Source organism: Triticum aestivum, chromosome 3B, assembly GCF_018294505.1.
Source record: "Triticum aestivum cultivar Chinese Spring chromosome 3B, IWGSC CS RefSeq v2.1, whole genome shotgun sequence".
Lineage (NCBI taxonomy): Eukaryota > Viridiplantae > Streptophyta > Magnoliopsida > Poales > Poaceae > Triticum > Triticum aestivum.
In genome coordinates this window covers 782151545-782223633 of record NC_057801.1, presented here as the reverse complement: position 1 = coordinate 782223633, position 72089 = coordinate 782151545, and the positions used below count along the sequence as shown (strand labels likewise).

The window sequence follows — 72089 nt, the reverse complement described above, 5'->3', positions numbered from 1 at the left end:
TAGAAGGTGTATCCAATAGTTTCCTCTGGATATCCTATGAAGACGCACTTCTCCGATTTGAGTTTGAGCTTATCAGGATGAAATTTTTTCATATAAGCATTGCAACCCCAAACTTTAAGAAATGACAGCTTAGGTTTCTTGCCAAACCATAGTTCATATGGTGTCGTCTCAACGGATTTAGATGGTGCCCTATTTAATGTGAATGTAGCTGTCTTTAATGCATAACCCCAAAACGATAGTGGTAGATCCGTAAGAGACATCATAGATTGCACTATATCCAATAAAGTACGGTTATGACGTTCGGTTTTTTGAAAAGTTTTTTAGGTTCCCCTCTTTATTTTTTTTGTTTTAGAACTATATAAAAGCACTCGACAGAAATAAATGACTCTCTAAAACTTCCGGGTTGTATGCCTGGCAGTGCTTTCTTTAAAGCCATTAAGCTAGGCATATAGTGCTCAAGTAATGGATCCACCCGGATCCCAAGGTATATCAAAGCCAATTTTAATCAACAATGATTTGTAATTTAGTAGTGAGCACAAAGTAACATATATCATGCAACAACGAAGTCTAACTCTCTTCCTATGCATCGGCATGTCATAAAAGAACAATTCATGCACACATAGTAAAGGCCAATGCATAATATAAGCAGTTTCTTGCAATTTCATAGTATGGGAAACATAGAGAGGTGGAGAAATAGTTCCTCTCTCATAATAATTGCAAGTAGGAGCAGCAAGAACATGCATATTACATTCATCAAAATCATCATGTGCAATGGTAAAAGGTGACCCATCAATATAATCCTTAATAAGCACAAATTTCTCCGATATAGTGTGGTTGGGAGAATTCAAAAAGATAATAGGACTATCATGCGTGGGTGCAATATCAACAATTTCATGTTTAACATAAGGAACTATAGCAAGTTCATCTCCATAAGCATAATTCATATTGGCATCTTGGCCACAAGCATAGCAAGCATCATCAAAAAGGGATAATTCAAGAGAATCAACAGGATCATAACAATCATCATAGCAATCATCCTTCGGTAAGCACGAAGGGAAATTAAACAATGTATGAGTTGAAGAGTTACTCTCATTAGAAGGTGGTCACGGGTAGCTAATCCGCACTTCCACCTTTTGTTCTTCACTCTCATCATCTTTTTCATCCAATGAGCTCACAGTTTCATCAATTTCTTTTTCCATAGCTTCCTGCAAAATATTAATCTATTCTTGGACAGCGGAGACTTTCTTCATAAAAGCATTAATATAGTAATTGTATTCATAATTTTCATAGAAATATCTAAGTATAGCAAGATTTTCTGGCCTATAACCATCATCATCAAAAGCTTCATACTTTTTAAACAAAGCTTCAATATCATAGGCAGCCTTAAAAGCAACAAATTCTTCTATTTGTTCCACATCATAGTAATCATATATACCATTAGCATAGGAAGCTAAGGTTTCATTATCGTTAAATTTGCATGAAAAGGGGAGGTGTGGAGCCTCCATCCTAGAGCAACAAGTAATATCATATCTCAAGCATAGATTCCAGGCATACCAACGCAACATAATAAATTGATCCCATAATAGTTTCCCTTTTTGTGTCGAGTGATAATCCCTAAAGTATTCACGTTGATCCAACGTGTCTCCCATTATAAAGTTGAATGGGGCTTTCTCAGGATTATCAAAGTAGTACATAATATCTTTCGCATAATGAGAATCGAGGGTTTTAGGAGTTACCCCATCTTCATGAGTAGCAAGTACAGCTAATTTTTTTTGGTATTTTGCGTTTCATATCCATAACTAAAGATAGAGAACAACTTAGAACAACAAATAAAAATTACTTAGTGATAAAGCAAACAAGCACACACGAGAATATTGACCCCACGCTATGACTCCCACTACTAGGAAAAGGCATGCTAGTGGCGCACCAGTTTTGCCTACTAATGGCGCACTACTAGTGCGTCACTAGCATCACGCCATTAGAATATTTTAGTAATGGCGCACCATAGGTGCGCCATTAGTAACCCACAGGTGCGCCATTAGTATCTGGTATACTAATGGTGCACCACATGGAAGTGCGCCATTAGTAACAATTTTTTTATTATTTTTTCGTTTTTTCTTAATTTCAGGTCACTATTTCACATATGAGATATCCAACACATATATATACAACAAGCATCCATATAACAATCATATCCAACACACAAGTTTCATCATATATACATACATAGCCAACACATAGTTCCATCATTACATATTACAAAAGTTTCACAATGTTCATCCAACACCGTTATCCATCAACTCACAAAAGTTTCACATTGATACAAAATAAAAACACAAATGGAAAAGAAGCACTCCATCCATGCAAGCTTCCGTGAATTAAATCAAATCTGCAAAATGATAAACAAGAAGTTAGAAGAAGAAGAAGAAGAAGAAGAGAAGAAGAAGAAGAAGACTAGAAGAATACTAGAAGAAGAAGAAGAAGAAGAAGACTAGAAGAATACTAGAAGAGAAGAACACTAGAAGAATACTAGAAGAATACTAGAAGAAGAATAAGAAGAAGAATAAGAAGAAGACTATAAGCTTATTATGTAAACTTGATCATTTTGTGCTAACATAAGTTATTTTGGAGCTAACCTATAGGAAACTAAGCATATAAGCTCTCTAAGTTAGCATATTAGAGCCAACCTAGGTAAAATGAAGCTAACCTATGTCATTTTGGAAAAGAAGAAGAATAAGAAGAATAAGAAGAAGACTATAAGCTTATTATGTAAACTTGATCATTTTGTGCTAACATAAGTTATTTTGGAGCTAACCTATAGGAAACTAAGCATATAAGCTCTCTAAGTTAGCATATTAGAGCCAACTTAGGTAAAATGAAGCTAACCTATGTCATTTTGGAAAAGAAGAAGAATAATAAGAATAATAAGAAGACTATAAGCTTATTATGTAAACTTGATCATTTTATGCTAACATAAGTTATTTTGGAGCTAACCTATAGGAAACTAAGCATATAAGCTCTCTAAGTTAGCATATTAGAGCCAACTTAGGTAAAATGAAGCTAACCTATGTCATTTTGGAAAAGAAGAAGAATAAGAAGAATAAGAAGAAGACTATAAGCTTATTTTGTAAACTTGATCATTTTGTGCGAACATAAGTTATTTTGGAGCTAACCTATAGGAAACTAAGCATATTAGAGATACATAGGTAACTAAGTATATATATCATTTTGGAGATCTGACATACCTGACATAGTTCAGTTCTCATTGTTCTTCTCCTTCTCCTTCCTCAGCCTGATGCGCCAAGAGCGGCGAGGCGGTGGAGGCAGCGGGATGTAGTCTTCTACCACAATTGGCGTGGTCATGTCGCCCAGCTGTGGGATTGCCGGCGCCACCACCGGTGCATGGTCATTGTCGGGCACCACCACCATCGCGAGGCCACCTTTAGGCAGGAAGGGCACGACCATCGCTAGGTCATCCTCATCCACCACCATCTCTTGCCCATGGTCATCCACCACCATCTCTTGCCCATGGTCAGCCACCACCATCTCTTGCCCTTGGTCAGCCACCACCAGCGCTAGGTCATCCTCAGCCTGATGCCCATCGTCATCCTGCAGCTCCTCATCCCCACGCTGCTCCTCTTCTCCCCCACTCCAGTCTGGATACTCCTTCTTGTTGTCAGAATCGTTGCTGCCAGAATCACTGCTGCTTTCGCTAAAGCCAGAATCGTTGTTGCTTTTGCTACAGCCATAATCGCTGCTGCTTTGGCTGTAGCCAGTGTTGTTGTTGCTGCTGCTCCCATTGCCTGTCCAAATGCAACAATGACCGTTAACAATCAATGTGAGACAAAGCCAAATGTAGAGGAATAAGAAGAGGCAGAACGTACTGGCATCATCATCGTCAGCGTAGCGCATGCGACACATAGTCGAGTTGAACACCTTCACGATGAGCATGGTGGCGTCGTCGTCATACCTGAAGAGAAGGAAGTACCCCAGCCACAGGTCGTAGGCACGGTAGAACTTCTCCCACCCACGATACAAGTACATGTGGCCCTCCTTGATCACCAACTCCACATCCCACAGCCTGCGAAACCCGCTGCCGGCCTGTCGCAGCTTCACATTATTTGGCGGATCTTCACCCAGCATGTTCATAAAACTGTCAGGCATCCTCTGTAGTTTGGGACAATGAGTGATGTAGCAAACAACAGATATCATAATGAGATGGGTGAAGGGGAGATCTCTCGTTTTATATACCTGTGTCATGGATGATATTGAAGTCCCAAGTATGATACTGAAGAACTCGGAAGCATCTAACTCGTACTGCGGTGTGGCAAAGCGGCGGTGGCTGCTTCCCCCCACCTCTGATAAGCAGTAGAAGAGACCAATTAGTACCCTTACAACAGATCATAAAACACCGCGAGGACGCTAGCAGCCTAGCACTAGCAGCCGCAACTACACTACAGAACTACTAGCAGCCTAGCACTAGCAGAAGCCAACAAGCAACCGAAGTAACTAACAACAACACACGAGCAGCAGACTAGCAGTAGCACATCCAGCACAAGTAGCAGACTAGCAGTAGCACTAGTGCCCCACGAACAAGTAGCAGTAGCAACATACAGCAGCAGCCAACAGCCAAAAAATCATGGATTGCTGTTAACTAAAAATCACAGATTGCTTATAACTAAAAATCATGGGTTGCTGTTAACTAAAAATCATGGATTGCTGTTAACTAAAAAAATCATGGATTGCTGTTGACCTAAACACTAGTCAAATACAGTAGGAAATATATTGCATCCAACTATCAAAGATGCAGTGCAAGTGTGTAACTACTAACAGCTGCTGCTGTGCTCCTTGAGCTCATCCCTTATATTTTGAACAATCCTATACAGCTCTGTCTACCTGAATAGAACATGACAGCTTTGACCAAACAATCAACAAGAGGAAAACAATCAAACATCTTGATCAGCAAATGAATTAGTACTGATTTATTCACACTACTGAACTTTTGCTCTTATACTTGCTATTATAACATATAGTCTAGATAAACATGACGTAACCATACAACAAGCATTTCAAAGGGATAGCACCATCTAGAGAAGCTGGGTTGAAGAGATTCAAAGAGTACTACTCATTCCTAGCTTATAGTTTTCTTTTGTTTAATATCATCCTATAACCTTATGATACTTCAACAAGCCATCTGTGTTGTTAGTTTTGTCATGTACTTTGTGATGGCAGTACGACACTAGATTGCACGAAACAAAGAGCATGCACAGTCTCACTGAAAACATACATAGCTATTCCAGTGGAAATACTTTGTTCAATTCAACACTTCTACTAGGACTAGCCTTTTAGTGCTAGCTGAACTTTGAGTAATGGATTTCAAGTGGAGTCCACAGCAAATGCTTTTGGATTGAAGCTCTTGCCTGCCTAAAATGAAAGACCCTTGGCGTTGGGTTACTAACCACACTATCCAAGTGGTTTAGACCATTTAATTCCCTTCACTGAAGAGGGAAACACATACCTATTATGCAAATGGTTCTGTTTATGGGTGCAGTTATATTTGATCATGATTAAAATATTATTGCATCTACAGGGCATTCTCAGCATAGAACTGATGGGTTGCTGACCAAAATTAGCAATTTTTAACCTAATTTGACCTAAATTAGAGAGGGATTTGACCTAAACCTAGCAATAGAGAGAAGAAGAGGGCATGGCCGGGAGGGAGGAGAGGAGGAAGAGAGGAAAAGAGAGGCAGAGGGAGGAGGGTTACCTGACCACGATGAGGTGGTGGCCGGAGCGGAGACGACGAGCTTAGGGGAGGCGGGGATAGACGGCAGGGAGGTCGCGGGCCTCCTCTCCTGGTGGACGTGGGGCCTCCTCTCCTAGTGGACGTGGGGCGGCGCTGAGGCTCCAAGTCTCTGGCGGCTCCAAGGGTTAGGGAGGGAGGCGAGGGAGGCGGCGCTCGCGGGGGAGGTGGGGCTCGGGAGGGAGGCGACGCTCGAGGGGGAGGAAGGGGAGAGGGAGGCAGCGGGGGCACGTGGGTGGCTGCGGCGGACGGAGGGGGCGGCGGCGCTCTTGGGGGAGGAAGGGGAGAGGGAGGCGGCGGGGGCGCGTGGGCGGCAGTGTACAGTTGGGGAATCTGGCGAGGGAGGGAGGGAGGCCAAGTGCGAGGGCAATAGGTGGAGTGGGGGGAGGGTTCTAATGGCGCACCCCCTAGTGCGCCATAAGTACCACTAGCCCGACTGGTCAGGTTATATTCCACCTAACCCTATCTAAATTAGAACCCGCCCACTAGCCCAACTGGTCAACACGCAGCACACACACTAGGAGGTCCTGGGTTCGATTCCCAGGCTCCCCAATTTTTGTTTTTATGCATTTAAAATGTTGTTTGATATTTATTTGTGTTAAAATATGTTCAAACTTGTTTAAATCATAATAGTAATATTTTTTTATAAAAACAGTAATAATTTTTAAAAAATATGTTCAAATTTGTTATTTGAAAATATTTATGAATATGAAAAAATATTCATATGGGGGGAGGGTGCGGGGGGTCGTCAGCGGCGGTGGAGTGGGGGAGGGTGCGGGCCGGGGGTCGGCGGCGGCGGCCGGTGGAGCGGGGGAGGGTGCGGTGGGTCGTCGGTGACTGTGGAGTGGGGGAGGGTGCGAGCCGGGGGTCGGCGGCGGCGACCGGTGGAGCGGGGGAGGGTGCGGTGGGTCGTCGACGACGGTGGAGTGGGGTAGGGTGCGGGCCGGGGGTCGGCGGCGGCGGCCGGTGGAGCGGGGGAGGTTGCGGTGGGTCGTCGGCGACGGTGGACGGCAGGGGCAGGCGGGGTGGGCGCGTCGGGGCCGCGCTCGCCGGCTGCTGCAGGGGCCGGTGGAGTCCCGCGGGGGTCGGGGCTGCGGCGTCGGGGCAGCGCAAGACCACAACGGCGACAGCGTGCAGGCACGGCGGACGGAGGGGGCGGAGCACGGGGGCGATGGCGGGTGGTGGGGGCGACGGGGCGGTGGGGCCAGGGGCGGTGTGGCGGCGGCGGGTGGTGGGGCAAGGGGGCGGCGAGGGGAGGGGGGCGATGGGGTGAGGGGAGGTGGGGCGACTGGGCGAGGGGAGGTGGGGCAAGGGGGCGGCGAGGGGAGGGGGGGCGACGGGGCGAGGGGAGGTGGGGCTCGGCATTACTAACAATTTTTTTTATTTTTTTTCAAAACTACTAATGGCGCACGGTGGGTTTGGTGCGCCATTACTATGTCAACTAGTAATGGCGCACTGTACAACGGTGCGCCATTAGTAACAAATTTTTTTTCATTTTTTTTCAAAACTATTAATGGCGCACCAACACATGGTGCGCCATTAGTATATAGTAATGGCGCACCACATGTCTGGTGCGCCATTAGTGGCCATATCATCTATAGCCCTTTTCCTAGTAGTGTCCTCGGCAACGGCGCTAGAAAAAGGTCTTGATAACCCGCAAGTATACGGGATCACAACAGTTTTCGATAAGTAAGAGGGTTAAACCCAATGAGGAGCTAAAGGTAGAACAAATACTCTCTCAAGTCCTATCGGCCACTGATACGACTCTACGCACGCTTGACGTTCGCTTTACCTAGAACAAGTATGAAACTAGAAGTACTTTGTAGGTGTGAAAGGATAAGCTTGCAAGAAAATAAAGAGCACATAAACATAAACTAGGGGCTGATTAGAAGCAATAAAGTAAATATAGAGAGTGTGGAAAAGTGGTGGTAGGAGTTCTGAAACTGTCCCTAAGCAATTGACTATGTTACTAGACCGTTAATCACTATTGCAATTCTATTTGAGGGAGAGGCATAAGCTAACATATCATCCCTTACTTGGAATTCTATGCACTTATGATTGAAACTCTAGCAAGCATCCGCAAATACTAAAGATTCATTAAGGTAAAACCTAGCATTAAAGTATCAAGTCCCCTTTTATCCCATACGCAAACAACCTACTTACTCGGGTTTGTGTTTCCGTCACTCACGCAACCCACCATAAGCAAATCATAAACATATTGCAAACCCTATAGCGGGAATCCCTCATGCTTGCGCGACACGGAGGGCACCATAGGACAACACCAATAATAAAACATGCAGCTCAAACCAATCATAGCAATTCATCAATCACCGATAGGATAACGAAAATCTACTCAGACATCATAGGATGACAACACATCATTGGATAATAATATGAAGTATAAAGCACCATGTTCAAGTAGAGGGTACAGTGGGTTACGGGAGAGTGGACCGCTAGATATAGAAGGGGGAAGGTGATGGAGGTGTTGGTGAAGATGACGACGGTGTTGGTGAAGATCGCGATGATGATGATGGCCCCCGGCAGCGCTCCGGCGCCACCGGAAGCAAGGGGGAGAGAGGCCCCCTTCTTCTTCTTCTTCTTCCTTGACCTCCTCCCTATATGGGAGAAGGGTTTCCCCTCTGGTCCTTGGCTCCCATGGCTTGGGAGGGGCGAGAGCCCCTCCGAGATTGGATCTATCTCTCTGTTTCTGCGTTCTCTGCGTTGCCAGATTCTACCCGTTCGCCGTTTTCTTTATATCCGGAGATCCGTAACTCCGATTGGGGTGAATCTTTCGCCCAGATTTTTCTCGTAAAATTAGCTTTCTTGCGGCAAAAATAGAGCCTCAACCGCCTTATGGGTGGCCCACGAGTGCCCAGGGCGCGCCCTAGGGGGGGCGCCCCCCTGTCTCGTGGCCACCTCGGACACTGTTTCGCGTTGATTCCACCTCCCAAAAATCACAAATATTCCAAAATAATTCTCCGTCTATTTTTATCCCGTTTGGATTCCGTTTGATATTGGTTTTCTGCGAAACATGAAACATTTAACAGACAGGAACTGGCACTGGGCACTGGATCAATATGTTAGTCCCAAAAATAGTATAAAAAGTTGCTAAAAGTATATGAAAGTTGAAGAATATTGGCATGGAACAATCAAAAATTATAGATACGATGGAGACGTATCAGTAGCCCCTGCTGCTTTTGTTTGATATGCTTCAAGTTTGGAAGATTGACAAAATGTGGCCAGCTTGCTCCTTGCTCCAGGGCTTTAAGATTGGAAGATGCAAAAACCTTATCAGTAATTTATTCAGTTGTTTTACTGTTGCATAGTGGTTTATACACAAGGCAGATCATCTTTATCTCAATATTCACACAAACTCTGAACACGAATCTTATCTGTTGTTTTTTGTGGTATGTATAGTGGTTTGCTTCCTTTGTCAGATCTATTTTGTTTTCATCCTGCCTTGCATAATTATTGTTTCCCTTTTGGTTTGTCTTTTCTATTGTGTACTTGCAGTGCCTATGTCCAGTTTGTTTGTATTGCCTGCTGTATCTTGTGCTAGATCAGCTTGTTATGACCATGCACTCTCAGAGCTGTTAATGAAAAAAAAATTGGTATTGCAAGCATCGTTCTGTGCAAGAAAAGAGTCTGTGTGTTGTGATTCAGTTCCTTATCCTGCCAATCTATCATCTCGGGATACTTATTTTCTTTTGTGTTCCAGGTCCTGTTGCTATTACGCCGGCCCGCCGCCTCATGTGCTGCCTTTCTTCTTGCCAAGGTTCTACCTTTCTCCTTTGACTTTCTGTTGTTTAGCTCATTTCATATACAACATTTACTTGCTCTAACTGTGTGTTCTGTACGTTGTTTCTTGTTTTCATTATTATTTCTTTTCATGCCTGCCATCTATACCTATACTAATTCTAGACTCCCTAGAAATTACCACGTTAATTAGAATTTACGAGCCGTTAATCTGGTGGGGCCGTATTTTTACGATGTAGATCGACTCAGAGAGAAAAAACTCAATAGAAAAAAACAACGCGTATATCTCTCTCTCTTCACCTTTGTCTCTCAATCTCTCACGTCTCACCTTTTATCTGTCCAACGAGAAATAAAATCGACCCAGAGAAAAAAACTCAAGAGAGAAAAAACTCATGTATATCTCTTTCTTACCTTTATCTCTCAATCTCTCACGTCTCAGCTTGAGAAATAAATGTCACCCCCCCCTCTCTCTCCCCCGTGACCCAACTCACAATCTCTCACATATCTCTAACAAACTCTCACGTAGGAAGCGCTCACGTATCTCTCTCCCATGGGTGAACCTCTCAATCTCTTCATTTTGTATCTTCACCCCTTCACCCTAATCTCTCTCATATCAGATCATCTCTTCCTAGCGTGCAATCGTACAAGATCCATCAACATCTCTTCATGGGGCGCGATTCTTCTTCTTTTGTCCGAGATTCAAGTGGTGATGATTCGCATATCAGGCAAAGTAGTTCTATATAATAAAGTACATATTTTATGTCGGTATGGAGTTGGTGGCAGGATTTTCACAAAGGCAGCCGCTTAACATGAACACTACTAGGATGGACATTACTATAGAGCACTATTATAAATGTGGAGAAATAGATGGGAAATTTGCATGGCAATCATATATATAATCTGATGATCATATTCTTGAGTCCTTGCAATAACGAGAGATTCATTAGCTTGGTATGATGATGTACTTATGTCGATGTGTCAAACATATGGTGTTTTAAATGTCATCTAATGCAAATGCAGGCTACATGTTTAGCTTCTTCAACACCTCTCTATTGATTGCTGTTGTGGCATGCCGTTTTACTCGAACATAATGTTTAGTGTAAGATAATGTTGAGAAAATAATAAATAAGGCCAAAACATCTACTACCTTTTCAAAATGAAAGGAAGAATTATGTGTGTCTCTTCTTATAGTTTCGAAAGTAGGACTGTGCATGTTAGATCTCAGGAGGAGCGAACCAGATCGATTCAGCATGCATCTTATGTCATCATGTGTAAGGTAGTGGTGACATGATGGATATGTGTTGAATCATCTGGACCATCGATTAGTATTAGGCATTTTGTACAAATATACTACTTTGCCTGGTATGTATGTGATTCTAACTTACATGGATTCATATTGTACATTGGAGTTGCAGATTGCTAATAAGTATTTGCATATATAACATGTTTGTGCATGCCTTTTTTTGTCCTTACACTACTAGGGAAAAGCCTAGCAGCAGCGCGGGTTTTGGGCCTATTAGCAGCGCGGGGGCCGGCACTACTGATAAGGCGCTACAGCTAACTTATAGCAGTAGCGCGGGTGCCACCCGCGCTACTACTACGTCCTTTAGTAGTAGCATGGGTAAAAACCCGCGCTACTACTACCAGCGCGGGTTTTTTTTTAATTTTTTTGAAAAAATATTTCGATTTTTCCCCTATTTTTCAAATTTCTGAATTATTTTAACCTCAAATCTCTAATCACCCCTCATCGCTGCTCAATTTAATCTCTAATCATCCCTCATCATTCCAAATCATCTAACTTCCCGGACGGTCACCCATCCTCTCACTACTCCAGCCTGAGCACGCTTAACTTCCGGGTTCTATTCTCCCTCGTTTCCAAGTCTGCACTTGTTGTTTTCCTGACAATAGTAAGATGTCAATCCTATTAACCTCAGGAATTTAGCTTGAGCATGAAGTCACACATTTCACTATTTGAGTTTGAAACTATTGTTCTAAAAAACTAGTAACACTAATATTTCTTGAATAATTAGTTTGACCACAGTTTGGCCATAGTTTGACCAAATTTGACCAAAATTCAAAAAAACTAAAATAATTATTTAGTAACACTAATATTCTAGAATAATTAGTTTGACCATTGTTTGACCACACAGTTTTAAATTTTTTCGATTTTTTCCACTCTAGATCTTAAAAGCCCCGTAACTTTTTTTTTTCTGTTAGGTTTTTGAGGATTTTGAAAATGTTTAACGAGGTTCCCCCGTTAAACTTGGATGTAACTTTTCGAGTAGATGATTTTTCATATAAAAAACTTTTTCATCCGAGTTAGTATGCAAAAGTTATGTCCATTTTTACAAATTCTTGAGAGATTTTGCAAATAAAGTCGAAATTCATATTTGCAAATTCTCCCAACAACTAGACCACATATCACATGGGAAACTTATTTTCTTTTATTTTTTGACATTTTCATCATTTTCCTTTTTTTAAACTGAAAAGGCGATCCAGTGGGGGGGGTAGAGTTTGAAAATGGGACCTTTAGTAGTAGCGCGGTTTTTTACCCCCTCGCTACTACTATGGCACCACTTAGTAGTAGCGAGGGCTAAAAACCAACGCTACTACTATCAAACTTAGTAGTAGCGAGGTTTTATAAACCCGCGCTACTACTATGGCATGTCCCGGGGGGCACGGTAGAGACCGCTTAGTAGTAGCGAGGGTTAAAACCCGCGCTGCTGCTATCAACTTAGTAGTAGCGAGGTTTAAAAACATGCGCTACTGGTAAGTAGCAGTAGCGAGGGTTTTTAACCCTCGCTACTAGTAACTTTCTGTGTATAGGCTTTTCCCTAGTAGTGTTATAACAATGAGAAAATTAGCTATCAAACCATAGTATAATTCGATGATGCTCATAATATAATAAGAATATACGACAATGTCATTTTTAAATATGTATAGAAACAGACTCGTTATAATTCGATGATGCTTCCATGCAAAAAAGGAAGATGTATGTCTTATTTTTGTAGGGTAAGTGAGGAAGATATATGCTACAATAAGGCACTTGAACTTTACAACTTTTAGAAACTTATAGGTCACGAATACATGGAACAACAGGTGCATTCATAACCATGTTTTCCACCAACATATATAACACATATACCCTTAAATAACCTTCATAAATTTTCCATCACACAATGACAATATTTATGATGTTTTATATAATTAGACACATACAATATAATTATAAAATAGTCGAAGCAATGTAAGTTCGTTGGACCCTATGTCCAACCAAGGTACACATGCATGTGTAATAATAATAACATATGTCAACATATTCAATATTTTGTTTGACATATAAATCTATCACATATTTGTTATATCTAATATTATAAGCGCTAGCCCATGCAGACGCACGGGTTGACGACTAGTCCTTCTAACTTATTTTGTGCCTGGATTCTGGAAACGACCAAGGACAACAAACTCAAGCGAAAGATTTCTTCAGTCAATCCTGCCCTGTTATTCTAATGAAACATGATAAAGGTTGGTACTAATGGGAAAATCCAGCCTTTTTGTTTCATTTGTCTACTGTTCTTGCTTACTGTATAGGGTGTATCCCAGAATTTAAAAAAATATGCCTCTTGAATCAAAATGTTACAAATGGTGTAAAAAAATATACTCTTATCAAAAGTTCCCAACGGTTGAGAGGCAGCAACGTGTATGGTAGCAAGTAGATGATGCTGGTGCAGAATGGTTGCAACATTTGAGCAAGTAGCTGGTTTTGGATATTTTGCAACAGTAATTAGGAGTTGATGTCTGATGTCAGTAATTTTTTCTTAGCTACCAGTTTGAAGGATGTTATCTTGCTTTGCTGTATATCCTAGCCTTTTGTCAGTCTGATGTATATAGTTAATACTAATAATCTCAGAGGAATCTCAAGCTTCTCATTGATCTGGTCTGGACCATGGTTCATATACCTATGGTTGTACTTCGGATGATCTGGAAGAAACTTGATTAAGATTTGTGTGATCAAGTTTATGTGTTTCCTGCTATGCAGTGTCCCTGGCAAGAGGACCGAGTGTGGCCGGGTGGGCATTGGCAAGACGGGCGTTCAGGCGCAACCCCGGTGCCCACTGAGTACTGCCTCAGCTACAACCTCCCACGGTGAGCTCCATCTTCCTCCTGCTCATCTGCTTCGGCTACTGTATTGGACATGACCATGGCTATATTGATGTGGTGCTCGTCTGGTTGATGCTCTATGCCCTACTCCTGCATTGGTCCCTACTTGAGCTCTGCAGTTGTGGATGCATGCTATTCTAGGGTTTGCAGGCTATTGTACTTGTTGAGTTGCTATCACAGGAGCTCCTGTGATGATCTGGTTTACATGTGGATGCCCTGGTCGTATAGCCATGCTCCTGGATTTGCTAAATTGATAAGTAGCGTGCGTGCTAGGGCGATGATGATTAACGGCTGAAATAAGTGTGCCTTTGAGCAATCGAGGTACCTGTGGGTATCAAGTTGGATCCTCCCTCTTGTCTCTAGAATCCTTTTTGATCATGTGATACTTGTTGGTCTGCCCTTGGATGGTCATTCTTGTTGAGTGATAACCAGGGTAGTTCCACTGTATGAACAGATTGATCTGGCGATTAGAGATGACGGGGGTAGGTTATATGATCGAGGAAAGCCGAATCTGAGCCCACTTCCATCCAGAAAAACGAGACCGCTCGGAACCCTTCGCTCCTCAGCGATTTGCGATTCCTGGTCGTCCGATCGAGTTGCTTGATTGATTTCCGGCCGTCGGATCGACCCCTCGAGCGACCTCGTCCGTCGGATCGAAACCCGCACCCCCTGTAACACGCTCGAATCCCGCACGACCCCGCCTCGTCTGTCTAGCCGCAACTCGCTGATCTGTGGGGTCCCGTCTGGTGGGCCCCGATCGTCAGCGAGCGGGTGTGCGGGCACTAGTAGAAAAGGGGGCAATGGTCCAGGCCGGGTAAGCCCATTTGTCCCGGTTCAGTCCAGAACCGGGACCAATTGTGGCATTGGACCCGGTTCGTGAGCCCCGAGGGCCAGCCGGGCCACGTGGGCCATTGGTCCCGGTTCGTCTGGACCTTTTGGTCCCGGCTGGTGGGACGAACCGGGACCAATGGGCCTCGCTCCTGGCCCACCACTATTGGTCCCGGTTGGTGGCATGACCCGGGACCAAAGGCTGCCCTTTAGTCCCGGTTCATGCCACCAACTGGGACCAATGAGGTGCCTATATATACCCCCTCGCGTAAGAGCAGAGCACACTGCTCTGTTTTTTCTGGCAGCCGAGGGGGAGAGGGCTTGGTGGTGCTCTAGCTCACCTCCTATGCACACAAGGTGTTCGATGGAATGCCCGAGCCACACTACTTAAGCTTTCTCCTCTCCAAGCTCGACCTCCAAGCTCCATTTTCCTCAATATTTGTCTAGGTTTAGCGGTCTGTCACGCCCCGTCCCCGTCTTCACCGCCGTCGATCACCCGCGCCGATCTCATCGCCGGCACCACCGTGGTGAGCCTCTTGTTCTTATCTTCTTTCTGAAAGGAAAAATATTCTTACTTGTATGTTTAGATAGATACTTGTATTATTTTCTTACTTTTATTATTGCATCTTATATAGTGCGATGGTTTTGGTATCCGCCCCCGTCGGCCCTCGTCCTGTCTATGATTCGGATGTGGTATATATTATCTTTTCATAACTATTGGTTCATTTATTGTTTATGAAAATTATGCCGACCAACGTGACATAGATTTTATTTATCTAGGAGGTTGTTGAACCGGAAATTCCAACCGACCCTATTGTCGAGAGGTTAAATTTAGTTGAAGAAGAAAACAATTTCTTGAAGGAAAAAATAAGAAAAATTGAGGAGGAGAAGATGATATTGGAGTTGCATGTTGCGGATGTCGTCGATGATCACAAGATCAAGATGGATGCAATGCGCTTGAAGATTAGAAAGATTAGAAAATATGCCATTCATACCGAGGCTTGGTATCATTATGCCGTTGGATCAGTTGTTACCTTGGTTGCGATTATGATCGCATTTGTTTTCGCATTGAAATGTTTTACATAGTTTCAATGTATGGTTTAATTAATTTAGATGCTCTGCAGAGCTTTATGTTGTTCTGTAATGATTTTCGCTTGAAGATGAGAACTATGTATGTACTTTGGTTTTAATGTGATGATGAACTTCTATTAATTTGGTCACTTAATTATCTATTCATGATGTTCTGTAATGATTTTTGACACACTTAATTATATATAATGCACGCAGATGAACCGGCAATGGATGTACGGTAACAGACACACCTCCGAGTACATTAAGGGCGTGCATGATTTTCTCGAAGTGGCTGAGGCAAACAAGCAGAATGGTTTTATGTGTTGTCCATGCCCTATATGTGGGAATACGAAGTCTTACTCTGACCGGAAAATCCTTCACACCCACCTGCTTTACAAGGGTTTCATGCCACACTATAATGTTTGGACGAGGCACGGAGAAATAGGGGTTATGATGGAAGACGGCGAAGAAGAAGAGTACGATGACAACTATGTGCCCCCTGAATACGGTGATGCTACTGAACATCAAGAGGAACCAGACGATGTGCACGATGATGCTGCAACGGGCGAAGCTGCTGAAGATCAAGAGGAACCAGACGATGTGCCCGATGATGATGATCTCCGCCGGGTCATTGTCGATGCAAGGACGCAATGCGAAAGTCAAAAGGAGAAGCTGAAGTTCGATCGCATGTTAGAGGATCACAAAAAAGGGTTGTACCCCAATTGCGAAGATGGCAACACAAAGCTCGGTACCGTACTGGAATTGCTGCAGTGGAAGGCAGAGAATGCTGTGCCAGACAAAGGATTTGAGAAGCTACTGAAAATATTGAAGAAGAAGCTTCCAAAGGATAACGAATTGCCCGACAGTACATACGCAGCAAAGAAGGTCGTATGCCCTCTAGGATTGGAGGTGCAGAAGATACATGCATGCCCTAATGACTGCATCCTCTACCGCGGTGCGTACAAGGATCTGAACGCATGCCCGGTATGCGGTGCATTACGGTATAAGATCAGACGAGATGACCCTGGTGATGTTGACGGCGAGCCCCCCAGGAAGAGGGTTCCTGCGAAGGTGATGTGGTATGCTCCTATAATACCACGGTTGAAACGTCTGTTCAGAAACGGAGAGCATGCCAAGTTGATGCGATGGCACAGTGAGGACCGTAAGAAAGACGGGAAGTTGAGAGCACCCGCTGACGGGTCGCAGTGGAGAAAAATCGAGAGAAAGTACTGGGCTGAGTTTGCACGTGACCCAAGGAACGTATGGTTTGCTTTAAGCGCGGATGGCATTAATCCTTTCGGGGAGCAGAGCAGCAATCACAGCACCTGGCCCGTGACTCTATGTATGTATAACCTTCCTCCTTGGATGTGCATGAAGCGGAAGTTCATTATGATGCCAGTTCTCATCCAAGGCCCTAAGCAACCCGGCAACGACATTGATGTGTACCTAAGGCCATTAGTTGAAGAACTTTTACAGCTGTGGAATGGAAACGGTGTACGTACGTGGGATGAGCACAAACAAGAGGAATTTGACCTAAAGGCGTTGCTATTCGTGACCACCAATGATTGGCCCGCTCTCAGTAACCTTTCAGGACAGACAAACAAGGGATACCACGCATGCACGCACTGTTTACTTGACACCGAAAGTATATACCTAGGAAGCTGCAGGAAGCATGTGTACCTGGGCCATCGTCGATTTCTTCCGACCAACCATCAATGTCGAAAGAAAGGAAAGCATTTCGAAGGCGAGGCAGATCACCGGAAGAAGCCCGCCATGCGTATCGGTGATCACGTACTTGCTATGGTCAATGATTTACACGTAATCTTTGGAAAGGGTCCCGGCGGACTAGCTGTTCCGAGTGACGCTGGGGGACACGCACCCATGTGGAAGAACAAATCTATATTTTGGGACCTACCCTACTGGAAAGACCTAGAGGTCCGCTCTTCGATCGACGTGATGCACGTGACGAAGAACCTTTGCGTGAACCTGCTAGGCTTCTTGGGCGTGTATGGGAAGACAAAGGACACACCTGAGGCACGGGAGGACCTGCAACTTTTGCACGACAAAGATGGCATGCCTCCGAAGCAGTATGAAGGTCCTGCTAGCTACGCTCTTACCAAAGAAGAGAAGGAAATATTCTTTGAATGCCTGCTTAGTATGAAGGTCCCGACTAGCTTCTCGTCGAATATAAAGGGAATAATAAATATGGCTGAGAAAAAGTTTCAGAACCTAAAATCTCATGACTGCCACGTGATTATGACGCAACTGCTTCCGGTTGCATTGAGGGGGCTTCTACCGAAAAATGTCCGATTAGCCATTGTGAAGCTATGTGCATTCCTCAATGCAATCTCTCAGAAGGTGATCGATCCAGAAATCGTACCAAGGCTAAGGAGTGATGTGGCGCAATGTCTTGTCAGTTTCGAGCTGGTGTTCCCACCATCCTTCTTCAATATCATGACACACGTCCTTGTTCATCTAGTCGACGAGATTGTCATTCTGGGGCCCGTATTTCTACGCAATATGTTCCCCTTTGAGAGGTTCATGGGAGTCCTAAAGAAATATGTCCGTAACCGCGCTAGGCCAGAAGGAAGCATCTCCATGGGCCATCAAACAGAGGATGTCATCGGGTTTTGTGTTGACTTCATTCCTGGCCTTAAGAAGATAGGTCTCCCTAAATCGCGGTATGAGGGGAGACTGACTGGAAAAGGCACGCTTGGAAGGGACTCAATAATATGCAGGGACGGATATTCTTGGTCTCAAGCACACTGCACAGTTCTACAGAACTCTACCTTGGTGACCCCTTATGTCGATGAACACAAGAACAGTCTGCGCTCCAAACACCCGGAGCAGTGCGACGACTGGATTACATGTGAACACATCAGGACTTTCAGCAGTTGGTTGGAAACACGTCTCAGAGGTGACAACACTGTTTGTGATGAGCTGTACTTGTTGTCCAGGGGACCATCTTCGACTGTTACGATTTGGAAAGGATACGAGATAAATGGGAATACATTTTACACGATTGACCAAGATCAAAAGAGCACCAACCAAAACAGCGGTGTCCGCTTTGATGCAGCCACCGAGAGGGGAAAGGACACATATTATGGTTACATAGTGGACATATGGGAACTTGACTACGGACATGATTTTAAGGTCCCTTTGTTTAAGTGCAAATGGGTCAATCTGTCAGGAGGCGGGGTACAGGTAGACCCACAGTACGGAATGACAAGAGTGTATCTGAAAAATCTTGGGTACACTGACGAACCGTTCGTCCTAGCCAATGATGTGGCACAGGTTATCTATGTGAAGGACATGTCTACCAGACCGAGAAAAAGAAAAGATAAGGAAGCGAATACATCATACGATGAGCCAAAGCGCCACATAGTTCTTTCAGGAAAAAGGAACATCATGGGAGTGGAGGGCAAGACAGACATGTCTGAAGATTATGAAAAGTTTCATGAAATTCCTCCCTTCAAATTCAAGGCTGACCCAAGCATCCTGATAAACGATGAATATTATCCATGGTTACGGCGCAATAAGCAAATGACACAAGCGAAGAAAAAGTGAAGACTTTCTCCCGCAACTATTATGATGATACCACGCCAACTTTGTAACAGACGAGTATGAAACCATTGTCCGTTTTGTACATGCACATGCTATGTGGGTGAAATTATGATACCATGCCAACTTTCAACTTTTTCAGAGTTCACTTGAAATGCTTTAATGTCTTATGGTTCGGCCCTCGTAATACCATTAATCCCGGTTCGTTCCTTGTCAACTATGTTCTCACAAAGAACACTCAAGAGGGCAGCCACGTGGGCCATTGGTTTATAAGCCCCTCCCTCTCTGCCTTGTTGAGCTCCTCTCAAAGTGAAAATAGATGCCCTTATACAGGGAATTTGACCTAAATTCATACTGAATTTCTCTGAAATTCATATAAATTTATTATGAATTTAGGTTGAATTCTCTCTATAGGCGCATCTATGCTCATTTTTCAGTAAAGTTAATCACAAACTTGTGATTCACACAAATTTCAAAGAATTCAAATTTTAACTATTCAAATTTGAAAACTAATGGCACTAACAGAAAGTTTATAATTTTTCTAAAACTAATGGCACTAATAGAAAGTTTATAATTTTTCTGACCTAAAAGCAAAAAGAATTAAAAATTAAAGCAAAAAACAAAAGAAAATAAATAATGCAAAAAAAACTATTTTTATAGTAAAGTTAATCACAAACTTGTGATTCACACAAATTTCAAAGAATTCAAATTTCAACTGTTCAAATTTGAAAACTAATGGCACTAAAAGAAAGTTTATAATTTTCCTGACCTAAAAGCAAAAAGAATTAAAAAATAAAGCAAAAAACAAAAGAAAATTAATAATGCAAAAAACAAAACAAAAAAACTGGAAAAAACTAAAAAAATCTTCCACCTATTGGGCTACCACGGCCTGAATACGACTAGAAACCCAACCTGGGCCAGGATTCAGGCCCGCAGAAGGCCCAATAGGTCCACAGCAGCATAGTGTGAGATTAGGTCCGAGAGCCTGCAGTTGAGAGGAGGTCGAGAGGGTGGGCGCAACAGCGCTTATAAACCACTCTCGAGCCCTCTCAACTAGCGAGGTGGGACTAAACTTTGGCCGCGACGCGGGCATCATAGGGGCCTTTGGTCCCGGTTGGTGGCACCAACCGGGACTAAAGGGGGGCATTGGTACCGGTTCGTGGCACCAACCGGGACCAATGCCCCCCTCTTTAGTCCCGGTTGGTGCCATCAACCGGGACCAAAGGCTGCCGCTTCCCGTCCTTTGGGCTGCCGAAAACTGGCCTTTGGTCCCAGTTGGTGGCACAAACCGGGACTAAAGGGGGCATTGGTCCCGGTTGGTGCCACGAACCGGGACCAATGCTTCAACTATATAAGAAACACTTGTGAAAAATTCTCAGTTTTCATCGCCAGTTGCCCCCATCCCCCGACGACGCCGAGCTCATCGACGCCGTAAGGTGCTCCACCTTGCCATCGCCGCCGCTGCCGCCAAGGCCGTCGCCTCCCCGAGCCCGCGCCGTCCAAGTCGCCGGGCTCCCCGAGCACGCGCCGTCCTCGTCGCCGGCCTCCCCGAGCCCGCGCCGTCCAAGTCGCCGACCTCCCCGAGCCCGCGCCGTTCTCGTCGCCAGCCTCCCCGAGCCCGCGCGCGCCATCGTCGCCGGCCTCCCCGAGCCCGCCGTCCTCGTTCCCGTCGTGCCTGCCTCCCCGAGCCCACCCTCCTCGTCCCTGTCACCGCGTGCCACCCGAGACCGCCGTCCCCGTCACCGCGTGCCAACCCGAGCCCCTGCCACGTCCCTCCCCCGCACGCCGGCGCCCTCGCCGCCCCCGCCGTCACCATCGTCATCGCTAGCCGCCCCCGCTGTGAGCCGCCGCTCCGCCCCGGCTCTGTTTTTTTCATTTTTATTAGTTTAATTATTTGTTCATATATATATATAATATATATGTGTATGTATGTGGCTATGCGGCTCTGTTTTTTTCATTTTTATTAGTTTAATTTTTTTGTTCATATATATATATATATATATATATATATATATATAATGTATATGTGTATGTATGTAGATGTTCAAAATGTATAAAAAATTTGTTCAGAGCATGTTTTCATATATGTGTATTAATGTTCATATGTGTATTACTGTTTTCATATATGCAAAAGATAGATTTTTAGAAAAGTTAGGATTTTTTTTCTGTTCATAGATTTTTTTGGTGATATTAATTATTGTAGAATATACAAATGTTTGTATATTCATATGAACAATGCATTAGGCAAAACCTTTACTTTTTTCGAAATTTTCTATTTGAACATTTTTTAAAAAACAAGCAATACTAAAAGAATGAGAGGAAAGAGGAAAATAAGAAGAGGAAGAAAGGAGGAGAAGAGGAGAAATAAATAAGAAGAGGAAAAAAGAAGAAAAAGAAGAGGAGAAGAAGAAAGGAATAGAGGAGAAGAAGAGAAAATAGAATATTTTCTATTTTTTCTTGTTCTCCTCTATTCCTTTCTTCTTCTCCTCTTTTTTTCTTCTTTTTTTCTTCGATCTTCTCTTCTATTCCTTTCTTCTTCTCCTCTTTTTATTTCTTCTTTTGTCTTCTTATTTTTTATCGGGTATGTCGTTGTCCATATACCCCCTCCCGATAACTTCAACACGAGGGGGGAGGGTTGATATACCCCCTCCCCGATAACATTATTTTCCCATGTATGTATGTCGTCGTTGTCGATATAACCCCTCCCGGATAACTTCGACATGAGGGGCGGTCGATATATATACCCCCTCTCGACCGTGATAACTTATACCACGGCAGCACCCCCCTCGGCCCTCTCGCTCGACCAAAACTCTCGAGGACACCCAAACCCTAGAGAAAAAACGATGTTGGTCTCCTACCCCTCCCGCCGCGCCCCTACCCGACAAACTCTCTCGAGGCAGCGGCGAGGCCACTAATTAATATGATTCCTTACTGTGATTAGCTAGCTAATTCTACGTTTGCCACTAATATATCCATATCTGTCATGTTTGAATAATAATTGCCATGTTGTAAATATTTGTAGAAACTATGGACACCCCCCGAGACGAAGCAACAGAAGTGATGTTGGAGGAGATAATCGCAAATGGAAGTGATGCCATCTTATCGTTTCTGAACGACACCGATGGTCTGGAAGGACAGGGTGAAGAAGCAGGCAATTATGATGGCTCCTTTGACCCAATGCCGGTGCAAGAAGGAGACCATGAGGACGGCTCCGGTGACCCAATGACGGTGCAAGAAGGAGACCGTGATGACGGCTCCGGTGACCGAACCGAGTCTGGCCAGGTATATATATTAGTTAAGCCTGTGCTGACTAACTAATTGATGCATTCATTGTTTTGGTATATGTACACATATTAATTAACTCTCGTCTTTCTTCTTTTTTCTAGCCCTCCGGATCGAGCACAACTTCGGTAAGGAGACGAGGCCCGAAGAAAAAGTTGAGCTCGGATGAAAGGTTTGAGATCACAGCAATCGCGCGCGACGGCGAACCGATTGAACCCATCCGGACAAAGAACGCATTTGCTGCTCAGTGCGGGGTTCTTGTTAGGGACAAGATCCCGATCAGCATCCACCAATGGTATAAGCCTAAGGAGGAAGACCCTCAGGTGTCTTATGTCAATGATATGCAGAAAGATGATCTTTGGACTGAGCTGAAGGCAAATTTCACCCTACCGCCAGAGGAGGATCCGGAGAAGCCAGTTAAAGAGCAATTAATCAAGTCTTGTGCTCTTAAGAAGATGGCAGGCCTATTCAGGAGGTGGAGGAAAGAGCTGAAAAAGTTTGTCGACAAAGAAGAGACACCAGAATTCATCGGCAAATATGAGAAGATCAGAGATCACTGGCCCGCATTTGTGGCCCACACGACATCGGAAAAGAGTAAGAAGATGTCGGCGACAAACAAGCAAAATGCTGCGAAGAAGAAGTTTCACCATCGCACGGGGTCAGGTGGCTACCTCAAAGCCCGGCCTAAGTGGTCCAAGGCTGAGAATGATCTGCTTGATAAAGGGATCGAACCAGAGACAATGAGATGGCCAGACCGTTGCCGGACTTGGTTCTTCGGGGCTGGCGGAACCTCGGACCCTGTATTAGGGAAGTGCCGTTGGACGGACGAGCAACTAAAAACACCAGTCACAAGGCTTTGGCAGTATATCGATGCAGCGCAGCAAGGGACGTTCGTTCCAGACAGGGAGAAGGACGAGCTCACAATGGCCCTCGGGAATCCTGAGCACCCTGGACGGACACGAGGCACGCCAGGCTCCATTCCGTGGAAGGTTGGTTTTCGGACGCAGGGGGTTACAAAACCCACGAGAGGAGGAAGAAACTGGAGCAGAGCCAACTGCAGGCGCTGCACGAAAGGGTATAAGGGCTAGAGGAACGAGAAGCAGATCGCATCAAACGACCTGCCGAAGCTTCCCCCGAAGCTACCCCGCCATCTCAGCGGAGAAGCAGCGTGGCTTCCACCGAGCTGCTTCAGCCGGAGCATGTCTTGACGGCTCCTGCTAGCTACCCCGTGGATTTTATCACGGAGGCTCAAAATTGCCACCTTATGACGCAATGGCAGAACTTAAAAGTCAAGGCGGATGTCGGCCAAGTTCGACCTTCTGAACCCGGTGCAACTTTTCACTGTCGTCCGATTCCAGAAGGATATGCTAGGGTGACCTATTGCTTGACCACCCTATTGGTGAAGGGGAGACTCGGCTGGGTTCTGCTCTGAAGACTCCATGCCTATGGCGGAAGGAGTTCATCAAGCTTCCGAACTGGACGCCTCCTCCTCCTCCTCCTCCGGCGAGTCAGGGCACTCCGCCTCCTCCTCTGGCGAGTGACGATCAGGGCACTCGGCCTCGTTCTCTGGCGCATGGCGGCACTCCGCCTCCTTCTCCGCCTGCGCGGGCGCGCCCGAGCAGCCAGCAGCCTCCTCCTTCTCCGGTGCGTGGAGGCACTCCGCCTCTTCTCTGCCTGCACCGGCGCGCCCGAGGAGCCAGCAGCCTCCTCCTTCTCCGCCTCGCCAGCAAGGGCGGAAGAGACCCGCCGCCGCCCCGGCTGCTCCGGCGCGTCGTAGTCCTTCTCCTCCGCCTCGTAAGCAAGCACGAAAGAAGACAGGCGCCGCAGCTGCTCCGTCTGCTCTGGCGTCTAGCAGTACAGCCAGCAGAGGCAGGAGACAATACAGATACGATCCTTCTCTCAAGCCTCTAGAGAAGTTACCGTACAAGAGGACCAAGGAGGAAAACACGAAGATCGTGCATGCCGAAGTGGACGACTTCTTTGAAGGGTTGAAAGCAAAGAGACATCCACCTCCGGAGGAGAAGGTAGATCCGGTGAAAGCAAAGCACACTATCGATGCCCTGAGGAAACCACCAAAGTCTCTGCCGAGAACCAACTATGAGCGCATTACTGAACAGACATATCTCGAAGCGGAGCGGTCGGGAAGTACTATCAGTGATAAAAAGTTAAAAGAACGAGCAGCTGGGAAAAAAATTGCCCAGCTCGGCGAACAAGCAAAGCAATCGTGCCCCCGCTCAATGTGTCTAGCGGCGACATCGTCGCTAATGCTCCGGGGACGGTGGCCGGTTATGGCAATCTTGCAGATTACCTGCCTGACGATCAACTTCCTGATTTCTTGGAGGTGGACGAACACAGATACGAGTACGGGAAGCCTCTCGTCAAAGATGAAAAATCTCTAACAACTATGATGCGAAGATTCCATAATTGGTACATGAAAACCTGCAGAGAGTCTGGGGGACGAATGCTTTGTATCTAAATATTAAAGAGGAGCACGACCTCGTTGGAACTGATCTGTTGACTGTTCCATTTGAGGAGTTCTTCGAGTTCTTCAATCAAAAGGCCCTCGATAAACTAACGGTCTTTTGCTACTGTCTGTAAGTACTATTTCTGTCATTAAGTCTCTATATATAGCTCGGCTCTTTTATTGCATGTATTTATAATTAATTATCCTCACTATATTATGCAGATTGAAGATCGTCGAGTGCAAAAAACAAGAAATGTATGATATTGGGTTCATTAACACAAATATCATAGATGAAATTCAGGTTACAAAGCACGCCGAAGAGGCCGAGGCCAACTTGCTACAATCATTGATCAAAAATCAAAACAAAGATTTAATACTCTTTCCTTACAACTTCGAGTGAGTGTTACTGTCGTGTGCGTATTCGGTTTCCCTTATTAGTCGAGCGAGGTTATAGTAATGTAATTGATGAGTTATGCATGCGTGCGCAGATTCCACTATGTTCTTCTGGAGATTAAGCTTGAGCGGGGAGTAGTAAACGTCTTAGACTCGAGACGAAAAAATCCCGAAACCTATGCGGACATGACTAAATGCTCAACAAGTAAGTTCAATCGATCATTATCGCACCATATCGGCAACTTTTTGTTCATTTCCTGATATCTCAAGTAATAATAATTATTTTCTTTGTCTTGCAGGGTTTGGAAACAGTTCACCGCAGAAGTTCCGGGACTGCCGAAGGAGCTGCGATATACATACCCGAAAGTAAGTACTACTAGCTAGCTAGTTGCGCGCATCTCCCATTGATTCTATAGTTATACTTTCATCAATGCCATTTATAATGCTTCATTATCAGTTTGATTGACCTCTATTTCTCGTAAAGTGCTTGTGGCGGGAAGAAGGGAATAATTTCTGTGGATACTACGTGTGCGAGTTCATCTACAACGCGACTTTGAAAAATAAGCGGGGCTACTCTAAAAGACAATATGAAGTGCGTAAGCAATAATATTCACAATTTCATTTTATTACACCATCATTTCTGTTGAGTTTCATTCATATATGTATTAACCCCCTTCTTCAAATTAGACGTGGCAGATGCGGGATGAACTCCTAGAACAAGATCGCATGAAAGCAATTCAAGAGGAATTGGCGGGATTCTTTCTTGACCACGTCATCAATAAAGCCGGAGAATACCATGTGGAAGTTGATTTCAATTGCTAGGGGATTGTAAGATATCTTACATATTGTATATGTATGTAGCCAGCAGCGTCGGATAGATAATACGAAAACTTCTTGTTCGACCAATCTCTCAAAGAAGGAGAGGTCGATCGATCACTTCTCTCGGTATGCATGACGAATTTCTGTACTTAATGGTTCCCTTCATTTTCTTACTAGCTAGCGTGTCGAGGGCCTCTCTATGTACAGTACGTAGCGTCGACCAAGCACGGACATAAGAGAGGACACTTCTCTCTATTAATTAGCTAGCTAACACAATATATGAAACACCTAAATTAACCCCCCAAAACCCCCAATCCCCCCCCCCTTCAAAAAAAAATAAAAACCCCAGCCACTGAAATGCTGACGCGTGGATGCCTTTTGGTCCCGGTTGGTGCCACCAACCGGGACCAAAGGCCCTCCTGCCTGGGCTCGGCGCACCGGCCACGTGGAGGCACATCTGTCCCGGTTCGTGTTAGAACCGAGACTAAAGGAGGGAGGCATTAGTAACGACCCTTTAGTCTCGGTTCAAGAACCGGGACTAAAGGTCCTGACGAACCGGGACAAATGCCCTGTTTTCTACTAGTGGGGTGCGCATGTATACGTCCGTGCCGCGCGCGCCGGCGGAAATATCCCGTGCCACCGCACGAGAATACTGCCCCCCGCCGAGGGCTTTTTCTACTTTGCGCGTCTAGGCCTCGTGCGTGGTGGGTTGTGGTTGGCCCGTCTGGCTATGGGGTGGGGGTCGTGGCTGTGTTGATGTGGTGCTCATCTGGTTGTTGCTCTATGCCCTACTCTTGCATCGGTTCCTACTTGAGCTTTGTAGTTGTGGATCCATGCTATTCTAGTGGTTTGCAGGCTGCTGTTAATGTTCAGTTGCTATCATAGGAGCTCTTGTGGTGCCCTGGTTTACATTTGGGTGCCCTATTCCTATAACTATGCTCCTGGATTTGCTAAATTGATCAGTGGCGTTCGTGCTAGGGCGATGATGATTAACCTGTGGGTATCAAGTTGGGTCCTCCCCCTTGTCTCTAGAATCTTTTTTGATCCTGTGATACTTGTTTTTGTCCTTGGATGGTCATTCTTGTTGAGTGATAACCAGGGCAGCTCTACTGTATAAACAGATTGATCTGGTGATAAGAGATGATGGGGGTAGGTTATATGATCGATGAAAGGCAAATCGGAGCCCACTATGTAATGATCCCTTAACCCTTTTTATTTGTATTTAAAGGTGTTGCTTATTTATGCTCCAGTGTTTACAGCCGTCTTATGTAAAGATTTCTTCTCTGTCATATCTCTATTGCATATGAGTTGTTCTTGATCTTTTATTGTTTGTTGGTTCTTGATTTAATCTGGTTAAGAGTAAGTTGCACTTTGTTATGCTAGAAAGGCTCGCTCGCAGCAAGTTGTCGGTTGAATGGCTTTGTTGTTTTTTAGGGATCTGTCTAGGGTTTGCTGGTTAATCCATTTTGATTTTGTCTGCTCATGCTCTTGGCTTCCGGGCCGTGGTGCTCGAGGTGGTCTGGCTGCCACCACCGCCCCTGCTCGGTGTTGCACCACCCGTTTTCCTTGCCATCGACGAGCTTCTCGGGCTCTTCAACGATTCTTCCAAGGAGCTCGTAAGCAAGAGAGTGAGAGGTGTCTTCTTCTTCTTCTTTCTCTTCTTCTTCATGGAGAGAAACATAAGAAAACCATTAGTATCATCATCTTATGGAGCTGAGTATTGTCCCATAACTATTGTTGCATGATTTAGCATACTATAAATGTTAATCAGTCCATTAAATTTGCATTGCATGGTTCCCCTTAAAGAATTGCATTTTTTAAGTTATTGCTTATTGTTGTTAGCAGGACAAATATGTGTATTTTATAACACTGTTGCAGGACAGATGCGAATTTGGTTGGCTTTTTCCTTGCTACCATGTCAAGAACCCAAAGAATGCCAATGCGTTCTTATTTATTTCCACTATAATTTGTTTTCTGTTGCCAAAAGTGGTGTTTCTGAAAAAAAGAAAATGCATTGTGTCTTTTGTGCAGGTTGGTTTGCACAAGGTGTTGTATTTTTCAAGATATATCATGTGCTCAAATGTTTGAAGGCTTATGTTGTGTACCAAAAGAATCCCCAAAAAAATTAGAAGGTGAGTTCTATTGGAAATATGTTGGTGCTTTTTATTATGATCTTATCTCTTGCGTGAACATTTGATGCCTCGAGTTAAACAAAATCATAGTAATCTTGGTATTTTCTGCTTTTACTGTTCCTAATTTTATAGGAGACCTGGATGTCTACCTAGGATATAGATGTGTTATCCCAGACCCCAAGATATATCATGTTCTCAATGTTACATATATATTCACATCGTTTTTTGGTTCTTGGTCTCTTATTGCCGCGTGGTACTGGACTTCTGCTTCCAAGGGCTAGGATTTGGTGTGGTTGCTTCTTTCTAGGATGTTCGTCGTCGACCTGGGACATGTACTTTACTGCTTTCTTATCTTTGGTGTGTACATGTCCTGCCTGTTTATTTCTTAATACTCACACGTGTTGGTTGTAATAGCCACTTTAGTACTTTACTACTTTCTTACCTTTGGTGTGCATCTGTCCTACCTGTCTATTTCTTATATTCACCATTTTGGTTGTAATAGTTGGTTTAGTTGGTCCATAGGAGTGGTCTGTGTACATGACCTGAAGATGATAAGGTGCCACTTCCAAGACAACATAACATCATCGTGGTCTGTCTTCAACGGCACCCGGGGCGCTGTCAGGTAATGGACGTGGACCAGCAACTGCGCCAATGATCCTGCCATGGCGGCGCTATGGACGACACGTCACCATAACCACATTGATGGTCCAAGCCCCATGTGAAAATACTCTTATGTCTCATTTCTATTAAATGAATAGTTACTTGGCTTGATGTTGGTTAGGATCTATGTGGAGCTAGGAAATGTTCTGTTTGACTAGCACCATGAATATGCAATGTCCATTATTTCTAAATTTTGTTAGTTCCAGTCTGGAAGCACACCTTGCACAATAAGATAAATGATGCATGGGGTGCCATGGCTTGGTTAACTCACTAAAATATGCAATTTACTTTGTGTTTTAGAAACTGATTCACATAGAGAGCCTTTTTGCTCGGTCAAATCAGAGTTATGGTGGTTGTAGCTGAAAGGTTAGCTCAATTATTTCTGAAATGCATATAATACTTGCATTACATGGCTGAAAGGTTCTCACCCAATTTATGCCTCTAATAAAATTAAGAAAATGCTTTGTGTTTTGGAAACTGATTGAAAATGGCATGTTGTACTTCTGCAACAAGGCTCCCTAAATATTCCCTATGTTCTAAACTGGATTCAGATAAGGGTAAGATATCTGAAACGTCCCTCATTTCATTCTAACACCATTACTTTTTCGCCTCCTCCTCATATAATCTCTAACAGAGGTTGGCTCTATATTTTCTATGGTTTAAGGTGTACACCCTGCTATTATGTCAGAGGTTTGGGAGTTCTTACTTGGTCGTTTGATCTCGAGAACACCTTTGATGAGCACGAGCAAATTGGGCAGACCATAAGGTACTCAACTCATTCTATACTTTTTTGACTGCAGGTTCCATCAAGTAAATATACGATGTCTTCAAACTCCATTCTAATCAATAATTGCCTTATTGTAAAGGACTTATTTATTTTGCGCTCATTAATCTTGAACTATAGATTAAATCTTTTTGCTACATGTTAATTTATGTGTGAAAGGATGAATTAATATGAGGCATACATTCTCTGTTTTATGGAGAATACATGAACTGCTGCATGTATCAAAATGTGGATTTTTGGACCTTTTTTTTTCCTAAAAAATACATTTGCTTATGTTCTTGCGTATTTACGTGTGATGAGTGTGGGAGGGCTTATGGATTTTATGGCGACAAGTCACGAGTGTCGCTAATCTCCACTGCCGATAATTTATTATACACGGTCACTGTCCCGTCTCTCGTTGTTCTGTATGGTCCAAGTAAATGAGGCTTTTTCTGCATCGGTTATTTGTATTAGATGATCAGTACAGGAAGTTGTAGTATCTGCCCCATCCTTTTTAATCTAAATGATGGTAAGCACGAGTTGGATTCTATGACTACTGGAGGGTCATATTGTCACATCATGCGCTATGTTGGACCGTATCGATTTTACCGATGTAGTACATTATTTCACAGTTTTTTTCTAGCACATATACATTAATTATTTTTTACAAAAATAAACAGATCTTAAAATCTACTGATAAATGGAAGTATGCACCTCTGCTTACTAATATAGAATACTATTTGCGTATCTGACCTACTTCGATTTAATTGTTGCATGTTCTTACCTTAGTGACCGTGGTGCACAATCTTATACACTAATCGGAGAGGAAATATATTACATAACAACCTGTGAAATACCTGGTGAACAACATTTTAGCATGCTTTGTTGTGACATTTCAGTCGCCTGCTGCTTTGTTTTGACTCTTTCTATTCATCCATTTAGGTACTTGTAGGACATGGACAACTGTCCTCAAGGTCAAGACTTCACATCAATGCTCCCAAGCCCATTCCCTTTTAAAATTTTCTCAATGTCACTTCTATAGGTTTATTTGAGATGTTATGGTGCATGTGTTGTGCTGAGGTTTTCCTACTTCCCTTTTAACTTCTCCTATGAATTTGATCACATGTTTATGCAATTGGACCAGAGCGACGACATTACCTACAGCTTATCAAAACAACTCTTTGTGCCTGTGTTGACCCTTTGTCCATGTGGTGGTCCCGTGGGCTGCTCTTTCTGATTAGGGGGGGGGGGGTGAAATAGGAGTTCAAGACGAGCTCAATTGTGTTGTGTACGTCGTAAACAGATGCATAAAGGTTATTTTTTAATATAGAGCACAAATATATATTATTTGAGGTGATTCATTCATTTTTGAGTTCCATCATTAGCATGTCTACAAAAGGGTCCAGTGTAGAAAACTAAGTGTGTTGAGGTTTAATTCATATAAAATGTGTCGGAATGGAAATATGAAAATGTGTATGTATGAACAATCTCAGATCCATTTCTCATGTTTATATTTTTTTAATCATGGGCTAAAGATCAAATGCTACCATGCAGCACCACAGTTGGGTAGTTTTTGACATCTTCAGATACAATATGCAGGCGAATATGACATTTCCCGTGCGAGATCAAATGACTTGAGCATTACATTGGTTCAACTGTCCCTCTCATCAAGTATTATGTTTGCGAGATGAACAAGACTTTCATGACTCCTGGACAGAGGATGGTATGGATCTTAAAAACCCTACTTCTCACAAGTAGAGAATCGTAGTACCCAAATATGACCAATTAATGTTTCTTTTTCCAGTGCTTCTCCTATCGCTTCACGAAGCTATATCTAAAGGACCATCTCAATGAACCGGTCGAGGACATGATGGTGAAACTCAGCACTTGAGGTGTCACAAGATAGGTCCGTATAATAATGGACACGGACAAGAGGGCCATGATAACAAACAATTTGTAACTTTGTCAAAGCAGCAGGGGTCATAGAGTTTCGGAGATGAGTCTTTGCCTTCGAGATTGAAAGGGGAGAACTAACGCTCACAGTCCATAAGCTTTAAAATGCTAAGATAGAAAATCGCATGTGCACTGTCTGTACAGAAATCATTATATACGGTTTATCTCACAAGTTGTTTGCATCAGGTTCATGTGAAGTGCCACCTATGAGGTTGATCGATAAGGCAGTTGAATGAAGCCACTTATTAGTATGCTTAATAGCTATGGTTTTGTAGTCGTTTCTCCTTTATTATGTTTCTCCTTTTATTATTTTCCCTCCTATATTTACGCTTTTGATTTCGAACATAATGACGGGTGGTTATGTTTTGTGGTCTTATGAACACTGAACTTGATGTTGCCTTATAATCTTACTCGATGTTGCCTTATAATCTTAAGCTGATATCGAACTCCATTATGTCTTGCATCTATCACAAACGATTTTTTTATCCTATGCGAAAGCATACACTAAATTTGGATTCCTACTAACTTCATACTATCTGCTTGGCCAAAACAGTGAGACAGGTACCCTCGCGCCAAGGCGCGTTTCCGATCTAGTGTATTGTGATTCCACGACCTGTACTTCTAGGGGATCATTCCCGATCCAGGTGCATTCATCAATCAAGGTTTCCCATCTTTCTAGATGGGCGACTCAAGACGCTTTCAAAAACTATTATTGGTAGTGTTCATGCGAGTGAACGGGTGACAACATCGTTGCTCTAGTCTAATCACATCCTTTTTACTATAGTCTTTGGAGTATTTCTTCTAGCAAAGATTGATACCACGAAGAAGATGTTTTCAAGAGATATCATTGTAATTCTTAGTGATATGAACCTTTGTATTTTTTTGGATCTTAGATCGAAATCAGTGTACATAATTTCAATCTAAAGAATCGCAATTTTTTTGCAATGAGGAGAACAAAAATTCAAGTGCCAACTATAGGCATCAAGGATCTCCTCTATGCTCCAATAAGTGGAGCAGTTGTGCCAACTATAGGCATCAACTACGTATGTATTTTTGACAGCGCGATCTATTTTTGTAGTACCAGTGAATGGGTTGCACGTATGTATTTGGCTAAATATATGAAATGTACTTGAGAGAACAAATATTCAAGTGCTTGCAGTGAAATTTCACAAGAGGAGATCAAGGATCTCACTATGAGGTATGAGCCGAGTGGAGCGGCGGCAACAAGTAGAGGTACCAACTATGTACATGTTTCTAAAGTCTGATGTATTATAGTACTAGTAGCTGAACTGTACATATGTATTTGGCTAAATGTATGAATTTTACAAATAAATTCGGCTAAATGTATGAATTTTACAAATAAATTCGGCTAAATGGATGAAATTTAGAAAATGAAATCTTTTTTAATCACTAATTGTTACCAGTGGCCTCGCTGTTAAGAACCACCCCATTCATATTTCTTACCGGTGGCCTCGATGTACGGAAAAAATCTCCGCCACTAGCATTTTAAAAATTAGCGCCGTTCGACATCCACGCCACTAGAAACTGAACTAATCATCACGCCACTAAAAACCTGTTTCTAGTGGCGTCTGACATGTGTGCCACTAGTGTTGATTTTAGAACGCCACTAATAGGCTTTTTTGTACTAGTGTTGGGTCTCTCTCTTATTTTATTGTTGCCATATGATCCGTTCATTAACTAGTTTCTAAAGTCGGATGTATTGTAGTACTAGTAGCTGAACTGTACATATGTATTTGGATAAATGTATGAATTTTACAAATAAATTTGGCTAAATGGATGAAATTTAGAAATGAAATCTTTTTTAATCACTAATTGTTACTACTGGCCTCGATGTTAAGAACCACACCATTCATATTTCTTACCGGTGGCCTTGATGTAGGAGAAAAAAATCTGCGCCACTAGCATTTTAAAAATTAGCGCCGTTCGACATCCATGCCACTAGAAACTGAACTAATCATCACGCCACTAAAAACATGTTACTAGTGGCGTCTGACATGTGTGCCACTAGTGTTGATTTTCGAACACCACTAATAGTCTTTTTTGTACTAGTGTTGGGTCTCTCCTTATTGTTTTCAACCTCCATCAAACTCTTTTTTTTCTTATTGTTGCCATATGATCCGTTCATTTATTTTGCTTGGAATCAAACGAACCATATTATACGCAATCCTTATAACTAGCAAGGCTAGATGGACTGACAACCTCACTAATTTTATTGGGGATCAAGAAGTACTCTAATTGTGGGCATGTACTGATCATAGGTTGTAATCCAAGCATTTTTACTGGTTCGATAAACTTTGGTTCTCATCTAAGAGCAAAAACCTTCTGCTAGCTATATCACCCTTCACTTGGGCCCAATAACTTCCATGTAGGGAAGTAGCAATACACTCCTGCATATTGATGCAGATTTAATCCTCTGAATGCCACCACACACGAGAAGGACGAGAAGGATTCCTGACTTATGGGCATGGAATTTGGAGAAGAAAGGTATATTTATTGTTTGCGTAGCTTCTTGTATGTTTTTATCGATCAAATTTTGAAGAGAAAGCTGGCTTGATAGCTTGATAGGGCTTTGAAACATGGAAGTCGAGACATTGAAGGGGGTGGAGTTCCCTTTGAAAAACTACAATATAGGCACCCAAACGGGTTGTAGAACATGACTAAAAGTATGCATTGTCTCAACCAGGCTACACTAGGCCATTCGTGCAAGGTGCGAAATGTCATACAAGAATCCAAAAGCATGCCCTTTATGATGTTTGGCTGGATAGTCATAGTGATATTGTAAGATGTCCTTTTTTTGCGAATCACAAAGCTTTATTGATCAAATAATTTGATTACAATCTTGCTGAAGGGTCTCAGCAAGGAACAAAGGGGGTGTACTTAGGCCATAGACACCGATGCCTTGACTCGCTCGTTCTTTTGACATCATCATTAGCATCCCTCCCAATAAAACTCAAATGAAAACTCTCAATTTTACGGACAACTCCTTACTATCATGAAGAATACTCGCCACTTCAGTTCTGCTGTAGTTATTTCCTTCCCACTAATTGTTGTGCATCCGTCCGTCTCTACGTGCACATTTTGAATTGCTTGTTCCACGGCATTTGCACTCCATCCCGAACTATCAGAGCTTCCATGATGAATGCATTAGCTGCCCTCTCATACCACACAGCCTGGGCACGAAGTAAGTTACCTGTTTTGTCTCTCCAGACTAGGCCGGTTGCTCCAGTCAAGGACTCCTCCAGGAAGGAGGCATCGACATTGATTTGGGTGTCCGGCCGCTACCTTGGAAGGTTCCTACCCTCAGGCTCGCCCTGGGCGGTTTAATCCTCCGCTCCTTACCTGTTGTAACCAGGTCGTTCGTGGTGTCGGTCGCCCAACAAACCGATGCCCTAACAGTATTCCCGCACTCATCGTTCCGTTCTGTCCAGACGGCCCAGCAACATCAGTCTCGTTGATTGCATCACCTTCTATCATGCCAATGGCCCATGAATCGGGGTGAAGTTGTGGAATTTTGACACCAATCAGCTGCATTCAAAGAGTGCGTGAAATATCGTTTCCTGAGGCCACAGTCCTCGCAGAAATCGATCTCTTCCCTATGGCGTTCTTCGAGGATCGGTTTGAACACCTCAGTTGAACCTCACATGGTTTTCCCTTTAAAAAAAAATTCTAGTTCCCATGTGAACAAGGAGCTCCTAAAACAAAATATCAGGAACAAAAAACACTAGTCCCCTACGCCTACGCATGGACCGTGCTCATGCGCGTCAACGGCGCAACGACCCAAACGCGTCTCCCGCTGGACTCGCTCCGCGCCATCTCGTCTCGTTTATATCATCGTCTCGCCGCGTACCGTTTTTGCCCCAACCAACGTCCCTCTCTCCACCAATCCAACGTACGGAGCCGCGTAAGGAGGAAGGAACTGCGAAACAATCTGCCTTACTAATGGGCCCAGCAGGTCTCCCATCTGATCTGCCCATATAAAGTCGAGCACTGGAGCCTTTTCGGCCCATCGTCGTCGCCGTCCCCCCAGTTCCCCTCTTCTCCACTTTTGCTCCTCCCGTCCCCTCCCTCTCGCCTTCCGTTCCGCCACACCCGCCAAAACCCTACCTCCGACCGAAGGCTGCTTCTTTCTCTTCCCTGCCGCTCATCGCCTCGCCGGGCGAGATGAAGGGCGGCGACATCGAGGCGGGGACCTCCGGCGGCACTGCCGCGGCGCCGGCGGGAGCGCTGTACCCCGGGATGGCGGAGAGCCCGGAGCTGCGCTGGGCGCTCATCCGGAAGATCTACGTCATCGTCTCCCTGCAGCTTCTCCTCACTGCCGTCGTCGCCGCCGTCGTCGTCAAGGTCCCCGCCATCCCCCACTTCTTCGCCTCCTCCTACGCCGGCCTCGGGCTCTACATCTTCCTCCTCATCCTCCCCTTCATCGGTGAGAATTCACACACACCACCTCCATCTTCTCTGTTACGATTTTGATTTGTCCTTGGGGTTTCCATCGCATCCGATTCTAGGGACGGTTTCCCTCACCGCGAGCGTCACGAATATATTCGATTTACAAGATGGGAAACTTGTGGCTGTTAATTTTTTGAGGGAGGGCCTTGTGACAGGACACGACTCTGCTCTGCGTTACCTTTGCGTGCCCTGCTCTGTATTTACATTCGGGATGCCGTCGCGTCCCCGCAAAGCTATGAATCTGTTGGTTTTACAACTGCTGATTTTTGCAGTAATGTCCCATCCATGTACTCTTAATGCTGCTTTACTAGACTACTAGAATGGGACGTGGTTGCTTTGTGAATTGCTGCTGGTATAATCGATCTGTTACTAAGATGCTTGTTAAATTTTTTGTATGCAGTGTTGTGCCCGTTGTACATCTACCGCCAGAAGCACCCAGTCAACCTGCTGCTGCTTGGCGTCTTCACAGTGGCCATCAGCTTCGCTGTCGGCATGACATGTGCCTTCACTAGCGGTAATTGTCTTCCCACCATGTATTCTGCTCCTAGCTTGTTCTTGAGTGACTCTGCTCTGCTGCTTATGTAAATCAGCATCCTCTAATGCCCCTCTCATTAATTGTGTTAATTCATTACATATTTTCCTACTATTAGCTTTATGTATGGCAATTGGATAGTTTCCTACTAGCTATTATTGCGAAGCATTCTGTTTGCGTGTGGACTGGGTTCAGAAATACCGCCAAATTGCCTTTTATGATATGCTTGTCTGAGTTAGCATTTGCAATATTGCCAGCTAGTAGGATTGCTCTTTGAGCAGACCTTGCTCAGCTGTTACTTTTTGAAATCAGAAATTAGAAAATAGCAGTAACCTTCGATTTCATAGAACATTGGTTGGATCTTACATATTTATTTGCTGTTTCTTCCTGCCACGGTTTTTTGTATGATACATAGTGATGTGATAGTATCAATTTGATCCGAAGGGCCGTTTGGTCCAATAACATGCCAGCTAACCTGCTCAAGTTGACATGGTTTTGGCAAGGACGTGGTTTAGGTTGCACGACTAGCTTAAAGTTTTATGAAAATAAAAATGATTCTCACATGATATATCAGACTACTGTGGTGACAAGAAAATATATGCTTCATAGGTTATTTTAAGGGCACTTCATGCATGTGCTGGATAAATCGCATTGGATTAAAGTGATTGAAAATACATAAATCTTTTAATTTAGACAAGTTATGTTGTCAGGCACTTTGTGATTGTTGGCGCCGCCTCCACTTGCAGCGCTGCTTCTTATTCCTCTGGCTGCCTCTCACAGCTCAACCTTCTCTCTTTGTCTCACTCAAGAACACACTATGGAGGAAAACTCACACGGACACACACTTCACCAAGGAGAAACTAGCTTTGCCTTGTCTCCCGGTGAATATCACATAGGCTATATTTTGCCTCAGCCCTCTCGGCCTCGTTTTCTCATTCACTCACAGCAACATATATACACAGAGGAGGTTTGCCTCACGCACAACCCGGCCAGACTACTAAGTCACGTACGCACTAAACTGGCCACTAGACCAGGCCACTAACTAATCCACTACATGCACTAACTAGCCTTATCTTACTCCTGGAATCGCTCCAACAGCCGCGACTAGATCCAACACATGCATGCTAACAACCACTACTAGTTGCACGTCCATGTCCAGTACTTGCGCAGCCTCCTCAACGGCCGTGGACCCTGCCAACACACCATGCATGCACACCTTCTCAACAAACTATATGACTTGACGGCTCACCCGACTCAACATGATGCAGTCCGTCATGCTTCGGCCTCCATGATCTTTTGCCGCTTCTCACGACGTAACCGTATCCCATGGCACCATTGGCATCTCGCCGTGCTCGCCGCATCGCACGGCAGCCTGGCATCTCGCCTCCTTCGCACGCTGAGCTTAAGCTTCACGGGACAAACATCAACCTACACTAGACTACATGCTAAACGAAAATACAATAAAGATACATAATCAAGATTAATCCTAACAGTGATCTGTCATCCATTTGTGTTTTCATCAGCGTTCCTACCACGTCATTTTGGGGTTGTACCAATAATAATTCTGAGGTTCGTTCTAGCTTGTACCACATCGCAGGCGGCTGCTGATAGTTTGCTTCTTTTTCAATGTGTCACTGTCATTTACATGAAAGTGCTTTATTGTTTGGTCAGATTTACATGAAAGTTTCATTTGGTAAAGAGATGTATGATTTAATAAGAAAGCAATTAGTTTATTTAATTAGTAGCTAATTTTGCCTGTTCTTATGCAATATAAAGAGACCGCTAAAATAGTCCCGGCATGTGCACAGGCAAGGTCATTTTGGAGGCAGCGATTCTTACAACGGTGGTTGTCTTCAGCCTGACTGCTTACACGTTCTGGGCTGTAAAGAGGGGCAAGGACTTCAGCTTCCTTGGTCCTTTCTTATTTGCTTCTCTCATCATGTTGCTCGTCTTCGGGTTCATTCAGGTCAGATGCAGTCCATTTATATCAGTCTTATCTATTCCTATTACAATCAATACTGATCATCGCTTGTCTAAATATGCAGATCCTCTTCCCGCTGGGCAAGCTCTCTCACATGATCTATGGCGCGCTGGCGGCACTCATCTTCAGTGGCTACATTGTCTATGACACAGACAACATCATCAAGCGTTACACCTATGACGAGTATGTCTGGGCCGCCGTCTCGCTCTACCTTGACATCATCAATCTGTTCATGGCCCTGCTCACCCTGTTTAGTGCGGGTGACAGCTAAGCGCATCGCCGTTTCACCTGCTCACGAGTCCTTGACTTGAAGAACTGTATAGGCGCTTATTAGTTTAGTTGAGTTGATCCCTAGAGAGGAAACATGTAAGAAAAGTGACATGCGTCGGTTCTATTGATGGTAGATGTGACGTTGTATTTAGGGGGTCTTTGATATGCTGGATTGGTGGTGTGCTGCTGCGTTTACGATGTCATTTCTTACTATGACTGTTTCTGATAACATTTGTATGGCCACGCGACTTCTGGATGAGGACAATATTGCTTCCCAGCACCTATGAATTGGTCTCTTGGCCCGCCGTGCGTGTGGGTAACAAGTTTGAATCGGGACTATTCAATAGGTAATGATTTGGTAGTGTACGTACCTTCAAAGAGTATGGTGCTTGTAGATTTCATCCGGTTAAACTTGATGTTAGAACTGATTACTTAGGAATGAGCGGGTGAAGGAGTATGTTGGGCCCGTCGGTGAGCCCATGTGTTTGCTTATTTTATTTTTTCTTATGAGAAAAAAGGATTTGCAAGAGGGCTGCCGCTGTGGGAATTTTTGTTTATCTGGTGGATTCATGCAAAGCCATTATATGTTTTTTGTTTTGCGCATGCGCGCGCGGGGGTCCTTGTTGCTTCTTTTATCTGGGTTTTTGGTATGGCTAGTTGATTAGTTTGTTTTCTTGTTTTGACTAAACTGATATGAACATTGATCACATAAGGTTACATGGATGGGAGGGATAAATAAGATCACGCCGTGCTTGTGCCCGTTGTTGGTTTGGTCGTGACTTATTTTGTTCTCTTGTTTGCAAAATCACGTGAAAACACTGTAGTAGACAGGGGAATACGTTAGTGCGAGAGGCTTCATAGTATGTGGTTCATCTTCTTGCAAAATACAATCTATGCATATGACATTTTTGTAGAATATTTTCAAATGCAGCAAAGGTATACCCAGAGGTGCAGATCTAATGTGTATTGTAGTTATATAGATTTTAAGCGCGTGCATGATCAAGAAAAAAAACTTAACTGCAAAGGTGTAGGTGGTCTGAATGTTAACAACTAAGAGGGGTATGGATCTATTCATACTATTATGTATTTTTTTTTACAATTTTGGTTAAGTGAGGGATCAAATATGTAGTCAACTTTATTTGATGGTAGCTTAGGAGTAGAAATATGAATATTGCTTTCCAAATTAGCTGTTTTTGCATTAATTGCGTCTTCCCCAGGTCAAATAATACAAGTGTTGTACTTTCCAGTACATCATTATGGATTGGACTAGTCTTTCTCGTAGCTATTCTGAATTCTCTCAATTTTTAAATTTGCCCAGAAAGCACCGAGAAACAAATATATTTCAGTGTGCATATATGTGTAGTGGGAAATGCCTTTGTTTAGTTTATGACCAAAGGGTAATGATACAGTACAAAATTAATATGCCTGACAGCCTGAGTGTTGGCTACATAGAATTAAGAGATGCGCCATAACAAAGTTGAAGATAATAATTAGAGAGGACAAGCAGTGGATTATTCTGCTGCCAGTTCAGGATTCCAACATAAGGAAATATACGTTCTTAGAAGACTAATAAAAAGATACATTTTCCTGGTCACGGTTGTATGTATGAAAAAAATCACGTATGTAGATTAGCGTGAGGTACATCCCTGATTATCCTTTTTATTGCTGACACTTTGGCCAAAAATGGAAACGAAGCTCCACAAATAACAACTTTAGAGTCATCAAGTTTGCTCACTTGAACATAAGCATAGAGCCAGAGGTGATGCATACAAAAATATTTGGACAGTGACTACCTGCGCTAAATCAGTAAACTGCAACCATATTATCGCATCACTAATCACTACGGTTAACAAAGCAAAGAGAAACACTATGACTCGCGAACAATACTAAACTTGTGAGGATAAAGCAAACCGTTTCAAAATGATATTTGTAACAAATACGACTGATCATGCTTGCCAAATGGAAAATATGAAAAAAAAACCTAAGATATGAATAACATATTCATGAATGTATTTTAATTTTTTTTTGCGGGGGTCATGAAATGTATTTTAAGATGAGACATTACTGCATAATCAATTATGTAGTAGAGTACATGTTATGTACAGTGGAACTAAGAGTGTTAGCTCAAAGAAAACTAGTAGTATGGATATTGGCATCTTGCACAGTTTTAGCTCAATTCAAAACTGCCGGAGGGAGGAGGTCGGGCCGACCGGACGGGCCAACAGCGGTGAGCCAAGGAAAGGAAAGAGGAACTTGCAGCGGGCAGCGCTCGGAGCAGGAGATACGTACGTGATTTTATTTTATTTTTGACAGCGTGTGCGTGATTTTTGTTTGGTGTGAACGGTAGACGTGTTTTCTTTCCACTGGAAATAGCCGATAGGCCATGTGTCATCAATATGTGGATGGGTGTCTTGACCAATAGGCCTCAAGCACCTGGATTATGTGTTTCTTTGTCAACCAATAGGCTTCAAGCACCTGGATTGTGTGTTTCTTTGTCAACCAATAGGTTTCAAGCATATGGATTTTGTGTTTCTTTGCCAACCAATAAACTTCAAGTAGTACATGAATGATATGTTTCTTTACCAACTAGTAATAGACTTCAAGTATATGGGTTGTGATGTTAAAAAAAGAGTATATGGGTTGTGTGTTTCTTTAAAAAAATATGTTTTATGCACTATGTGTACAAATATTGTATATAAGAAAAAACAATTAGCATGCTGCTTAAAAGAATAAAGGAACGCCCTCACAAAAATAAGAAGAATAAAGGAATGCCCTAACAAAGAATACCCATGGCAAGCGCAAATGCCTGCCCGCCATTGGTAAGGGTCCACCTATATAAGAAGTTTCCTAGTAGCGTCTCTCTCATCTCACAATAACCGCCGTGTATGCATCTCCCTAAACGCGACCCAACTTGGTGGCCTAAACCCACTGAAGAGAACATGATGGAAAAAGAGTGCCCCCATGGCTGGTGGACAATGAACCACCCACGCGCTACACACGTCGCTGTTGGTCAGTGTCACGCTGTTGCAGGAGCTCGTTTGGACATTGCTCAATGGTCAATGCGGTGCTACAAAGGAGATTGGGGTGGCTGATGCGTGGCTGCTTGCATCGTGCCTTGCTGCTGCAAGAATGAGAGCGGATGCGGGATGCTGCAAGGAGATGTCTGATGCGAGTCGGCACGTACTGGTGCAATAATTTGTTAGGAGGTGCTACAAGGGGGATTACCGGAGGTGTCCCAAGGAGCCCGCTGCCCTCGCCAACTACTACAGTCGAGCACATACGGCGGCTCGATGATGCATTAGAACCATCCTACAAATCTTGGGGCGTTGGTGTGCTTCCTCGCTCACTGATGCTGTGAAAGGCGGGCTCGCAACAATGGAGATAATTCTTTATAGAGGGAGTACCACAGATTGGAGGACACATGAAGCACACTTTGCACCGTGTATGGAGATAAGTTGTACCTAGTGTGGGGTACATTTCTGCCAAGGATTAGGGCATCTCCCACGCCAACCCTCAAACTGCCCGCATACGTTCGATCACGCGATCCGGACGTGTTTTAACATCCAACGCGGCCTGCATCGGTCCACCGGGTGGTCCCAACGTACTTTCTTTCGCAAACCGGAGACAAACTTGGGAGGATTTGCAAGTGTCAACACAACACCCAAAACCCGTGTCTGAACGCCCTGGCCCACCCATACCCTCCTCCTTGCCAGCATGCGTTCCCGCCCGGCGTCAGATGCCCGCATTCATGCCGCTGTAGAGCAGCCCCTCTACATTGAGCGGCCTAGAGTGGGCGCGACCTCTCTCTGGCTCCGCCATTGAAGTGGCACGCCAGTCAAGGGTGCCGCCCGCTCTGCGTCCTCGGTGTCCGAGCATGTTCAATGCCGGTGATGTGTTACTAGACAGGATGGGACAAATATGTACCATGATCGTTCAATGCCCCATCCGTTCGTATGCCGCCATCAAGTGGCCTCACGGGCCGAGAAACCCACTCCGGCGCCGCGCATTGACGCACCCAGACGACTGGCCTCACGGGAAGACGCTATTTAAAGGCGGCCACACTCGACTAACTCCATGCCACAACACAAGCCGCTCCACATCCTCCTCCCTTGCACCGCATCCTTCATGACTGCAAGCGGCGAAACTCTGTGGGAGAGCCTTTCCATAGAGATGAAGCATGAGGTGGCCGCCCCTTGCGGCTGCCTGACAGAGCCGCCGTGCCAGGCAGATCGAGGCCAGCTAGCTCCTTCGAGGTCTCGGATGACCCTACGATGGAGATGGTCCCCGATGACACTACTTGACGCCTGCGCCTGTGCACGCAGGCTTCACCATGGAGCAGGCGCATGCGCACTACAATGCCCCCATGGCGGATGTGTAGCATGTGTCGGCGCCTATGTCGGTGTTCCAGCAGGTGCAAGAGGAACATCGGTACAACTTGTTCCTCCTGGAGCAACACTGGTTGGTGGAGAGCCAGATCTATGGTGAGCGTGTGAGTGACAAGGCCGTGAAGGCCATGGCTGCGGCGAACCCCAACTTCGTTGCGGAGCAGCGTGCCATTAAAAGTCTGCCCACACTTAAGCCGCCACTCGCTCAAGCCACCACTCGCAAGGAAGCGGCCGCCGAGGAGGCGCATCTGCAGACGGTCCCGAAGGAGAACAACGCCAGCTACGCTTCCTATGTGCTGCCGACGCACTATCAGGCGGCAGGGGCGGACGACGACAGCGCGGGTGGCACCATTTCCATCTTGGACCTCACATCCACCGTCGACGGACAGGTCTCAGACCCCTCCGAGGATGAGTAGGGCAAGGGAGGCGGCGGTGTCTTGTGTCCCATGTGGGCCAACCCGTCTCCCGTGTTCTACTCTTCCTCGTTGGAGACCTCACCTTTACTTCATGGGTCTTATCGCCGGTGCTCATGAAGACGACGAATGAAGGAGGCGGTCCTAGATGGAGGAGATAGCTGATGGAGGAGGCGCTCATGGAAACGGCGGATGGAGGAAACGGCCGCCGTAGTTTTTTTTCTGTTCTAAATGTTTGAAATGTAACGAAAACCCGCCGTGTTTGCATTAATGATATATCCAAACTTGAATGAAATCTGGCTTTCGTCCGATTTGTTCAGATGATAGTTGAATTGTATGTGGGCAGCATTGGATGGCGGCCTCCCACATTTGTGTCCACAGACTGGTCCCTCCTGTCTGCAGATGGATGCGGGAGGAACTGTACGGCCCTTACTGCTTGTACTATGTGATAGCACACATGTTGCCCGTATGAGGAGTACAAAATTAAATTAAACCAATCAACACGAGTCTGGATTAGAAGATCTAGGAGGAATACACAGGCAAAAAGGTTGGTAATTTGGATATTACTTAAAAAAAGTTGGTAATTTGGATGCCAATCTAGATATTACATAAAAACCAAATCTTATATCTTATACTTTTAAGAAGTTGGTCCCAATTCTCTTAAGATGCAAATTATCCACCTCAGCGTCCCCATTAAGACCATGCATTTATGTTCTCTCTCACACTAAGCCATGCAAAATCTGCCACATAAGCGAATTTATAAATTACAGTTCTTTTTGCATTAGTCTATGTATGTAACGCTGCAACATCATACATGCATGGTAGTCATCCTTCATATTTTTATTTGAAATGATATTTTTAACAGTAATTCAAAAGTTTTTATTTTATTTTTGAGACTTTTTTTATTGATTTTCAAGGTTATATTTTTTCCGTTAGATTTTTTTATTTTTAGCATCTATTTACATATTTTTAACAAATTTACTGTAGCAACGCGCAGGGTATCATCTAGTATCTGAAAAAATACGATACAAATTACCTTTCCATCCACCACGCATGAAAGAATAACACAACAAAACCTCACCACTTATCGTCACCAACAACCGCTTAACTGTTTCTTTTTCATTTCACAGTTGACAACCGCTCCATGAAGCAGCTTGGGCTGACGTGCCTCGACATGTTAGGCCTTGTACAATGCAAGACGTTTACGGGAGATACTTAACGAAATAAATCAGTCTTTATTTAAACACCGGTGCTTATCTATAGAAGGTAGACACTAAATTACACGGCTGTTCTATTTCCGGAAAAAATCCGGAGTATTGTACAAGGTCTTAGGGAGTGCACTGCCCATGTGAACGAGCGGTATCTTATTTGGTGTGTTAAGTGTCAAATAGTTCGTTAACCATACGTTGCGCCCACCACATATTTTGTATGTACCGGCTCATATAAGCTCTACCCAGTCCTGATTTTGGGAAGCTTCCAAAAGCTACCGGCGTGTTATTTTTCTTTGTTTTTTGCTTTTTAGTCAGTTTTCAACTTTTCTTATTTTTATTTTTATTTTTCAATTATTTTTAAAACGAACATTTTTATATGGATTTTTAATTTTTTTGAACAATTTAAATGTTTGTTAAAAATTCATTATTTTTTCAAATTCTTGTGTATTTTCTTAAACCCATGAATATTTTATTTTAAATCTATGACATCTTTTGATTTGGTGAACTTTTTCAAAACTTTTAAAAAATGAAAATCTTTCTTGAGCCAGCAACAGAGGAACGAGAAAAATGAGCCGACATGACAAGGAGGTTGAACGAGAGAGTCAGAGACTAATGGCTGCAGGCCTGTTGTGCCCTCTCTTCGGCCTCAGTCGTGGCCTGGACGTGCTTCTAGCCCGTTGGCCCGTTGCCAGGTTGGTTTGTTCCGCGCTTAGCCCTTTTTTTTTGAACTTCCTACATAGCTTTTGCTCTGTCACTCGACTTTCTCTTTAGTTCCTACCTTTCCTCCCAAAGCCATTATTGTAGGGTTCTTTGGTGAACTTCCGCAAAGAGCTTTTGTGCTGCCACTCGGATTCCTCTTCAGTTCACGTCGGAGCTTCCAAAGCCATCATTATCGGGTTCTTTTATTATCCACCCGGCCAATTAAGTTAGGTCAGTCGACAAACACATACTCCTGATCTAAATGCTCTTATATTTCTTTACGGAGGGAGTATATACTTTCCACGCATCGGATGACGACAAAGCACATCTATTTCTCCAAGTGCTCTAGAGTGTTGGTCACCAAGTTTGCCTGCATAGTCGTCGTGATATTGTAACTTACTCCCTCCATCCCATAATGTAAGACGTTTTTTCACACTACAATTGTGTCAAGAAACGTCTTACATTATGGGACAGAGGGAGTACTAACTTGTCCTTCGAACATTCCAGTTAATGAATACAACTCAGTAGAGTTTTCCCTCAATCAAGAAAGAAAAAACTATTCAGCTCCCATGCATATAGAAAAGAAACCTCGAAAAATTTCAAAAAGAAAAACCTCATAAACATCGACTGTGCTCACATGCGTCAACCGCGCGCGCAACGATCAGTCCAAAAGGACACTTTGGACATAGCAAATTGCCAAGCAACAAAAATCTGAAGAAGTTGAGAAAGGGACCAAAGAAAGCAAAGATCAACTGTCATATAGCATAATCATGGTAAAAAGGGCAGCCCGGTGCACATAGCTCCCGCTTGCACAGGAGCCGGGGAAGGGTCCGACCACTTTAGGTCTATAGTATGCAGCCTTTTCCTACATTTGGGCAACAAATTTACCGCTGCGCCAAGGCTCCCCTTCAATAATCTGAGAAAGGAAAGTAATACAATCCATAAAGCTAATTTCGCGAATGAAGGAGCATACATTATCATTTATCAACTAAGGTCAATAAAAGTCCAGAGACCACAGAAATAAATAATACGTAAGGTCCAATGCAATCAATCAGCTTTATAATGTTATTACTGGTACATATCATCTAATGTGACATAGACTGCATATTTCTCTCGAGTGCTAGTCCCATCAATTCAAGCATGCGAACAAATTACTTTCAATCTAAATAATTAATACACGACAATTGGATTAATAAAGGTTATTAGTGGGTGCGGCTATGGAGAAGCTTACTACAATGGGATCAGATATGATGCTTATGCAAGTGTTGTCACGAAATTTTCATATGAAGAAACTATACTCTTCATTCATAACACAAACTAAATGTTAACCAAGATTTATATCTTCACTTCTGCTTCGGTAGACCCCACTAAACACATCGACGGCTGAGATTACCTCATACTTTTTCATAATAAAGGACATGATGGTCTTTTTTTTAAATATGCTCACGTGAAGACCTCTGATACAGAGCCTCTGTATGGCTGAGTGCACTATACAATACGGCTGGGTGCAAAGGACACTTGTTATTAAAAGCAAGAAATAAAAATCCAGAGTTATTTGCCGTGAGAAATCGAACTCCTGACCTCATGCCCCACATTACATTTCTTTGCCACTAAACTACGCTCTGGCTGGTGATATTGGTAAGCAAAAAATATATAAGTTACCTCTAGGAATCAGGTAGCATTGACTAGCCCAATACCATACAACTATATCGCTTATGTCCGTCCGATTAAAAGGAACCTGCTGGTCTTTCTCATGGTAGTTCCCTATGAATCTGCTTCGAAGAATTAATTGGTCCCGTCTAATGTGCTTCGTAGAATTAATTGGTCCCAAAAATTACGATTGGTTGGAATGGAACGTGGGTCCATCTTTATTTCCATGTAATTCTATTTCTCAAACTAATACCCACAAATCAAGCGACGATTTGTACTGAATGAAATTTTGTTTCTCTTCCTACTAAAGTTAGCTTCAATCGAATAAAGTTTTACGTCCAATGTAACAATTTGTTTTTATTATTTATTTAGAAACAAAATATTGTTTCAGTTTTCTATTATTTTCCTTCAAGAAGCATATTTTGCATCCGGTGTTACTCGACATCGATAATACCGACGCCACTGAACTTTGCTTCGATATAATGTATTTAGTTTAATAGAAAATATGCTTCCCTGATATTCATAAACTTGCTTTAGTCACACTGCTTTCACATATGGTTTTGGCATTCGCTCCATGTCCATATAATGCGAAATAGCAACAATTTCTATTTTTTATGTCAATTCCTTTTCTTTTTGGACTTTTTTTGTCTTCTGAAACCTGTTTAAAATTTTGAAATATTGTTTGAAATACAAAAAAATGTTCTTGTCGATGCGATGTGTGAAAAAAGAAATATTGGTGTTGTCCATGGTGATGTGAATGTTCTTATTGACGCCAATGTTCTTGGTGCTGTCCATGGTGATGCCAATATATGAAAAAAGACTGGGGTCATTTGTTGGAGTTAAAAAAAGTCCTTCGACTCCCCCTCCAGCAGACACGAACGGTGCTGATTGCACATGTGCTATATGGTGGCATGTATGAAATGACACCAAACTTTGCCACCATGTGGGAATGCCCAATGTAGGCCCCCATGGAAGATTTGAACGATTTCGGACACCAAACGAACGTTGTGTCATGTCTGGCCAATGTTTTATGGCTTTTTCATTGGAAAAATCATAGGAAATGCATCGAGTGTCAGAAATCGATGAAAATTGGAATACATGTTGTCCACGGTGATGCCAATGTGTGAAAAAATTTGGGGTCATTTGGTGGAGTTAAAAAAAAGTCCTTCAGCTCCCCCTCCGGCAGACCTGAACGGTGCTGGTTGAACATGTGCTATGTGGTGGCATGCATAAAATGACATTAAACTTTTTCATGAAGTGGGAATGCCCAATGTAGTCCCCCACACAAGATTTAACCAAATTCGGACACAAAACGAACATTGTGTCACGTCCGGCCAGTGTTTTTGGGACTTTTCACCGGAAAAATCATAGGAAATGCATCGAGTGTTGGAAACCTAAGAAAAATGGCATGCATGTTGTCCATGGCGATGCCAATGTGTGAAAAAATTGAGGTCAATTGGTGGAGTTGAAAATCAAACGTCCTTCGGACTCCCCTTGTGGCAGACCTAAATGGTGCTGGTTGCACATGTGCTATGTGGTGGCATGCATGAAATGACACCAAACTTTGCCACCATGTGAGAATGCACAGTGTAGGCCCCCACGCAAGATTTGAACAAATTCGGACAAAAAACAAACGTTGTGTCACGTCCGGCTAGTGTTTTGGGGTTTTTTCACCGGGAAAATCATAGGAAATGCATCGGGTGTCGCAAATCGATGAAAATTGGCATGCATATTGTACATGGTGATGCAAATGTGTGAAAAAGTTTGGGATCATTTGGTGGAGTTGATAATAAACGTCCTTCGGACTCCCATGTGGCAAACCCGAACGGTGCTGGTTGCACACATGTGCTATGTGGTGGCATGAATGAAATGACACCAAACTTTGCCTTCATGTGGGGTAATGCCCAATGTAGCCCACCACACAAGATTTGAATGAATTCGGACACCAAACCAACGTTACGTCACGTCCAACCAGTGTTTTAGGGTTTTCACCAGGAAAATCATAGGAAATGCATCGAGTGTCGGAAATCGATGAAAATTGGAATGCATGATGTCCATGGTGATGCCAATGTCTTAAGAAAGTTTGGGTCATTTGGTGGAGTAGAAAAAAAAACGTCCTTCAGACTCCTCCTACGGCAGACCCGAACGGTGCTGGTTGCACATGCACTATGATGTGGCATGCATGAAATGACACCAAACTTTTCCACCACGTGGGAATGTCCAATGTAGGCCCCCATACAAGATTCGAATGAATTCAGACACCAAACGAACGTTGCATCATGTCCGACCAGTGTTTTAGGGTTTTTTCACCGGGAAGATCATAGGAAATGCATCAAGTGTAGGAAATCGATGAAAATTAGCATGATTGTCCATGGTGATGCCAATGTGTGCAAAAAGTTTGGGGTTATTTGGTGGAGCTGAAAAAAAGTCCTTTGGACTCACCCTGCGGTAGACCGCGGGCATTTTTTGAAAAAGAAAAAGAACAAAAAATGAAAAATGAAAAACAAGAAGAACAAAAATGAAACAAAAAAGAAAAATAAACAAGTCGCTGATTTATATATTTTCATTTATATTTTTATATTTACTGGATGTTCATAAATTTTAAAAGTTTTCAATTTTTTTATGTGAGTATATTTCTATTTAAACAAACAATAGACGAACATTTTTTAAATAAATATATATTTTTTAGATATTTTAGAAATTTAATTATATTGATGTGAGCATTTTTCTACTTGAACAAACACTTTTTTGACATGTCTGTACAATTTTTAAAAATGCGAATATTTTTACATTGTGAACAAAAGTTTAAAAAGTGAACATTTTTATGATTTTTTTTAAATGTAAATGTGAGCATTTTTGGAAAAAGAAATGAAAAGGTAAAAAATTAAAAAGAAACAAATAGAAAAATAAAAAATGAATACTGATATACCGGTTCAATAATGGGCAGGCCCAGCCGCTAACTCAGTAGAAAAAATACAAAACAAGTAGTAAATGGACAGTAGCATTAGTATGTTCTAGTTGGTTAGTGTGCTTCTTGTTAGTCATAGAGGTCTTGAGTTCAACCCACGCTGGCGTGCTATTTTTTATTATTTGATTAAAATTATGTACGATACCTCATATATGTCACATATACTGATGGGTATACGGTTGGATGAAATGACCTTACTGTCCTTATACGGTTTGTGAAGGGGGGTCTACCGAAGCAGGCCTTATATCTTTAGACTTTCTGTAAAATACATGGCCTAGCAATGTTGAAAGCACCAATGACCAATTGAGGCATTGGTGCTTACTAATCAGCATAAATTAGATTCGTAATCATACACAATTTGAATCCTTGAATTAAGAATGGGTAGCATTAGAAATGATACGCACCTCAGAATCAACATGAGTACATTTCTTTTTGCTTCCCTGAACATAAGTTCACTTCAGTTTTCTGCAAGTTGTGGTATCCTATTTCACCACGAACCAGTTCTGACATTGAAGTAAATGGAGAAGAAAGTGCCCATTTCAGGAGGCATGGTTGGTCCTTCTTCAGTTAAAGATATCAACAGACCACCCAAAGTCTGCAAAACATATACAGAGGCATAAATTAGCATAAGCGATGTTTGTTGTCCATCTAGAATAGTAAACTGAGTTATGTTCATCCCTGAACTGCAGCTAGCCATGCAATCGTTGAAGCATACATACACAAGCATACACACAATCAGATTATACAGGGATATTCACCAAAGAAGATTAGGTGTGTTGTTCTCCCTGGTGGATTACTTGCTATCAGTGTGCTGGTTGCTTGCTTCAAGCTACGGGCTAGAGAGAATTTGCAGAGAGAGAGGGGAATCAGGAGTCAGGACAAGGGAATATAGAGAGGGTGAGGAGCCCAGCGAAATAAAGGCAGCACATACATCCATCACCGACGCTGGCCGTTCATCCGAGAGAGGGAGAGCATGATCTTTGCAGCGACTGTCTGACATGAAAGGGACATATGAGACCATGGAGACTGCGAGGAGAAGGGGCTTTGCCTGCCATGCCCACGCGTGGCGGGCGTCTATTCAAGCTTACAATTTACACGTGGGCCAAGCGCCGCTCTCACCATGATGCACCGGGAGGATACAATTCCTGGGAGCTTAGTAACACCCAGATCAGCAGAGAAAACCACAAGATCCTTCCAAATTGTCTAGCTAGCAAGGTAATCCAGAATCATAGCCTACATAAAAAGGAAATCTGCTAACTATTTGTTTATTAGCTCAAGTCGTGCAAGAACATTCTAAAAGAAGTGCCATATATGCACCCATCTAGTTCTGCACAAATGTAATCCTAAATCCTTGACATACATAGAGAAAGTCCCATAAATGCATTCATACAGGTCTGGATATTCACATAAAAGTTCCTCAATCAATTTCATACAGAGAGGTAAACAGAAAATTCAGAGATGCAGGGTAAAGTTTCAGCAAGCAGTTCACCATGGTGGAGGCGTGGAGCTCGTCGGCATGGTCATGGTGACCGTCGCCCGTCGTCTCCGTCGTGGGGGAGCATGTTATGGAGGTGGGCTAGCGACGGCGTCGATGGCCAGAAAATCTATTGCGTTCATCGACATATTGAACAGCTCGCCTGTGGCGGCCTGCCACTCGACCATCTCGACGGTGGCCGCGCAGATGCATTGGCTGCTGCATTTCAAAAATATGTTCTCTACGTTTCAACTTTTTTAATACTACAATATAAAAAATGTTTGTGTAATGTAGAAGAAATGTTTTGTACCATTCAAAAAAAAATGTTCAGCATTTATTTGAGACCGTTTAACATTTGTTCGGAAAAATATTCAGACATGTATATGAAAAAATGTACAATATCTTGAATAAGTCAACATATACTTGAAAGAGAAAAAAAAAAGAGAAACCAATACAAGAAAACATGGAAGATTGTTTTTTTGAACGGTCACCGGGGGGGAGAGCTTCCCCACCTGAATATATTGCCACTCAAAGGGGAATTCGAGAATTACAACAGAGGATTGTTACAACGTCAGCTTTTTTTAGGGTACAGCTGAGGATAAGAAATGAAGCCATTGCTTAGCGAATAAATTGTCTTCCTTCTTTTTAAACCGAAAAACCCATAGAGAGAAATCAGCAACAATGTTGCGTAGCGTGGTCCTGAGAGAGTGATCGTCGTTCCTGAATACTAGAGCGTTTCTTGAGTCCCATAGTTTCCAAGAGATAGACAGAGCGACCGACGGCCATATGTTGGGGTTGAGGCCTTGAAGCGTTGGGTGTTGAAGCAGATCATGAAGAGAGGTTGGAGCCTGCAGTCCCAAGGAGGACCAGACTTGTGTAGCATAAGAGCAGTTGGAGATGAGGTGTAGCACATCTTCATGAGGGTCTTGACAGCGAGGGCATGCGGCTGACTGTGCAATGTGCTTGCGAAACAAGTTTGCCTTCGTGTTCAGCCGATCGCGGAGAAGTAGCCATGCGAAGATCTTGACCTTGATCGGGACTTTTGAGGCCCAAACAAGATCATGGTGCGGGTCGGTGTAGTCTTCAGCAACAATGGAGGAGTATGCATTCTTGGCAGAGAACGGCAGGCCATGGGTGAGAGACCGTTCGTCCGGTTGGTCCACCTGCTGGAAGTCCTGCAACAACAACAACACACAATCCAGCTCGCAAGCAGCAACATTAGACAGACGGTTCCGCAGGTTCGCCAATAAGCTGGTTTGCCAAACAGTAGCCACTAAAACTTTGTCATCAATGGAGTGCGAGAAGAGGTTTGGGAAAACTTTTTGTAGCGGTGACTGTAGAAGCCATTTATCAAGCCAGAAGAAGGTGGAGAGGCCATTGTATGTGATCACCAAGGAGTGCTCAATTAGCAGTGGCAAGTTGTTGTTGATAACTTTCCATAGAAAGGAAGGTCGTGGAGTTTTTGTAGCTATGCCAAGAGGGTGCTGGTGGTTGTACCACTGAGTCCAAGGGACATTTGGGTGTTGCAGAATTTTGGAAGAGAATTTCATGAGCAAGCAGCGGTTTTGAATTTGAAGATTTTTAATGCCTAGACCACCAGTATCTTTAGGTTTGCAAACATTTTTCCACGCGACAAGGCAGCTCGCCCCAGTGCATGTAGACTCGTTAGACCAGAAGAAGGCCCTCCGAATGGCATCAAGTTTAGCTAAGATGGATTTAGGTAGCCTGAATACTGACATAAAATAAATTGTTAAGGAATCGAGGACCGCAGTCAGTAGGGTGAGCCTGGCCCCCCGTGAGAGAAGGCGCGCCACCCATCCAAAGAGGAATTTCCGAAAGTTATCTATGATCGGGTCGAAAGCAGTCAGTGGCAATTTGGTAGGGGATAGTGGAAGCCCTAGGTAAACTAGCGGAAAGGAGGATATTGAGCATCCAATAGCTGCAGCAATGTTGTTTTGTGTGGATGAGTCTGTAGCAATTGTGAGAAGAGTTGTTTTGTGAAGGTTGATTACCAACTCCGTTGCAAGGGCGAAATCATGAAGGGTTTTTTTGAAAAGCAAGGTGGCTGCATCACTAGCAGCAGCGATTATGAGGGTATCATCTGCATATTGCAGTTTCACCGGTGGTTCATTTAGTCGTAGAGGGTGGCAGAGAACGTTAGATTGGAAAGCTTTGTCGATTAGTCTTTGAAGTACATCGACGACGACGATGAACAGGTACGGTGAGAAGGGGTCCCCTTGTCGAAGTCCACATCTACATTGAATCCATGGCCCCGGAACTCCATTCAAAAGAATAGCCGTTTTCCTAGTGGAGAGGATGTTTTGGACCCATGCGCAGAAGATGGAAGGAAAACCGCGGGCTGTTAGAATTTGAATGAGGGAGGACCAGCATATGGAATCAAATGCTTTCCTGAAGTCCAGCTTAAAAACCATGGTCGGGGCTTTACGTGTGTGGCACGTACTGAGAATGTCCGCAGCATAGATGAAATTTTCAGCAATGTTACGCCCATGAAGGAAGCCCGTCTGATCGTAGTGGATGAGAAGAGGTATGAGAGGTTTCACTCTATTTGTGAGGATTTTGGCAACTGCTTTTGGCGTGCAGTTTTGGAGGGAGATAGGTCTAAACGCGTCAGGAGCAGTTGGCGCCTGTGTTTTTGGTAGGAGTACCATGTAGGCTCGGTTGAAGCGTTCGAGAGAGCCAGTTTGATCCTGGAAGGCAGCGAAGAATGGTAGGATGGATGGTTTGATGATATTCCAATATTTTCTGAAGAAGATGGGCCCGAAGCCGTCTGGTCCAGGGCTGGCATTCGTGTTCATGGAGAGGAAAGCTTAATGGATTTCTTCGTGGGAGAAGGGTAGTGTTAGATCACGAAGCTGAGGGAGGGGTGAGGGATATAACTGCAGTAGACTGAAATTCCAAGTTGCATGTTTAGTGGTTCCTATCAATTGATTGAAAAAATCTTTTAAGATGTGAGTTTTTTGTTCGTGGAGGAAAACTTCGGCGTTGTTGTGAATGAGCATGGGGATTTGTTTGTTCTCGATCGCTGGGTGGCCGAAGCATGGAAGAATCTAGTGTTCTCGTCACCGTCAACGACCACTTTGACCTTTCCCCTTTGTTTCCAGAATGAGATTTTTTGTTTGATAGTCAGTTGAAGCAGATTGGAGAGCGAGAGCCGTAGTTTTGTTCGAGCGGGAGGAGTGGAGCGATTTCCTTGTTTAGATCAAGGGCCTGGATGGCCAGTTTGCAGTTTGTTTCTCGTTGGTAGATGGGCTTCAATGTTTTGGCCCAAGATTTTAGGGCCGATCGCGTCGATTTAATGCATAAAGCTAGGGAGGCAGCAGGGTCCATGGGGGCCCCCTGACGTCTAGTGGTGGGCTACCAACATTCACGTACAACATCTGCACATTTTGGGAATGAAGTCCAGAATCGTTCAAATCGAAAAAGGCGGGAAGATGGGATGGACATGGATACTGTGACTAGTAGTGGTACGTGATCAGAAATAAACCTAGTGAGAGAGGTTAGATGTGAGTTTGGGAAGATAGCATCCCAAGCGAGGTTGATCAGAACCCTATCCAGTCGGATTAGAGTGGGAGCCTGCCTTTTATTTGACCAGGTGAACTCTCTGTCAAGGAGTGGTAGCTCTAAGAGAGCAAGTTGATCAATTGTATCGTTGAAAGCGTCAGCCTCCGATCGTCGGAAGTTGTTGTTGTTGCGTTTGTAGGGGAATCTGGTGATGTTGAAGTCTCCAATTAGGAGCCAGGGTGATTGTGGTGGTGGTTCAATTAGTTTTAGTTCGTCTAGGAATGCCATCTTTAGATCTCGTTGCGAAGGTGCGTACGCGTTTGTAACGAAGATGTTGTGTGGCGATGCAAGACAAGATAGAGTTAAGGTTGATGTGAAACGGTTATGTTGACAGTTGATGAGCGAGAAGCATCGAGAGTTGGTGGCCAAAGAATGCCGCCCGCAGATCCAATTGCGTCAGGGTGATTATTAGAGTCGAGGAATCGTGGAAAGATCGATCGAAGCTTGAATGTGTCTGGTTTTTGTAACTTGGTTTCTTGAAGAAGGGCTATAGATGGGCGCAGGAGATTGATTTCAGAGAACACGTTGGCACACTTGTCATTATCACCTAATCCGCGTACATTCCAGGAGACGATAGAGTAGGAAGCGTTTTTCATAGTTGAAACTTGAGCTGGCACCTTACATAGGGGTATTGACCCGATCAACAACCATATCGGGTCAGGTTATAGTACGATAAACTGACAGAAGTAGGCGTGAGCACTCTAACAGGTAGATTCGTTCTAACATAGCAACTACCGAGCGGTGCTAAACACTGGATACATGGCCATGATTGGCCGCCACACGCGTGGCCACAGAGCAAATAGCAGATCATGGCGACCCCAGGTCACCAGAGCCCGAAGCGATATCCGCAACCACCTCCGGCGAGGCGCCGCAGGCAGCAGCAACAGTAGCAAGATCATCAGGCGAGGCATGGCCGTGTGCAGAGCCGTTGACGAGCCCAGACTCGTCGCGGAGACAAGCATGGATCAGTGCTTCAGATAGATCCTTGGACGTAGCAGCCAGGTCCAGCTTCTTTGCCTTGGAGCGCATAGCCCTGGCAGTCATTGAGGAGTAGACAGGCGGCTCGATCTCAGCCAGCCATGCGCTGCGCCTGGCCTTGATGCCAGAGTCGGCCGCCATCTTTGCGCGCCTGCTGATACGCCTGGCATGGCACTCGTGTGTGGGCTCCGGCGAGAGGAGTGCCGTGGGGGCAGGTGGGGGTGGTGGTGGAGACGGGGGAGGTGGTAGCGGTGGTGTACGTGGTGGAGCTGGCAGGGCAAGCAGAGGACGAGGACGGGCCGGTCGAGACCGATCCTTAGCCAGAGAAGGAGAGCGAGTTGGAGGAGCCCAAGGGGCATGAACAAGCATGGCGACAGGCATGCCATCAGCCATGGCGGCCAGGATCGGGATGCCTTCGAGAGGCCGGTCCACGGGTGATGGAGGAGGGCCCGTGGGTGACTCCGGAGTATATGCAAATGGGGACATGGCCGTGGCAATGTTTCTGATCTGAGTGATGGTGGAGGGTGAGAGGCGAGGGTTTGTTATGAGGGAGGAGAAGGAGCCATCGTCTCCATCCTCCGAGGAGAAGGGAGAAGCATCAGAACCATGACGGAAGAGCGCACGGCTCTCAAGCTTGACAATGACAACGTCGTTGTCAGGGAGGCGCACCATGAGGCATGGGGGAAGCACGAAATCACGGGCAACCATAACTAGAGCGCGAATGCTCACGTAGTCACCCTGAAAGCAGTGTTGGTCGGCGGAGACGAAATCTCCAAGGTGAGAGAAGAAGTAATCGACCCCCTCCGGGTGCCAGAGTTCGTCAGGAAAATTGAAAGCCTCGATCTCCGCCATGTGAATGAAGATGGCCGTGGATCTGTTGTCGGCGTGCTCTGGCCGTTCGAAGAAGAGGGTATTACCCTGGTAGTGGATTGGCCCATGGCCTGTGGCCGCGAGGCGCTCCTCCGCGTTGGGGAAGGAGAGACGCCCGGCGCCACGTGCAGAGGAGGTGAGGACGAACGTGGGGTTGTTTCGGTGGTGAGCAAGGGTGTCGGTGTCAAAACCGGCGGATCTCGGGTAGGGGGTCCCGGACTGTGCGTCTAGGCGGATGGTAACATGAGACAAGGGACACGATGTATTTACCCAGGTTCGGGCCCTCTCGGTGGAGGTAAAACCCTACTCCTGCTTGATTAATATTGATGATATGGGTAGTACAAGAGTGGATCTACCACGAGATCAGAGAGGCTAAACCCTAGAAGCTAGCCTATGGTATGATTGTTGTTCGTCCTACGGACTAAAACCCTCCGGTTTATATAGACACCAGAGAGGGCTAGGGTTACAAGAGTCGGTTACAATGGTAGGAGATCTACATATCCGTATCGCCAAGCTTGCCTTCCACGCCAAGGAAAGTCCCATCCGGACACGGGACGAAGTCTTCAATCTTGTGTCTTCATAGTCTTGGAGTCCGGCCAACGGTAATAGTTCGGCTATCCGGACACCCCCTAATCCAGGACTCCCTCAGTAGCCCCTGAACCAGGCTTCAATGACGACGAGTCTAGCGCGCATATTGTCTTCGGCATTGCAAGGCGGGTTCCTCCTCCGCATACTTCATAGAAGATTTTGAACACCAGGATAGTGTCCGGCTCTGCAAAGTAAGTTCCACATACCACCGTAGAGAGAATAATCTTTACACAAATTTAATATGCTGACGCATTTCGTGGCATGACGTCACACACGGTCAAGCCTTTATGCGAATTGTTTTTATTGTTCCACCTCAGCGCGTTTAGCGAAGCGGTTTCCGCGGCACGTCTTGTCGAAGCAGAGATCGTGTCCCCTTATTCTGGGATTCTCATCAATACGGGCGTGGGTAACCCAGTCGTGCCCGTTGGCGCGCCCCCCCTATCGAAGGCGAGTCCCGAACGGTCACGGGGAGGGCTCCTGGTATCCAACCTCTTTATAACGAGACCAAGGCCCGTTCCTTCTTTTTCAATCTCAATCGAATCCGCCCCTTGCCTCGAGTTCCAACACCCAAAGCTCTAGATTCAGGCGCTTCGGACCTCCGAGGATGTCCGGCTCCGACCTGCAAGGCCGGTGGATGCCTTCCTCCGTCACGGAGGAAGACGTGCTAAAGCTGAGAGACGCCCGGTATCTGACCGGCGAAATTGTGCACAGGCTGCCTGCCCAAGGGCAGGTTACTCCCGCTCCCAAGCCTGGCGAGAGCGTGGTGTTCATGTCTCACTTCCTTCGGGGGTTAGGCTTCCCGATGGACCCCTTCGTGAGGGGGCTCATGTTTTATGATGGGCTGGAATTTCATGATTTGGATCCGGAGTCTAGCCTCCACATCTCATCGTTTATTGTCGTGTGCGAAGCCTTCCTCCGCATTACCCCTCACTTCGGGTTGTGGCTCAAAACCTTCAAAGTGGAACCGAAGATGATCAGGGGGCAGCTGGCAGAGTGCGTAGGGGCTGTCATAAGCAAGAATGTTGATGCTCCATGGCCCGAGGGCTCTTTTCAAGAGGAGCTTGGTTTGTGGCAATAGGAGTGGTTCTACATCACCGCTCCCAGGGGTACTAGATGGGTGGCGCCACCTGCCTTTCGCTCGGGCCCTCCACAACGGCTGCCGTCATGGGTCAACGAGGGGCTTGACTGGGGGCCGTCCAAGGACGTACCACTGTTGCAGGGCCGTATTCGAGACCTCCAAGAGAGGGAGATCAACCTGGTTGTAGTGGCGCAGGTCATGCTAAATCGGCGTCTTTTGCCCCGCAAACGTCGCCCTCTACGCCTGTGGGAATTCAATCCAGAGGGACCGCGAGCTCTCCAACACTTCATGGGTGCGACGCCCGTGGAGATGTATAAACTGTTCTTCGGATCACAAGAGATGTGTCCGGACTTGACCGAGGACGCAGGTCTGAGCTGCAATTGCCCGGATGCTCAAGTAAGTAGTTATGTGCCCGGACATGCAGTCCGTATATTTATCATAAACTTGCCCTTTAAAGAGCTGTCCCTTGAACATGAGTGGATACCAAAAGCAAAACTAATAAGGTGTCCGGCCCCCCTCCCCGAGACCACGCCGGATCCTGTGTTAACCAAGATGCTGGAGGTCGTGCCTTTGGAAGAGGGCGAAGGGGGGAACAAGAAAACTACTACCTCCGCTAAGGAGGCTCTCGAGAAAGGGGGGATCGAGAATCCCTCCCTCCAGGGGGGGGAAGAGGACCGCTTCCGAAGATCCGGAGGCCAAAGCCTCAAAGCGGGGGAAGAAATCCTCACCAGAGGGTCCTGCGCCGGGAGAGGCCCCGGCCGCACTATTTCCCCAAGGAAATCAGCCCTCTAGCGAGCCGTAAGTAGAAAGGGGAGTTTTGTAATAAGGGATATCCCTGTTTTTATTTCTGAAGATAAACGAAGTTTTACCTTGTAGTTCGGATCTCAGTCCTTCTTAGCAGAGCTAATCTTCGGGGGATCTTCGTCCGGAGATGATGGAGAGCGAAACGCCTCCATCTGCCGCACTGTCAGGCAGGGCGGACGACCCTGAGGTGTCATCACGGAGGGTTTCCCCGAGTCCGGCGGGGCCGGAAGGTTCGGCGCCAACTGGTGTACGGTTGGCGGAGCTGAAGGATCTGCTCGGGCGAGCATCTATCTCGGGAGATCACCATACGTTAATGGGTACGATGATTGAAAGGATTTCATCCGCTGAGAGCGGATTGCATGAAGCCGTCAGAAGTTTACTAACGGGGTTTGAGGTACGCAAAAATGATATACCTTCTGACAGTTTTTGCATATAGAATGCGCCCTGTGTAGATAGTAGCCCCTGAGACTCGGTACGTTGTCAAAGGTGACAGCGTGCCGAGGATCATAATCTCAGTTGTAAGATGCCGCCCTTCCTATATAGGTGGCGGAGCGTTCGGTGGCCAGCCGGACTGATGGATTTGCCAAACTGAAGCGGCAACTTGACGTTGCGGATGCGGACATCACGCTGGTCAATAAGCGACTTGACGAGTCACAAGGTATGTGCCTTCCCTGCGGACACCTGGTAAGGGAGCTTGACGCCCGTGCCTTACAGTATGTATGCATAATGTAGATGGTGCCGCTGCTATGGAGGAGCTTCGGGCGGAGCTCGCCCGAGCCAAGGAGCAAGCCAGAAAAAGTAATGCGGCTGCCTCGAAGGCGGCCGAAGAGCTAAAAGTCGAACAGGGTGCTCACTACCGAAGCAGGGAGGAAATGGCCGAGATGGCCGTGAAATTGAAGAATGCTGCCGACCGCTGCCAGCTTCTTGAAAAAGAAGACCGAGTGGTGCAAGAGGACCTTAAGAAGGCCACTGCCGAGGCCAAGGATGCTCGCTCTGCGATGAGAGCTATGAAGGAGGAGCTACGTCAGGCCGGAGATATTGCGGCTGGAAAGCCTTTTCTACTGCGGAGGAAGTTCACGAATCCCAAGTATGCTCAATTGGGCCAGCTGTGGGGTGCGGAGGATGCTTATCTGGATTTGGCGGCGAGTGCCGCGGATGCGGCCGAACACTTCCGAGGCCAAAAGGATCACGGAATGGAAGAGCTGTTTTGGTCGCAGTTCCACAGTCCAGAGCGTCCGCTTCCATTGACCGATCGTTTGGCCGAATGGGCTGAGCTGAATAGGTTGTCCGGACTTGCCATGAAGTCTGTGGTGACTCATTTGTGGCCAAAGAGGCCCGAGCCGAAGAGTTATTTTGGCTTGGTGCAGCAGTTCCTTGGTGCGGTGCCGCATATTAGTGCAATGAAGCGGTCAGCATGCGTAGAGGGTGCGCGGATGGCTCTCGCCCGTGTCAAGACATACTGGGCAGAGATGAAGGCCACCGACGTTGCATCCCAAGATTCGGACCGAAGCCGATTACCTGCCGAGCACTACTTTGAGGAAGTCCTTCAGGGCGCTCGTGTAATAGAGACGCAGTGCTCGAAGGATATTATGTTTGAATGACATGTGTGATTTGTAAAACATTGTTGCAATATAATATAAAGGCTTTTTATACTTGTGCGTTCAAGTAGTAAAGTACCTCCTATGCGGCCGTTAATGTATATGTATATAACATGAAAGATGGCAGTCCTTGGCTTCAGCCCCCACGCACAGAGTGCGGGGTGTTTGCAAAAAGGCGCATTTTCACACTTTATCCAACGTCTTGGTCCTGTGAAGGAGGTGATAGCGTAGCAAACTAGGCAACCGGACTATAATGCTTTATCACTTTCACTTAGCCATAGGAGTTTGATGGTGGGGCTACTATATAGCCCCTGGGGGCACCGCGCTCTCCCTAATTCGGGGTGCGTATGTGCCTGACCGGGAAACGGTCCTTCGTTAATGCGGAGGAATTCTAAACATTCCCGTGGGTCATCGAGTGGTTGACCAGTCTCACGCTATATCATGACAGTCAGTTTTCGGCTTTCTCTACTGAGGTGCTCGCCAGGACGAACCGGGGCACAATCGCAGTAGTTCTCCTGGTGCCGCGTTAGCCGTTAAAACGGAACGCAAGGCAGCAAAACACAGGAGCCGGGCAAACCCAACATTTGACCAAAGACATGATTCGGAGCTGATGCATATAAGGCCTAACTCGAGACGCTGAACACTCCCTAAGGTATTCGGTCTTTATGAAAACGGGCAGAACAATGCCCTAAGCCCCTAATGTCTAGGTACGCGCAAAAATTTCTGACGTGGCCGATGCCAAAGCGCCAACCTCCTCTTTGGTTATAGTAAGAAACAGGGGGATGTGTATCAACAAGAGACAATAAGAAAGGTTTACGCAGGGTCTTAATCTGAAAAGAATCCTTGCAACGGGTCCCTACTGCACGTCTGCGCCTGTGTCTCCGTTGTGCCGTATCCTGGACGGGTGTAGCACGGTGTTCATCTGTAAAAGGGGAGAACTGAGTTGGAAAAAAGGATCGTGCGGAAAATGTATAAACAGAGTATGATTCATAAAATAAAATTGAGACATATTGTCTCTTATTGTACATGCGTGCAGCCCCTTGTGAGGGGGTACGCGGCTATTAAGCCCCTTGTTTATTTATGCCGGACTCGCCTAACCGTGTCCGGGATATAAATGACCTGTTTAGGTGCTTTGATCAGCAAAGCCGGGTTAGTGTGTGGCTGTCAAGGCAGTCTCACTTTCTTTCTTTTTCAAGGAACACTCGAAGTTTCCCTTTAATGAGATGATGCCGCGTGGACCGGGCATTTTGAGTGTATGGGATGCATAATGCGGTATTGCGTTAAAGCGGGCGAAAGCTTCATGTCCCAATAGTGCTTGATAGCTACTTTTAAATGAGGCGATGTGGAAGACTAACTTTTCGCGACGGAAGTTGTCGGATGAGCCGAACATAAATTCTAGTAGTAGAGAGCCCGTGCAATGGGCATATGGGCCTGGCATCACTCCTTTGAAGGAAGTGTTGCTATGGCGTATTTTGGTTGGGTCTATCCCCATTCTGCGGATTGTATCCTGATATAGCAGGTTTAGATCACTGCCGCCGTCCATTAGGACCTGTGTAAATTGCAGTCCGTCGATTATAGGATTTAATATCAAAGCAGTCCATCCTGCGTTCCGGATACTTCCGAAGTAATCCTGATGGTCGAAAGTGATTGGTTTTGACATCCAGTGTCGGGACTCCGCTGGGGTGGACCGTGCGGTGCGTACTTTAATGGACGCCGCTCTATTTTTTCCTGTTGTCACTTGAAGTGAGTTTACTGTTTTGACCTCTTGTGGGAAATACCTTTGTCTTACGGTGCTCTGCTTGTGGGGTTCGTCATCGTCCTTGCTTGGTGTGTCAAGCCCCTTGTGTTCGGCATTGAGTCGGCCGGACTGCTTGAAGACCCAACAATCTCTATGGGTGTGGTTTATAGGCTTCCCGGAGGTACTGTGGATTTGGCATATCTTGTCCAAGATTTTGTTTAGGTTGGATAGCTCGTCGCGGTTGTCCTTGAAAGACAGTTTTGTGTTATTCTGCCAAGAGCTTTTGAATCCGGCGTTGACTGCCGTGCTCCTTGGACCATTTCCCTTGGTCCCGCGCTGGTCCTTGCTGCGTCGTGGTTTCCTGTTTCCATCCCTGACCTTGGATGTACTTGGGTCGCTGGTGCTACATCTTGCTAGCCAGCTATCCTCTCCCGCGCAAAAGCGGGTCATGAGGCTTGTTAGTGCGGCCATTGTTCTTGGCTTTTCCTGGCCAAGGTGCCTGGCGAGCCATTCGTCTCGGACGTTGTGTTTGAAAGCTGCTAAGGCTTCGGCGTCCGGACAGTCGACTATTTGGTTCTTTTTGGTGAGGAATCTGCTCCAGAATTTGCGGGTTGACTCTCCGGATTGTTGAGTTATGTGACTTAAATCGTCTGCATCCGGAGGGCGGACATAAGTCCCTTGAAAATTTTCCCGAAAAGCATCCTCGAGCTCTTCCCAACTTCCAATGGTATTTTCTGGGAGGCTTTTAAGCCAGTGCCGTGCCGGCCCTTTGAGCTTGAGGGGTAGGTATTTTATGGCGTGGAGATCGTCTCCTCTAGCCTTGTGTATGTGGAGGATGTAATCCTCTATCCAGACTCTTGGGTCTGTTGTTCCGTCGTATGCCTCTATGTTTACGGGTTTAAATCCCGCTGGGAATTCATGACCCAGCACCTCATTGGTGAAACATAGGGGGTGTGCGGCTCCCCTGTATTTGGGTGTGCCGTTATGTCCGGATACTTGGCGTGTTGCATTGCTTAAAAGAGCTTGCTTTCTTGGCCCGTAGATGGACCTAACTGGGCCATCCTTTTGATGTGAATCCTTATGCGGTTCGCGTGCCGGATTGTGTGCGGCACCGCTTACCGCTCTATGCTTGTCATGTGGTCATCCATCCGACCGGGCGGCTTCTTTGTTCTTTTGTTACGGGGGCTCTAAAGCCTCTTCATCGAATTCGGGTAGTAGTTTGCACTTTGGGTAGCTCTTTGTTTGGCGACTGTCGCCGTATTTGTCTGCGGTGTTGAGTACTTTGCTCCATCTGATTCTGAGTGCATCTTCCGCTGTTTTGAGCTTCCACTTCTGCTTTTTCAGGCTACACGCAGTGGCGACGAGCCTTTTGTGGAGGTTCTTATGCTCCAAAAACTTGTCTGATGGGAGATTGTTTGGACTGTTATCTTCGCCAGGGACGGGCTGCTTATCCAAGTTATCCTGTTCGGATGGTTGCTCGAGGGCATGTTCGTCGACCACCGGTTCGCCCTGCACTATGGCTGGGTCTATGTGGGTGCTGTCGTTGTCGAGGCGGGACTTTGGGCGGTGCTTAAACCGCTGTTTTGACTGTTTTTCGAGGGAATTATCCTTTGCGGCGTCCCGTTGTTCCTCGTTATCGCTTCCTTTAGGTGTATCCACCATATATACATCGTGAGTTGAGGTGGCCTTCTAGTGCCCTGTAAGCGCTGGTTCTTGGTCATCTCCGGCATCATCGTCCATATCGTCGATGTCTTCGGAGTCGAAGTCTAGCATGTCGGTTAAGTCATCGACATTTGCTACGAAGTGGGTGGTGGGTGGGCTTTGAATTTCTTCGTCGTCCGCATCCCAACTGTCCTGACCATAATCTGGCCAGGACTCTCCTGATAAAGAGACACTTTAGCAAATTCAGGATGTCGCCAAAAGGCGAGTGCTGAAAGATGTCCGCAGCGGTGAACTCCATGATCGGCGCCCAATCGGATTCGATTGGCAGGGGCGCGGAAGGTTCGGGGTACGCAGAGGAGTCCGGCACCTTGGAGTCATGAGCTTCACAAGGGACAGGGTCGGTATTCGGCTCTATCGCCGTAGTGGTAGCGGCCCCCGAGGCGGTGTCTAGCCACCCATCCTCGGTTGGCGCAGTCGGCTCCGAGCTGAGGGTCAGAGCGGACTCTCGTGCGGCCTCCAGGGAACCGTCCGACAACAGAGCTAGATCATGCCCATCGTGACAGTGAGGCACGCTCGGCTGTGGCTCGAATCCGTCAAAGATCAAGTATCCGCGGATGTCAGCCGTATAGTCCAAACTTCCCAATCTGACCTGATGGCCAGGGGCGTAGCTTTCGATCTGCTCTAGATGGCCAAGCGAATTGGCCCGCAGTGCAAAGCCGCCGAATACGAAGATCTGTCCGGGGAGAAAAGTCTCACCCTGGACCGCGTCATTGTTGATGATCGAAGGAGCCATCGGGCCTAGAGGTGACGACACAGAGGAACTCTCAATGAAAGCACCAATGTCGGTGTCAAAACCGGCGGATCTCGGGTAGGGGGTCCCGGACTGTGCGTCTAGGCGGATGGTAACAGGAGACAAGGGACACGATGTTTTTACCCAGGTTCGGGCCCTCTCGGTGGAGGTAAAACCCTACTCCTGCTTGATTAATATTGATGATATGGGTAAAAACATCGTGTCCCTTGTCTCCTGTTACCATCCGCCTAGACGCACAGTCTGGGACTCCCTACCCGAGATCCGCCAGTTTTGACACCGACAAAGGGCTTGACGAATGAACCTAAATGGGTTGTGCATAGGGGTGGCGAGGTGCACGTAGGCTAGGTTGTCAACATGCCTAACGTGGCAGCTGGGAGGGACGAGGAGAGGGATTTGTGGTGACGTGGGAGAGAAGCCTGAGGCTGCGGTGGACATGGTGACTGGTGATGGTGGCGGAGGCGGGGCGAAGGACGGCTCCGTGGTGGATGAGAAGGATGCACGCGGCCCGAAGATGAGCGGGAGGCGGAATGCAGGCAAATCGTTGGTAAGAACGCAGTGGGAGCCGAACCAGATCGGAGCACCGTTGGAGCGCGCGGAACTGGCGGATGAGCCGGAGGCGGTGTGGATGCCGGTCGTGTGAGCCATTGAGCTGCAAGGAGGCCGCACAAAAGCGGGGTTAATACGAGGAGAAGGAGGCATAGAAGGGAAGAACGGGAGGAAGCGGACGGCCTTGCACCTGAAACTCCGGTGGCCGGAGCACCAGCAGCGAGAGCACCATACGGGGTCGCGACAGTCAGCGAATAGTGTGGTTGGTAGCAAGGCACTGAAAGCATCTAGTCTTCTTCTTGCGGCTGTAATGGTGGTGTATGTGTTCGAGGCTGGCTATCTGAGGAGAGGGAGATTTATAGGCTGGAGAGGCCGATGGATGCGGGCGGGTGGATGCAGAGACCCGAGGCGGGGAGCTCAGCAAAACCTCCCGGTAGGAGCGCGGGTCCTACATCGGCGTGGAGATCGAAGATCGCATAGAGGTGGCAGCAGCGGCAGGGGCGTGCGACTGGTTAATGGCGATCTCGGGATGGGGCTGAGGGGACTGGGCGGAGCGTAGGCTGGCGGAGGTAGGGGAGGCAGGTGGTGGACTAGACGTGATGATGGGCGCATGCGTGTGCATGCAAGCGTTGTTTTTGTCATGCTGGGTGGTGGAGCGGGGGGGGGGGGCGATTGTGGGGCCGGTGGATCAGCGGCTGAAGGGTGGGGAGTTGGGTGTGAAGAGGCGCCTAGGGGATCGAGCAGGCCTTGCGGCCGACCGGAGGGCGGCTGGTTCGACTCGAGTGGGGTCGTTGCGTCAGCGGGATGTGATAGGTGGCGTGGAGGCGGGTCGATAGTGGCCGGCTCGTTTAAAATACATGGCTGGTCTATGAAGGGTACGGTATAGCCACCTATATCGTCTTGTTTTCTCTCTGGAGAAGGGATGCGATCGCTGAGGAGTGAACGGTGCGGAAGTCGCAGTAGGCCCAGCGGGTGGCCGACCGTTGGAGGCGGCTGGTCCCACCTGCATGGAGGACATGCACGGAGGGGAGCGTGGTTGGTCGTTGACGACGATGCAGGGGGGCGTCGGCGATGAGCGTGGTGGCGACGGTGGCCGCCCAGCCAGCGATGCCGGCGAGCCGTGAGGCGCAACCGTGATGGTGGCGAACAGTCGATGAGCCACGATTGGGGAGCATGCCGCCATGAGAGTTGCGACGATGTTGGAGGAGACCAGCGCTGCGAAGGCAGCCTTGGAGAGACGGTGAACGGCGATGGACCTCGTGGGTCCCCCAAAGCGGAACGAGAGGAGGGTGGCGACGAGAGTTTCATCGACCATGAAGTCCGCTTTGTGGACGATGAAGATGATAGAGTTGGGCGGGGCCGCGGCCGTTGGCGACTGGAAAACCTTGGATGAGAACAGCTCAAGGATATTGAGCTCGAAGTCGACGCCGGGAGAGGGGACGAGCCCAAGCTGAGAGCATAGGAACGCGTCAGCATGGCCGAAGCGGTCACCGATGTCGAAAAGCTTTCTTCGGTGAATGGGCGGCTGGTGTGTGGTGGTGTGTGGCGGTGGATAAGGAAGAAACTGGATGGTGTGAGTTTTTGCAGTGAGAAGGGGTTCGGCGATGAGAGCTTGAACGATGCGCTTGTGGGAGACAGAGATGCGAAAGAGCTGATCCCGAAGGCGGGTCACCTGGAAGGCGGGAGCGTTGCCGCCCAGGCAAGCTTGCATGAGGACAGCCACGAGATCCTCGTCGAGGTCGAGCGAGTCGTGATGGACGTGCACCGAGAGGAAGCATGGAGCCTCATGGCGGCACAGATTGATGTGCATGGAAAGGCATCTCCACACTTGCGCCTGAAAGTCCTCCCCCATTGCGTCGCCCACGCCGAGCGCAGCCCGCAGCGCCTTGTCGGTGGGGGAGTCATTCCAACGGAGAGGATCGTGGAAGGATGCGGTCGCCGGAGCCGGGAAGGAGGGGGTGGGGATGGTGGTGGTGTTCCCGGAGGAGAGCGGGAGGAGGGGGAGGAGAGGGAGGAGAGGAGCCATCTCCACTGCCGCCAGGTCAGTTCAACATGGAAGATTTTAAAACTTGTCTGAACCGGTCTATAAAACCTTCCCAAAACCACTCCAGGGAGCTACACAGGGGCGGAGTTTCCTTGGCCCGAACTGCTCACCCAGGCTTTTGCACTTTCTGCAGGCTGCAACCCTAAGCACGAAGGCTCAGTCCTCGCAGAAAAGGTATATTGTACACTAACTAATGACTACCAAAACGCATTGTATGGTTGAGAATTTGATTTTTGGTTCTCTCCTTTGTGCTGGCCCACCCAGTTTTTCCTTTGAAGCTCCGCCATTGGAGCTACAGTGTTGGACGCGAGATGAGGGTATGTCTCGCATTAAGCGAGGTCCTCGCGCCGAATAGGACCTCCCAGAACGAGCATATAGCCCGGGTGCCCACTCCTCGGCCTCGGTCATTGTCGGAATATGCTTCACTGGCCTGTTCGCCCTTTCCCAGCTGGTTGGTCTCTTCAGAGTTCAGACCCAGATTTTTTGTTGGGGGTTTGGTGAACTTCCGGACAGAGCTTTTGTGTTGCCACTTGGCTTCCTCTTCAGTTGACGCGGGAGCTTCCAAAGCCATTGTTATCACTTATCAGATTCAACCCGGCCAATTAAGTCATGTCAGTCGACAGACACATACTACATACTGCACTGGAATTCCAGATGAAGACGAAGCACGACTGTTTCCTCCAAGTGATCTGTATTGTACACCAGCACTCGCCGCGATTTTTGGACAACCCGGCGTAGCATACGTGTTATATTCTACACCGAACGGGGTCGTGACCTTGGCGCGTATTCCACGTAGGAGCCCTGTCGGGGGCAAATGTCTACGCTAAGAGCATCTTCAATAGAAGATGTAAATTTGGAGATGTAAAGTAGGTGTTGCATATTTTACATCACCAAAAAGTGATTTTTACATCTCTATAAAAGAGCCAACTCGAACAGATGATGCAAAACGGAGACGTAAAAGTGTAACACCAACAGGTAATATAAAGGAGACGTGAAAATGCAACTCTAACAGGTGATATAAACTGAAGATGCAAAACCGGCCGGCCGCCGCGAGACTGCTATTCATCGCTGTCGGCCGCATTTGCACATCAATTTTTCATACTTGTAGCAACAAAAGTGCATCACCGATCATAGTTTCAAATACTACAAGCAAAAGTAAATTGTCTCTAACAAAGTTATTGGTCCAACAAATGAAAATGCACATAGACATCACTCAATTTGCGTCCTCTCCATTGTCACTAGTGCCATTGTCGACGGTGGTCTCATAATCATCAATGGCTTCTTTCTCGATGTTTTCTTGCATTGAAGTCTCGTTGCCGCGAACTCCACCGGAAGCACCTTCATTGCCATATCCCATGCCAGTCATGTTACCACCGAAGCCACCTCCCATGCCACTCATCATGTTGTCACCGAAGCACTCATCATGTTGCCGCCGAAGCCACCTCCCATGCCACTCATCATGTTACCGCCGAAGCCACTCTCCCATGCCGGTCATGTTGCTGACAAAGCCACTTCCCATCCCACCTCCCATTCCTCCAAAGCCAGCACCCGCGTTGCCACCAAAGCCACCTCCCATGTTTCCACCAAATGCACCATTCATGGCACCATCCATCATGTTCATGTACCCTCCCATTCCACCTCCCATCCCTCCTCTCATGCCAGCTTCCATTCCTCCTCCCGTTCCTCCCATGGGACATCCCATTCCTCCTCCCATCATGCTTCCCATGAGCATTTGTTTCTTCATGAGCATTTCATCGCGACAAAGTTTGACATACGCCTTTGCCTTGGCATCAAGAGTGGATGTGTCTATGAACATAAACTTGAGTGCCTTCTCCTCAACTATCTTCATCTCTTCGGTCGTCGCCTTCCTCTCCTGAAGCTCAAGTTTTCTCTCCTCGGTTGCCGCCCTCCTTCGCTCGGCTGCACTCCCCTCCTCAATTTCTTTGAGCTTCAACATTTTTTTCTTCCGCATACTCTTTCCTCGCCATGAAAATGGCATAAAATCCATCCTTGAGATCATTGTCTCCGGCCTTGGACCCCTTCACTTTCCTAGTTCCATCGGGCCTATATGATTTGGTCGCCTAGTGAGGAGTGGGGCTACTTCTCTCCTCACCCGGAGCATCTTCTTCATCCTCCACCACTACACTTTTCTTCTGGGAAGCATAAAAAACTTATCTAGTTTTCCACTTCTCCTCACCCTTGAGCCCTCTATAGAAATGATAGAAAGTGAAATCTTTTCCTTTCTTCTTCATCTTCTCTTCTTTGTTGTTCCTGTCTCGAAATAATCCTTGCGCAATCATTTTCTACAAGAAAACAATCAAGATGTCATCAACAAATTAGTGAACATTTCCATATTTGCGGAAAGTGGAGAAATCACACATGAATAGCAAATGATTATTACCAAGCCACTTTCACCACAACCACTTGGGTTCATGCGATGAACATTTGCCAAGCAACCCGCTCACTATTGACATTCAGTGTTGATGGTGCCCCAACATTGGCGAAGGGAGTCACTTGAGCGATAGTGGCCGCTAGTGTTGCACGCAGCATCGAAGAATTCCTTGATGCGTTGCCAATATGCGATGGCGGATTGGTCGGCCCCAACGGTTGCATCTTGAGAGATTTCCTTCCAAGCGATATAAATCAACACATCTTCGGCGATGGTATAATTTGCGGTTCTTCCCTTCAAAATGAAGCCCTCATCATCCATGTCAAGATTGTCATCACCATATTGTGAAGTTTCATATTCTTGTGATGCATACTCATGTGAGTAATCATCATTTGTCACATTTGTGGTGCACATGAAAGCTTCATCATCAAGACTATAAATGGACGTACACACATTCAACTACACATTCTATTAAAATCGAGAATTGGAACAACAAAGGAATGCACAAGTTTTTTTTTACCTTTGCGGCATATCATCGAACAAGTTGGATGCGGTTGCCATCGGCATGGACACATCTTCCTCCATGTCCGGCCGCGGCAGCGGAGGAGGTGGATCAGGAGCACTGTGGCCGGATGAGGACGCCATGGTCGCCGGCGGCTACAAATCGCCTGCCAAATCCACGTCCGGCTTCGACATTTTCGCCGGCCGACCTTGGTTCTCTGCCGGACGCTAGACGCCTCCAACGCGAGGCTTGGCGGCCCCCTATCTTCTTTGCAGCCTTCGGCGCAACAGCGACCGGCCGGGGTGGGGCGAATTGGCGCTGAGGCGGCTGCCGCGGCGGTGGCATGGAGGCGGAGGAGGCCGCGGTGAGGTGGGTCAGGGAACAGATGGCGGAGTCGGAGAAGGCGGTGGGCGGGCGGTCAGGGGCGGCGGCTGGTCGCGCAGAAGGGGAAAGAAGTGGCAGTTGGACGGTTGGCGGGCGGACGCGTTTTTACATCTCCTGTAGGTGGAGATGCAAATTTTTATCTTAAGGTGTTGTTTACATCTCCGAGAGGTGGAGATGATTTTTTTTCTTTTTTTTTCCATCTACATCATCTGTTGGAGCATTGTTTCTGGGCCTCGGAGATGCAAAAGACATCTTCTATCGGAGATGCTCTAATGCAACAGATTATCCAGTAAACGACGTCCTGCCCATGATTCGTATCCCGCCCATGACTCGTATCCGGCCGTGTCCGACTATGCTGTGGATCCGATTCCGGTGGAGGTCGCAACTCGCAAGCCAGATTTCGACTTGTTTTGCCAGGCCATGGTCTATGAGCATCGCAGCCAAGCGCTTTGCATTCCTGATTTTTTGTTGGCCAAGGAGTAGCGGCTGGGTGATCGTCTGGCCAGCAGTTGTAGAAGGATCCAACTCTGCGACGCAAAAAGCACCGCGGGATCGATGAAGCTTCTTCCGGCTAACCTTGGCTTCACCCTCCTCCTCCTCCTCATTCTGAATACCAATGGCGTGGAGGCCCGACCTGCAACTACCGGCGGCTGATTAAGTTTTTTTTTGGGTGCTGATTAAGTATTTACATTACAAGTGGTCTCCACCACGGAGCAGTCCCCCGGCAACGGTCTCCACCACGGTGCAGTGTCCGGCGGCAGCTGCCGCGGCTCCGCACCGTTAGAAGCCTTTCCCGCGGCGTTGCTCCACGGGTGCAGA

At 45.9% G+C, this 72089-nt stretch overlaps 1 protein-coding gene across 1 annotated transcript; it reads left to right on the top strand.

Moving 5' to 3' along the window:
* The first annotated feature begins 35663 nt into the window (after positions 1-35663).
* LOC123072394 (protein LIFEGUARD 2) lies at positions 35664-39178 on the top strand. Its single transcript, XM_044495949.1, has 4 exons — positions 35664-36090; positions 36514-36627; positions 38454-38611; positions 38691-39178. The coding sequence occupies exons 1-4, from the start codon at positions 35829-35831 to the stop codon at positions 38895-38897; spliced, it is 741 nt and encodes a 246-aa protein (XP_044351884.1). The 5' UTR covers positions 35664-35828; the 3' UTR covers positions 38898-39178.
* Positions 39179-72089: the final 32911 nt, after the last annotated feature.

Coding starts and splice junctions, on each gene's coding strand:
- LOC123072394 (XM_044495949.1), top strand. CDS start 35,829: ATGAAGGGCGGCGACATCGAGGCGGGGACCTCCGGCGGCACTGCCGCG. Junction 36,091..36,513: donor CCTCATCCTCCCCTTCATCG/GTGAGAATTCAC, acceptor TTTTGTATGCAG/TGTTGTGCCCGTTGTACATC. Junction 36,628..38,453: donor GACATGTGCCTTCACTAGCG/GTAATTGTCTTC, acceptor GCATGTGCACAG/GCAAGGTCATTTTGGAGGCA.